Genomic DNA, 72089 nt, shown 5'->3' on the forward strand with positions numbered 1-72089 from the left:
CTCCATATTCTGCCCTCCGGGTCATTTAGGTCATCATCACATATTTACTCTCTATTTTCCGTTAGTGACCCCCCAAAACTTTTAAACAGTTTCCCATTTTACATCAAATCCTGTCCCAATATTGAGCATAAGTTTCTGTGTGGTGGAGCAGTGGCTATGTTGCCACGTGATAATCTTTCAGCCCGAGTTGTAAATCCCAAACTGTTGAAAGCAAATGCCGCTTTGGATAAGAAAAAAATACCAGTAATTTAACTTTTATGTTAAAGTGAATGTGTTATATTTATATTTTAAAATATGTTTTGTTTGATTTGATCTTAATTATCTTCGCTTAATTAATTAAATTGTTTAGATGGTTTCCTACACTAACTTTTCATTTTTATAAAACATATTTACATATTTACAACAGCTTTAACTTTGGATTTAATCATCTTATTAATTTAGTATTTGTATCTCCTTCATGTAATGTATAAATGCTCTATCTATCTGCCTTGACTGTAAAGCACTCCAGTAAACTCACACAAATCTGTTGTTTTTAAATGTGCTAAAAGTGTTTTTAAAAGTGAAATATAATTTACCACAAAGCAATGCACCAGTTTGACTTTCTCTGCAACAATCTCACACATGTTAAACATGTCATGCTTGAGTTCATTAGAACAGTGGTTCTCAAACTTTTTACAATGAGTACCACCTCAGAGAACAATTGGCTCTCCAAGTACCACCATTATGACTAGCATTAAAATACCGTAGCGTAGGCCAATCTAAATATATTTTTCATTGTACATACTCTTTTACATTGTTAAGCAACATTTTTTCATTATATATATTTTTTATCACTTGAAGTGATTATTTTGTCTTCATGAAATAAAACATCTTGGAGACTCCCAGAGTACCACAACAGAGAGTCCGCGTACCACCAGTGGTACCCGTACCACAGTTTGAGAACCAGTGCATTAGAACATCTAGAAACAGAACTCACTAACTCTAATATTCATAGAGAATTTTAGATTCCTCCCTTAATGCTCGATTCCCCTCCTTTCTGCTTCATATAGGGAAAAAATAATCGCTCAGCTAATTTCCACAAACGGCCATGATGGTTTTAATATTATAATGTTCCTCTTACCTGTGCAAAAGACACAGGCCAGCAGAAACAGTTGATGAAGAGCAAAGTCCATGTGATGAGGTTGCACTAAAAGGTTTTGTGATGGAAGGTTCAGCATTTGGCTCAAGATGAAGCTGCAAAAGAGGCAATAGGTGACCAATGAAAGGAAACGTATAACGTGTGGGCAGTAGGCAGTCAGGGCGACCCAGTCTCGCTTACAGATAGCCTGAAAGGTCATATGCTAATTTTTGTGGTGATACCTGCAGCATCAAACCCACGCTAAGCACCCCTGTGCACGAGTGATGCTCACATGAAACAACAACATGCTAAACTATGTGCAAACATAAACCTGACCACATGTACTAACTTGCTTAAGAAACAACAGGAAATATGAGCCTGCCCGTGCTGATATGTGCGTGTGGTTGAGCATTTTTGGAACTTTCACTAAAAATAGGTCATAAAGTATCCACAACAGCAGAGGTTAGAATTAAATGAAATAATTAAATAATTGAAATAATTACACTCATATCAGACTCTGCAAAGCATTATGTTGCAGTACAATCAAAGCTTCAGGGGGGAGTTTTGGTCTACCAAGTGATCTTATCTTAAAGGCGTGCAAAAACCTTACATATAACAGTTTACGTCAACATAAGTTTAGAGGTAGGCTTTCTCTTGGGGTCATGCTGTTAAAGCTTTTCTTACATGTGGGCAGCTGTGGCATAGGCATATGTGGGTACTGGTTACTGGAATCAGACTTGTGACCTACAGTACAGTACTGTAAGGGTGGCTGGTTCAATCCCTCACTGGTAGGAAAAACGTTGATGGGGGAGTGATTAAAACAGCACTCCTGCATCCACATCCATGGATGAGGTGCCCAACTGCTCCCTGGGTGCCAGATTAATGGCTGGCCACTTCGTTGTGTCTGATGTGCTCCTTGTTCCATCTCAGATCAAGCCATGAACGGAAATGATATGCGTCATTCATATGACCATAAAACCACTTTTGGGATGGTCAAATGTAATCCGCTTCAGGTTATAGAATACATGGCCTAACATGTATTTTGTAATATATTCTGAAAAGATTACTCAAAGTGAATAACATTGGATTTTGGATTACATCAGCAATATTTATTTTAGCTGTGGAGGACAGAGTTATTTTAGGCTTTCTAATGTTGTGAGACCTGACAGACAACAACGCTGGTTTATGAAGTGCCTTAAAACATGCTGTGTCTCTGACCTCCTTTACTTATACATATAACATGTTACACATCAAAATAAAACTGAGACTATGCTCTTTCCAGCAATATCAGACATGTACAAACACATTGGAATAATTGCACATCCTTTATAGCCATTTGGCATCGGTTGCCTATATTTCTGGCAGTTCAAAGGCCTCAGTCAAAATTTTGGTCCAAAATTATGAAAAATTGTATTCATTTAAAAAAAAAAAAAAAACACTCCAGGAGTTTTAGGGAGGATTCAGAAGTGATGTCCAATCCAAATTACTACACATTTCAATGTTTTTCAGCCTTTTTTCAGGTGGCAGAAAATGTATAGTTCTAAAGCTATTTGCGAGCTCATGACAAGCCAGAAATATTAATAAAAAATGAATACAAATTCACAAGAGCATCCAGCATGATCATGAATGGTTTTGTTAGAGTCAGGGGCTCAAGTCACATGCATGGATATGGATATTATGCCGGTGTGCAAAACAAAATTATGAATGCCTATCCATCATATTCAGGAAGTGTTTGGCAGTGGCAAAGTACCCACCATGTATGTACCATGGTCCGATCAAAATTAAATTTGGTGTGTTTAAATAGACTTCTGAAATTCGCCTACAATAAAGCTACAGTACCATCTTTGCCCATATAAGGAGATCTAGATAGATAGATACTTTATTGATCCCCAAGGGGAAATTCAAGAATCTGGTATCTTGAGAGATCGCACCTGTGAAACTCTCGTGGACACAAAGAAATCGGAATTGCAGACGCTTCACGCTTTCTTGATATAGACAAGGTTTAAACAAAATCTGAGACAGAGCAGCAATAATCGTACCTAATTTGACACGGAATGACCCATAAGTGAAATCAGCAGAGGGGGAAATGACAGGAAGCCTGTAACCTGTGTGCCGCTGTGAGTTCAAAAGCGAGGCCACTTCATTGTGGTCTCACGTCTCCAGTAACAAGTGGGGGGTTTCTGGTCTCTTGTGCATTTAGATGTTACAGGAGGAAACTGAGCTGTCTTAACATCACGCCTTCCCCAGCACTGCAGCATGGTTAGCTGGCCCCAAGGACTGCACAAAGACCAGGCCTGCAGAGCAAACTCAAGGGTTTGGTGGAAGACGGAAGAGGTGTGTGATGTTAAAAACTACTAGTGTACATCTGCGCACCTGTATGAGTACAGACCCAAGAAAGGGCAGCAAATTAAATGAGCTTTCTGTCACACAAAATGAGCACCTTTGAAACCAGAAGCAGGGAATTTTGGACAGAGAAAGAAGACTATGACAAGATAGACTCTCCCAAGAATGAAGACTTCCATATTAATATGTATTGAGTTATACTTTAAGCTCTACCTTAAGGTTTTGACATTTTCCTCAAAACATTCAAAGCTATGTTACCTTTTGTAAGACATTCATACGGCTGGGCTGGTCTATTCAAAATAGGTGGAAAATTATTTCTGCACTTTTGCCAATGGGGGTTTCCCCCTGATTAAATGATCAAACAGAAACAGTTTATTGTTGGTTATTTATTGTTGGTTACATATTTACAAGTACATATTTTTACATTAGACTTATCTCAATATGAGATAAACACAGATTATATACGTGCTCATTTTCCCCCCAGCTAGTTCGTTCATCTACAATATAAATAGGTAATTTGTTCATCTACAACATAAATATTGTATTGTATAATACATTCACTCTCCAGCTCTCACAAACACGTCTTAACACTTTACACACACACACACACACACACACACACACACACACACACACACACACACACACACACACACACACACACACACACACAAACACACTGCAGCACTTCATATACCACACTACTCCACTCCACAACACTCACAATACTTCTCAACACAGATACATCATTCACCCCCTGCAGCTTGATTTCCAAACATGGTGAATGGCAATGACATCTAAACTATGCTGTGATTTTTTCTTTGAGCACCTTCATTTTTCCGTGTCCATAACACCAAGAGAGTAATAGCAGTAATAGCTGAAAGGCCCACAGAGCAGCTGATGCCAACCAACCACCACGGTGACATTTCCATTTCTGAGGAGGCCTTCCTTTGTCCTGCAATATAATAGCTCATGTCATTATTTCTATACAAATAATGAATACATACATAATTTTTATTTCATTGATCATACCATATTATTTTTTTGAGACTTCCAGTCTGGGCATCAAATATTTTATATTATTTTCTCTTTTCAATATCTAAGTGATCAACTCAATATACTGAAGGACAGAATGTCCTTTTCTGAAACGGGTTATTTCACAGTTACTCCTGAACCACACCACTGCCATATTAAAGGCCATCCTAAGCCAGTTGCTGATAAGTGCTAGTGTGTTATAAACCCTCCAAAGCTGAGTGAACACCGATGTTGATTTATCAAATTTGTGCATCAGTAAATACTGCACGTCATGGAAAACGCATCATATAAATGTGAGTTCCGTGTGAGTAGACCTGTAACCAAATCCATGGTTACATCATAGCCTGTTTCCGCTAGAGAGAGTGAAGTTCGTCCCAAACCTGAGTGCGGTATCACACCCTACACAGCACGTGCTAATCAAGAAACTTGATCTAGCTATGAGGTTGATACCCACCCAAGTGCACTCGGTAACCAAGGGTGAGTGGGTAGGGTGTAGGGACAAATATCGGAAAGGCCCAATGAGTCATTCAAAACTGTGACTAGTGATTCTTCATTCCTGTACCCATACTAGGGTGACCACCTCCAGTCAGACAAAATGTGGGACAAGTAGCATGGTAAAGTGGGACAATGTGGGACAGACGTAATAACTTTAAACGTACAATATTGTCTATCTAATTTACTAAGCAATATTTTTTAAGCCTACCGACCAAAATATTGAGACACTACCTAAAAGACAACATACTAATTTTGCAACATCTCTTCTTTATTGGGACTATCAAAATAGTCAACTGTCCATTATGCAGCTAAGAGAATGCTCTCAGTGAATCAAATTCACCTTAAAATACAAGACACGCAAAAAATATTAGGCCTAACCTATTTAAGTTCAACAAAATATAAGGCCTAGTCTATATATTGCAAAATGTTAAGGGTTTGCCTATAGAAAGTTGAGCTATTTCAGTGCAAATAAGGTAAACCAGAATCTTTTTTGATAACAACAGCCACATGACATTTTCCTAGCTATTTCAGAATCTGGAACAATTACTAACTTGTTATGCAGTCGGTAGAGCAACATATATGTGTGTGTGTGTGTGTGTGTGTGTGTGTGTGTGTGTGTGTGTGTGTGTGTGTGATGTAGGCCTACGTCATGATAGACGCTCGATCACTTTTCATCGGGGCTTGTTTGTCTGTTTGTTTGTCTGTCTGTTCGTTATCTGTTGGTTCGCAAGATAACTCGAACAATTATGGATGGCATTTTCAGGAATGGTCTGAAATGACCCACGGAACAAACGATTAAATGGGAGTAATCCAGGCGGCTATGTTTTCGCTTGGCCTAGGTCTGCGCTCTCGGAGTGCTTCTAGTTTTGTAGGACTCACTTGCACCATGTCGCTTCACATCGTATTCTTCACCATGCCCCAGAGAAAAATGCAAATGCAAAATGCTCTCTCTGCTTCACCGTCTACAGGTATTTGCCAAGAGATGGCTATGTTGCAGTCCATTCGCTATTAAAAGTGCATCTTCTCTTTTTCGTGGCCACACTGCCCATGGCAGCTTAACCTGACCGAAGAGCGCGCTCTCCAATTTGAGATCTTTGACAACGTTGCGGAGGCGTTCGTGCACCAGGCAATAGTTTGATTGATGTACGGCTAAGCCTATCGACTACCGATTTTATTGCTTTCCACTGAACTATTGGACATAAGTTAACACTACGCCTATGGACGTATCTGTGTATTTATTTTCAATTGGCCAGGGTCGAATGAAAAAGCGGGACAGATGCTCAATTTGCGTGAGGCGGGACAAAGGGTAAAATTGCTGTATAGTACAACGTAAAGCGGGACAGGTGGTCACCCTAACCCATACTTTATTCCAATCTACGAAAGCATGTTTTTTTTCTATCTTTATATTATTTGTTAAGGTTCTTTTTCTTACCAACATAAAAAGGACAGACTTTTCCAATCTCTAACACAGCCTCACTCCAGCTAACTTGGTTGCTGTGGATACAAACAATGTTGTCATCTCTAGCTATGACAACAAGCTTGTGGTCAGTGGGTGCTCCTCCCTCGTGCATGCAAGTGCTGCCATTACAGATGAAGGTCACAGAGAGGTCACGACTACTGCAGGTCAAGGTGACATTACAGGAGTCACTGCTGGACCAGTTAGAGTCCACCATCAGGTTTGGGGTTGAGACTGGTTCTGATGAACAAACACACACACACACACACACACACACACACACACACACACACACACACACACAGTTAACATCAGACACGAAGTTTTCATCAACAATTTATTTCATGTGTGTGCTTGCCCTAGGCAAATGATTTTACTAACATGAAAGGTACATTAAATGCTATGTACTCCTGTGAAACTATACACCAGTTTATTTGCCATAACCAACTAAATGCTAATGGATTTTGTCCAGCTGAGGCAGCAGTGCCACAAACCTACGACACCAGCTCAATTCTGCACCTACAGTATGCCTGAATAGATACTAGATAGATAGATACTTTTCAGGTATAGCATAGTGTAGCCTCTTCTTCAGCTCACACTATTAAAAGTAACCCGCTGGAGATTAATGCCTATACACTATGTTCACTTTTTGGACCAGCACATCAAAAGCTTAGGCTCGTTACTAGAGAAAGAGGTATCGGATTTTGCATTAGTAGGAAAGTAAAAGAGTAAAAACGTACACAACACACAGGTACATTTTATGTATATACTGTATTAACGTTAACAAAAAACAAAAAAATAAATCAATTAAATGAATTGTCCTTCAATGCATCAAATATCACATAATCACAGTTTTTGTCACAAGGGTTACAATAGCAATGTAGTACTTGCTGACTTTCATTTTAAATTAAGTTCTTTGAAGCAGACATCTGAATGCTGGGAACTCAATCAATCAATGGAACTTTCTGCAGCATTCTGAGGAGCCATATAATGAGGTCAACCAGCAGCAGAGTAATTATGCAAGGCTGCAGTAATTTCCAGTAGTAGCCCATAGTGTGACTGCACCACTCCCTTTTAATACTTTCTAGCCAATCACAGATACTACATTTTATACACTTTCTAAGCGTTAATGATGGTGGTACAGTATGAGTTTCAACTTTGCAAACGCACCTTGGATGTAGAGTGTGTATTCAGTAACAAAGTGGTTCTGCGCAGCACCAATCTCTCCTCTGTAGATCCCACTGTCACTTTTCTGAAGGTTCTTGAGTTTCATAGAGAAGTTTCTAGAATCAAACTCCATAGTGCCATTAGGCCTATTGTCTGAAAGTAGAAACAGTCTCTCTGTTGCAGGATAATACTTTACAACTGGTTCGTGGAAAATCCAGTGCACATAATTTATATCCTCTCTTCTAAATTGCTCATGAACCTGGATATGCAGATTCACATTATGTCCTTCAAGCAGATACAAATCTCTTGCGTCTGTGAAAACAAAATTTAACAATATCTCTGAATCAGTTCTTATATGGTAAAGAAAAATCCAGCAACCAACCATAACAACCCACCATGTACTAAAGGGATATACAGCCGTACCATAGGTGCAGTGATATCTGAAAATAGTCCCCATAGTTAACAAGCAGTAGTAGCAGAGACGGTTTATAAAGCGAGACGATTCATAAAAAGAGGGTAAATTCTGGTTTCATTGTGACGTAGGGTTCACAATTGCCACTCCCCTTTAGGAGGCAAACGGGAGGTCCAGTGTCAATGTATTTCTATGGGAGAAATAAACATTATCTCGGATTATGACCATTCCCTTAGCCTTACATTTAGCAATGCAAGTAACATACCCATATTCTACAAGGCACACGTCTTTCTAACATTCTCACATTGAAATAGTATTTTTCAGCGCGATAAATACATAGAAAAATAACTTTGTTCGCGATCTGTCTCTGTCTCCGCTATGATGAGAGTGTAGTTCCATGTCAAATCAGCCTAGAAAAACGTCAGGTTTCATTTTCAGTTGGTCTTATTGCACTTTCTAACTTGAGAAGAGACACGTTTTAAATGGGAAAATTAATCAGAACATCTAGAAACAGAACTCACTAACTCTAATCCTTATATTTATAGAGAATTACAGATTCATCCCTCAATGCTTGGTTCCCCTTCTGCTTCATAGGGGAAAAACAATTGTTCAGGTAATTACCACAAATGGCCAGGATGGTTTTAATATTATGATGTTCCTCTTACCTGTGTAAAAGACACAAGCCAGCAGAAACAATTGATGAAGAGTGAAGTCCATCAGACGAGGTTGCACTAGAGAGCTTTGTGATGGAAGGTTCAGCATTTGGCTCAAGATGAAGCTGCAAAAGAGGCAATAGGTGACCAATGAAAGGAGATGTGTAACATATGGGCAGTAGGCAGTCAGGGCGATTACCCCTTCTCACTTACACCTAGGTCATATGCTTATTTTTGTGGTGACACCTGCAACATCAAACCCCCGCTAAGCACCCTTATGCACATGAGTGATGTTCACGTGAAACAGCAATGTGCTAAACTATGTGCAAACATATCTGACCACATATACCAACTTACTTGAAGCGTTCAGAGCAAAAACATTTTGTCAGTCTGGCAGTGTCCCCGCTAGTTTAGTTTAGCATAGTGAATGGAATCCTTTGTTGCCAGATAGCATGTTGTGAGTAAAAGTGAGCCAATGACAAAAAAAATATATCACTATTTACTGTATGTGTGTCTTTACAATGGCAAGTGCTTTCTGAATGATGTGTGCCAAGATAAGGAATCACTCACACGTGGTGGCTGGGTGCATACATAGATTTGCATTCAGTTGGTCAACCACGCCTACTCTTGCTGTTTCACAAAAATAACCGTGTTTCCCCATTTAAAAGAGAAAAACTTTACTTCATTTCTAGTCTGCTTGCTTGTTCATTTATCACTAAACCACTATACTTGGAATATTTCCCTGGGCCATAAAAACATAAACAGAGAGGGAGGGGGAGGGAGTAACAAGCTATCTCTGTTTTATTTGAACGTCAACAGAAGTGACGTACCCAGCATCATTTGAAATGTCTTTAATAGGCTAAATGTCTTGCCTTTGGCTCTGTCGAAACAAACATCATCTTTTAATCTTAACACGCACTGGACAACATTGGGAGCAAAAAAACAACACGCTCCACCTCAAACTTTACACAAGCAGCCACTCATAGAACACCACTCTTTTTCCTGTAAGGTGAAGACCAAACACACAGGCACAGTTGGACATAAGTAGTATAGGCTATAGGCCAATAAAACAACTATCTAGAATTATTGAAGAAAATATGGTAAATTACAATAATACACATTTGATTTTGAAATATTAACACTTTTATTAAAAGTTTCATGACTTTTCCCTGACTTCACCTGACAAAACAAATTTGTATCCCCATGACCTATTGATTAATGTCAGGCCTATTGAAATTATTTCACTGACCAAAGATTTCAGCACAGACATTGTACAGTCTTATATATATAAAAAAAAAAATTAGGCCAGGGAAATAACTACAACCACTCAGGCAAGCTGTAATTGGAAAAATAACCAAATAAACACAAATGCTGTGTGAAATATCTTTGTATTAAAGAGGATCTATGCAGGATTGGCGATTTCATCTCTGGTTTCGGTTTCGTTTTTCGTTTTTGCTCGTTTTATGCTTGCATATTTCTCTGCAGAGCTTCCCCGACAGCTTTAGCATGTATATTTATACATATATAGGCTATATATAAATATATAAATTGCAAGTGTGGTTCTTCTTGTTCCTTACGCGTCTCAGACTTCCAGATGTAAACAAGGAGCTATCGTCTCCTGCAGAAACTGCAAGGTTGCACTGGGGGCGGGAGGAAATATTACTGTTTTCGATGAAACTGGTCAGTCAAGCAAAACAACGATTTCTGAGCGATTTTATGACTATGAGAAAGTTGCATTGGGTCTCTTTAATGTGTTTTGACAAGTAGGCTAGGCCTACATTTGAAACTAGGCTACTACAAAAATCCCTTGATATTCCCTGACTCCAACATGATCCAACATAATCAACATAAATTTCACAGATTAAACAGAGTAGAAAACGAGCTGAGAGCAACAATTTTCAAAAAATGCCATCCTGGATTTCTAGTCCGCCCACTGATCTATAAAGGTGACCCCGCCTAACTGCATACCTGTGCACGTGCAGGCTGCTCTTTTACAGCAATGTTTTACAATCGTTCTTTCACACAAATATAGCGCATTTGTGGGCAGTAACCAATCGGTAACATCGGTAACATCGGTCTGACTTTCTGTCGGAGGTGCAAAGTAAACAAATGCTGCATCGCCATGTAGATTAAATCAAGAAAGGAGCTGGCTCAAGAGTTATTAATGCTGTCCAAATGTAGGTAGGAACGCATACTGAGGAGCAAGCTAAGACGGTACTGGAAAGAAGGTAGGCTACTATCCAGCGTGCACGCTTGACTTCTGGACACAGCCATGAATTGGAATTTGAATTTGAATTGAATCGGCCCACCCCACAGGAAGTTGAATTGGAATTGGAATTGGAATGACAGGAAGTGGAATTCATTCATGGCAATTCAAAACAATACAATACAACAATACAAGTTGTGTGTTTGTTGTGATCATATATGACATATTTTGAAACTTCATTGTTATACCCTTAAATTATGTAGGCTATATTCATTTCGGTAACACTTTACTTGACGGGTTCGTTCATAACACATTCATAACAGCTGTCATGAACTGCACATGAAGCATTCATGACTGTTTCATGAGACATGACTCAACATTCATACCAACCCTTTCATGAATGTGGAAGACAAAATGTCAAAAACTTGTCAAAGTAAAAGTCCAACAATCGCAAAGCAGCATTGCTGTCTTTTTTGTTTTAGCCAATCTGATCATGTCACATCTTAGTCAAAGGGGAAGTCCAGTTTCCAGGAGAATTTAGTTATTTGTTTGTCTGTCTGTCTGATAGTAACCTCTGAAGAATAATTGTCTACACCAATGACTGTATATATAGATATATAAAATAGGAATGTCCAACCATTCAGAGGTCCACAGATGGTCAGTAGTTCACTCCCCAATATGATGAATACTTCACAACTCGTATAGTAAAGTGACATTTGAAGTAGACTTCATAAAGTATTCATGAGATGTTTACAAACGCTGGAGAGGATTCATAATACCCTGTATATGGATTACTAGATTGTTGGACTTTTATTTTGACAAGTTTTCGGCGTTTTGTCTTCCACATTCATGAAAGTGTTGGTATGAATGTTGAGTCATGATTCATGAATCAGTCATGAATGCTTCATGTGCAGTTCATGACAGCTGTTATGAATGTGTTATGAATTAACCCGTCAAGTAAAGTGTTACCTTCATTTCTTTGAATTTCATTCTACTTCCTTTAGTTCAAATTCGAATTGTAATTCTACACCCTGTTTTTGACCTCAATTCAAGTTCAATTCAAATTCAAGAATTGAATTGGAATTTAGGAGTCATTCTCGTTCAATTCTGAATTTTGCACAAGCCTGACTAGCACACATATGTATAACTTGCGCTCCTGGAGTAAAAGGCTGCACATTGTTATACGCTTACAAAGGCCTACAGCATGTTCAAACTCATCATTGTAAGAGGTGCAGATAGAGATTTGAGTTTGCGTAAGATAAACATAGTATCCACTTCCGTAGGAACATAGAAACATTTTGAATTGTGAATATGATCCCAGTTTTTTTTTAAAAAAACATGTTGGTCTAAACATTTCAGAAAATATTATATAGTTCGTACTGCAAGTGGTTTGGCGACCCTCTTAAGAACCAACCATGAAATGGGCTAGACCAGTTCTCAAACTTGTACAGATACCACTGGTGGTAGCCTACTCTGGGAGTCTCCAAGATATTTTATTTCATGAAGACAAAATAATAACTTCACAAGATATAAAAGTATAGGCCTAGCCTTTTTAATGAAAAATTGTTGAATCTAAACTAGCTTTTATCTTTCTTTAAAAAAAAAAGTCACACAAGGCAAAACAGTAGCCTATGTACAATGTAAAATATATCTAAATTGGCCTACACTACTGTATTTTAATGCTGGTCATAATGGTGACTTGGAGAGTCAGTTGCTCATTAAGTTTGAGAGCGACTGGGCTATACAGCCATTCATCCATTAATTCGTGAAATAAGCATTTGGATAGCAAGAGTAGGCCTACTACAACTATAGACATGGTGTCACAAAAGTGTGTAAGGCGTTTCGAGAATTTAGGGTTGTTGTTTTAGCTCTAGGCCTATTAAGGTTTTGCTTTAGTCAGTATAGGCATATTAGTTGAAAATATATATATACTCACTGAATGAAGTAGCAGGGTCAGGCAGGCTAAACTAATCCAGAATTGATTTAACAATTGAAAGATCTCCTGGTCGCCTATATATTGGATCCATCCTCAGTGATGCTCATTACCCATGTCCTTGGAACCGACCTGCACCAATCACAGCTTAACAGATGATGACAGCGCTGCAACGTAAAAGAAGTCCAGAATCAGTGAGTAAACATTGTCATAGTGTTATCCAATTGCGTGCAGTGATATTTTTTAAAGTGCAGGCTTTGTGCCAACGGTTCCAGTCCCTTCAGTTTTATGACCAGTCTGTTAGGCAAGCTGCAGGATATTGACTGACCCATTACATATCCTATATATGCTACTCTGACCTTTTGCCCACAGGTAGGCTAGATACAGAATCCCTGTTAACTGAACTGCTTTAAAATGTTATTTGTGCCTACCACAATCAAACTTTTTAAATTAGGTTGTAGTCATTGTGCATTGCGATAGATTCTGAAATTCGTCTACAAAAAAGCTGCAGTGTGTCCAAAGTCCAGTGTGTTGCCATCTTTCCTATGGGAAAATAACATGGGGATTTTGAATTATCGCACCTGTTAAAGACATTTTACCGTTGATGCATTTTGAACCTTTTATGATTTATTTATTCTGTTTACAGCCCTTGCGAGCCATAGATAATACATTTGAAAACTGAAGCTGTGTGCCATATGAAATCTGACTGCGGCCTGAGATTGGACTTTGGACTTTGGACATGCCTGGTGTAAATTGTCATTGGGGATATCGGGCTTCCTCAAAACTACCCAGATTAACATCGCTAATCACAGATTACAGTTGGTTGATAATGACCAAACTTTTGCTTTAAACTCACTTCTGCATCTCTCTGGTGAGTGTGCTTGGAATGAGATCTGTGGAAACATGTGCATAAGGATGCTTGACCTGGCATGGGCCATCACATTCATCCTCAGAGGCACGTTCTGAATCGTTCATGAATAACACAACTGATGTTCCACGTATTCTTGCAAGATGAATAGATCAACATGACTCCCAAATACCTATCCCAAATCATTCTGACAAGATGGGAGATCCATCCCTCAGTTCAGACACCCTCCATAACAGCAGGGAGATGGCCAGGTTGTGCATTCTCCAGGAACAGGTGCCACCTTGCTGGTTTATGTATGGGTGTCGCCAGTTTATGTATGCCACCACCATAGTGTCGTCTGTGCACACCAACACATGCGTACCTCTCAGATATGACAGGAAATGTCTTAGAGCGAGAAGCACTGTATACAGTTCCAGAAAGTTTATGTGAAACCGATTCTGGGCTGATGACCGCCCTCAGTTCACTGTTTGTCACTGTTTGATGCATCTGTCACCACCTTGTACATCACAACATTGGCCACTGACACACCCATGGTGAAGAAATTGTGGGACCGCCAGCTGTGCAGGGCAGTCAGAGATGTAGTTCTGCAAGACTCAGAAGGTGAGGGAGACATCCTTCATGAAAGAATGCATCCTTAAGGTACACTGAGGTGAACCAGTGTACTTTGTGTATGGAAGCAACACCTGACTGTGCCCTCCCTTTTCCGGCACAATGAAACAGCAGCTATTAAAAAATGCTGGGACATGTCTGATAACTCTGTTCTGTAGTAAGGAATTGATTTGCTCCTTCAGAACAAAGGCTGTCAGGGACAGGGGACATGAGCACACACCAAAACCTTGGTGTCTTTATTGGCAATGCAAAACCAAGGGTGTAGTTACAATTGTCTACCATAGGGATTAGCAGAAGCTACACTGTTGGCCTGATGCTCTTGTGATGCAATGTCACTCTCTAGTGGCCATAGAGGGGGCGGACCACTGGCCCCTGTGTCCAGGAAAGTTGGGCTCATATTTTGTGCACAGACAAGTTGTGGAAGTTGCCCAATTATTAAAGGCTTTGTTGTAGATGGTTTTGTAACTTAGATGCATGCATTTTATTAGCATTTTAATGTGTATAGCACGATGTTGCACAATAACAATATACAGGTGCATCTAAAAAAATCATTTTATCATATAATCATATAATCCAGATTCATTTCAAGCATTTTTTGTTTTCTTTCAATTGTTTTTAAATACTGAAATGTACAGCTCAAACATGCAGTATCTCAAAATATTAGAATATAGAATGAATAGAATGCTGCAATAGAATGTCTTTGCTGCCATCTGTTGGGGCAAGAGCATCAGAGCCGCAGACTAAACAAGTTGATGAGGAAGGCTGGCTCTGTGCTGGGGACTTCTCTGTAGCTCCTATAGTTGGTCTTGGAGAAAAGATGTTGCATATAATGGACAAACATCACATCCCCTAATTCACTGCTAAAACAATAAAGGGACACCTTACCGGCACAAAAGACAGTCAGATTCCGAAATAAATTTTCATCACTGCAATAGTACTTTTTTAGAGAGAGAAGGAAAACATTTCAATCTTTGACCATTACACTTCTACCTCTATATTTAATCTTACTTCATGTTGTATCGGTTACATGTATGTGTAGAGAAAGAAAGAGACAGGAGGCGCCTGATGATGTTTACAATTTTGATGTAAATAGAATGAAGACTGATTCAAAATAAGATTGTAAATATGCTGTACCAGTAAAATAAATGTTAAGATGAAAAATAACATGTAATGTAAATCGTCGAATAATGCAACACGTCATTCATGGATTTTTAATTAGGCTAAATGTCCTGCCTCTGGCTCTGTGGAAACAAGCATCATCTTTGAACCTTTAATGTACAGCAGACAATATTCGAAGCAAAAACAACACACGACACACCTCGAACTTTATACTACAAGCAGCCCACACATAGCCCACTCTTTTTTTTCTGTAACGTGAAGACCTAACACACTAACACATTTGGACATATAGGCTAGACCTAAAAACCAAATATCAAGAATTAGAAAAGGAAGTAGCCTAAATGATCATATGTATAGCCTACATTTGACTTAGAAATAGTCATGGTAAATTTCACAGGGGAAATAGCATACTTAACCACATACTTGCGCAAGCCTATTGCTTGTAGCTTTATAGCGGCCCACGTGATCATGTTGCACAACTTTGAGATTATAATAAGGTCTTGAAAATGTGTTTTAGTTCCAACTGGAGGAGAAGATGCATTTAAAAGTAATGCCTCTTACTTTCTCCATCGACTCCCTGGTGAATGGAGCTGGGCCCTATGTAGCATTGATAGATTTGTCTGGAACACAGGGAAAGAACATATTGATTCGTTTAACCCAGAGCCATTTAGACAGCTCTGATCTCATCCACCAATTAATCTGTGAAATAATTATTAAGCATTGGCAGGCTATTTGACAATAGTATGCACTGTGTCACAAATATGTCTAATGGGGTTTGCGAATTTAGTTTTAATAAATGTTTAGGCCTGCTATATGATGTTGTGTTTGTTAGTGTAAGCCTATTCATTTAAAAAATACTTAGTAATGGAGAAGTAAGTAGCAGAATAATCAGACAGGCTCAACGAACCCATAATGAATACAAACAGGTTGCCATCTGCACACCGAGGAGTTGAGATCAGATTAGTGGAAACAAAGACAAAGTACAAGGATACAAGGATTTTATTTGTCACATACATAGAGATACTTTGTAAAACATTTAGTCAAATGGCATTTAGCTGCTCAACTTTCACGTGCAGAGGTGTCACTAACTATGTATAAGTGTAAAGAAGAAAGATTTGGAATAGTTAAATAAATAGATTGAGAGAGAAGGAGGTAAAAAGTGCATACAATGCATTTAAGGTGTGTAGCAAGTCCAATGCATTTAGGATGTTTTATGTATTCCATTAAAGAGGTTGACCTGTAGGCCTACGGTTAAAATAATGGGCTATTGTATATTTCTAAGCAGTTCTGGGGTGTTAGTATTGCTGTTGTCTAACCATGCTGACATTAAAACAAATAGGTTAAAGGAAGTTTATGCAGCTTAGCTAGATGAGATGAGATAAGATGACACCACACACTTGAAATAATGAAACATGTGGTCAAGAACCAAAAGGTCACTGCTTCCGCGCCACGTGCCACTTTGCACAGCTTGCACACACAGAGGTGATGAAAAACACATTTCAGTTATTCTTATTGTTAAGATCACTAGGCCAATCCTCCACATTAATATTTTTTAAAAGGAAAAAGAAAGGGGAAAGATATTTTCTGTTTTGTTCTATTTCTATTCTTGGTCCCTGTCCACATTCTGTGTTTTCTGAGTTAGTCTTAAAGGTGTGTTCAAGTGATGAAGAGCTGAAGGAGTGAGCCCTAACGGAGTGAGCTGAGTGGAAATTCACACTCTTGTGGTTGTGCCAGTGGTGATGCTCACTTCTCCTTTCTATGCTACTGAAGCAACATGTTGATTGGCTGTTGGAGTGAGCAGCTCTGCAGAAGCCACATGGCTGTGCATGAGCAGTGCATGAGCACTGGCTTACAGACAGTAGAAGGTGTCATAGAATGTGAAGAAGGTGTCACATATAGTATTTTGCTGAATACAAACAAATGGCTTTGCATCTTGCATCTAAGGATAGGAACCCCAGGAGAGGAACAGAAACTCAATGTCCACCCTGATCTCGGTTTCATTCTGAATCTGAGAACGTGACATGTCAGAAAAATACAAGATCACTCATCCATAATGTCTGAATCTGAGGACAGTGAATGGCCTCATTTTCTATAGGGGTATTATGAAGTAAATGTAATGATAAATATAAAATCACACATATTTTATGTGGTAGCCAAGCACAGTGCAGTGTTGGCTTGTCATATACTGCATGTGAATCCAGTGCTGAGAATCAATGCAGGTTTGAGGTCATTTCTTGATTCCACTTCAGATCTCTCATGCTCATTTACTATGTGTGCACCACACCACCAATAAAGGCCAGAAAAGTCTAGACATATAGCTTTAAAAACTCTTCAATTATATATTAATCTTTAATAACTTCCATATTGTATAAAGGCAAGCAAACACATGCAAATGCATAGTATACAATACCAAAGGCACATTTGAACAAACATAGATATTTGAGCAATATTTGACGATAGGGCTACACAGACTTGCATGTGTTATTTGAAAAGACAAGGTCTATAAATACATGATTTGCCTTTGCTAGGTTGTACTTTATTTGTACAAACTTTGACCTTACTTTTTAATGACAATAGAAAAAATTCTACTGTCACATTTAGCATTCCTTGGTGAGCGCTGTATATTGCTGTGTAATTTAATTTTGTTAAGTCTGTCACCTTTGTATTCACGTAATGAGGTTATTTGAATCTGCATAAATAAAAATGCAAAATGTTTATCCTTTGTATGTCTTGATACAGGTTTTAAGGTGTTGTAAGATGAAAGGTGCCAAAAAACTTGCTGTATCCATGCTTGTAAGTTTTGTGTTTTGTGCTGCTGACTATTATATCTATCAATCTTGGTCTTGTACGTTTTAAACATTTGAGACAGATGAGTAGACGTGCTCTGGCTTAGTTGTGTCCAGGTCTGTGCTGGGGCCGGTGTGGGGCTGGATCTGGGAATAGGTGCAGGGAGGACATTCAACTGAACTCAGCCGCAGTGCATTCTAGAATTGGAACAAAATCAGCAAAATGGGCTGTCAAGACTATGACAGCACAGTATATAGTATAGGCTAAGTAGAGTAGGCTAAGGGATAATGTGAAGAGTTCAGATGCAAAAGCCTCTAAATCCACTTTTGTCAAAAATGAGACAATGACGGTGAGTGAATGCTCTTCACATATAGTGTAAGTTAATTCAATAACTTAGCTCACTAAATATCATTCTCTTCATGGTCTGAAATATTGATTTGTAGGCGAAACTGTATAGGAGCCTGATACAAAATGATAATTTAAAAGAAAAGTGGTCAGACGGAGGCTTTTGCATCTGAACCCTTCATGTATAGAACGCTGGTCATTATTGGGAAAATAAGTACCGACAGGGCGAACTGCAATATACCGAAATATAATGACCGGTAGAACTTTGGGAAATCCCATTCAAGTCAATGCAAGTAGAATACTCCATTTCTATAATAAGAAACTCTTAAAGCAAGCTGGTAAAAGGGACTAGACCAGTTTCATTAGAGATTATTTACATTAATGATACCCACAATTTCAAATATTCCTCCCTAACATTATAGAGACACTGCATGGTTGGGTCCCACTCCACCATTAGACATAAAAATTAATTCACCAGAATCACAGAAATTCTAAACATAACCCATTACTGGACTACTGGGCATTTGCTATTAGCCATTTTGTCGTCAGTAACCAATATTTTTGTGATTGACATTAATGTCACCTGTGAGGGGCCTATCTCAGCATAGGATGAGGAACACTGAGACTTGGTGAGATTTGATCTCTTCACATCTGGTGATGTACTCAGAGCCTGTAGAGAGAAGGAAGAAGTGTAAATGAAGCCGAGGAACAGCAACTAGGTGTCTTAACTTTCACATTCTCAGTGAACTGAGACTGGGCAGAGATGGCCGAAAACAGTTTCACAAGTCATCTGGCTTTGCAGCCAAGATCCGTCTGGTAGAGGTTTACAGTATGTTGGCATTACATTTACTCTGAGAGAGGGAAAGGAGTAGTCTGGTTTTCACCATACTAAACTCAATCTTTTAAGATTGAACATTAGTCTGGCGAGGCTGCACTTTGTTTCTACTGCACTTCGCGTCGCTTAAGTTTCGTTTTCGGTGTGTCACCGGCCAATAGCGTGCCAGGACTAGATTATGGCCGTTTCTGATTGGAGCCAAAGGTCCTGGCAGTAAACAGCGAAAATAGATCTGCTGGTTTCCATATGCCATCACAGGTGCTTCTCAGTAGGACCAGGAGAATCACATAGAAAGGAGACTGGAGCACACTGATCTCACTTACAGTCTTGTATTGGTGCAAAAAGACTAGCGTTTCGACACTACTGTGTATTCTTCAAAGTCATCTTTGGAGCTCATCTCGTATTATCATTATCATTAGAATCTAATGTCTTGTAGAGAATATATTAGGTGTGAGGGTGAGGGGGTAGAACACAGACAGAGGCTCATCTTTGCACAAACAACGTCAGTCTGATTCTTTTCCAGGTTCTCAGAAGGACACGAAACAGACTTTCTATCAAGCATTGGGCAAATTATTAAGTTACAGTAAAATAGTTACTGTATGCAACCAACAGTTAACATAAAACACAAAGGTAAACTAAATTCATATGAACCGCGAGAACTCCAAACAGTGACCTGTGTAGGGAGTAACTGAGCACTGTTTGAAAATACACATTTGAAAATGAGAGACTAAGACAAACTTACCTCCACTGACTGATAAATGTGTAAAGATAAACTGCCTGCAGCAAAATGATGCACAGTGTTAGTGAATACATGCACACCCACCACAACAAGTTATTAGTGAACATAAGCATTCACCACAGTAGAGCAAGCCTCTCAAAATAAACTGTACCTGTGACATTAGGAAAACTGTATGTGGTTTACTAACAGAAGAAGTTTGTGTATGTGAAAGTGGTCATCATGCATTTTTTTTAACTATAGGACCTATGTTTGTCTGCACAAGCTGTGCTATTGTGACATTTTGATATTTTTATTAATTTGTGAAAATATTGTGTTTTGAAATGACTCATTATTAACTATATGAATATATACATAATGTCCTTTTCCCCTTTAAGTTAGGGTCTGAACCAGTTGAGGTAAGATATGATCAGGGCTAACCAACTACAGTTAGTGAACATTTAAACATTATTCCATTGTACCTTTACTTGTCACATGCATTCGGAAATACAGAACTCCACAAATTAAAAGTCCTCCTAGTGCTAGTCCTCCAGCGACAAGAAGTTTCCGTAAGAGTTCTGTGTCACCCCTGTGAGACTCTGCAAGGACTGCAAGGACACAGCATATAAAGCATACATGCTATTGCCATCATGACACACATTAATATATGTAAAGTCTGATTTGTGTGTGTGTGTGTGTGTGTGTGTGTGTGTGTGTGTGTGTGTGTGTGTGTGTGTGTGTGTGTGTGTGTGTGTGTGTGTGTGTGTGTGTCTGTGTGGATGTGTTTCTTCCCAGCTAAGATTAAACTGATTCTGAATTGTTTCTTACCTGGTGTATCTTGGCACAGTGTTACTGTGGAATTACTCCAGCTGAGTGGGTTGCTATGGTTGCAGATGATGACACCATCTCTAATAAAGATGGCCAGACTTGAGGACCCAGTCAGCTCCTTCTGTGTGCAGGTGCTGCTGTCACAGGTGGAGGTCAGAGAGAGGTCACCAGCTGTACAGGTCACTGTGATGTTACAGAGGTCACCACTGGACAGGACAGGCTGCACAGACAAGATAGGGGACACTTGCTCTGCAAACACACACACACACACACACACACACACACACACACACACACACACACACACACACACACACACACACACACACACACACACACACACACACACAGGTAACATCAACCATGCAGTTTTGATTGTAAGGGTAATGTGTGCTTGCCCTAAGCAAATGATTACTACGGTACATCAAAGGCACACAGCCATGATTGTACTTAAGATCTTACGCTTAGTAAATTAACAAATTGATTTAGTTATTGAGTTAGCTGTAATTGGAATTCAGACTTTAAATGTGCCTTTGATTCAAATTAGGCTTCACACAGTGTTTAGGGCATATTTTTCAACTGAACCATTACAGCAGTTGAAAAGCACCCCAATTCATTTTCTGGTCATATTTTATTTAGCACTGACGACAACAGCTACTGTATGTAAAATATGAAAAACATCAGTGAAATACATTGTATATGGATGACTGGACTGCTTATAGAGCTAATTAAAATATTCATTTAAATGCAGTTTCAGAAAAAGACAGTTGTAAACTTAGACCAGCCCTGAAGCTGCTGCAAAACTTCTGTCTCCTACATCTGTAGGCTATATACTGTAGGAAGCATGTAACCCAATCCCTAATGACTCTTAAAGGTACACTATGCACAATTTGCAGTCTGCAGTGTCCCACCCCTTCCACCCCAGCATTCTAAATCATTTATACATTAGATTGTTATATAGCATAGTCATATTACGGCATACATCATTTGAAAGCTTGGACTCATGGACATCGATACAAGACATATTTTTTGTGTAAAGAAAGATCTTTTTCATGTAAAATATGTGTAGCGCTTTACATTTTCAGATTAACCTAATTACGTTTCAATTAAATTTAATAAAAAATGTTGTCCTCCCTCTCTCCTGCCTTTGGTGCTTCCCTTCCTTCTAGATGCAGTGTATATCCATAAAAAGATACCACATATTGGGCCTTGAAATATCCACAGGAATCCATAGAAATTGAACAATCATGTTATTTTATCCATATATTTTGTAGTCATTATATCAGAACCACTGAAGTACAATCCAAATGCAAGCATGAAACATGGGTGTTACCTTTGATTTGAGACCATGATTATGGTTCTACACAAAGGGATTAGGCACAAATATGCAGCAAGCATTTTGACATTTTGCATGTCAGTATGCATTTTGGATGAGCAAAAGTCCTATGGGGAGGTTCCATTGGACATTTTACAAAACACATGCGCATACCCTGCAAATAGTGGTCTAAAGTACTCATATTTTAATTTTATATTGATCTGTAAGATTCATTTTGATTAGTGAAATGTTATGCATAATAGTAACTCACCGAAAATAGAGAGCCTGTACTCAACAACAAAATTACTCCCCACAGTAATTATCTCTCCTCTGTAGAGTCCGCTGTCATTCTTCTGCAGGTTCCTCAGCTCCAGAGAGAAGGTGGTGTAATTAAGCTCCACTATGCCCTTATACCACTCAGAGACAACTAGTTTGCCAGATGTATTATAAGGTGGATAATATTTAACAACATTATATGTGTCATTTAAGATCCAGTTGATCTCATATAGATCCAGACTGTAATTTCCCTTCATGGTCAGGGTGATAGATTTTCCCTCTAGAGCAAACACAGACTCCGGGGCACTGGCCACTGTGAAGAATGATAAACAGAGTGCTACAAGTGTCTCATAGAAATTCAGCAGAGTGAAACACAATTTCATGAACACTGCACATGATAAAAACATAAGTCTTACATCTCATTTTAATTAACAGTGTGTAGACAGATGTTGCATCAGATGCAGGTGCCTACCTCTGTGAAGGATTGCAGCAAGGAGCAGTAGAATACATTTTGTATCCTTTTCAGTACCTTCAATAAGCCTCTTTCTCCCCGTCATGACGAAGACAGACTGATGAAGCAGTGACAGAAGTAGGTCGATACAAATATAGGCCAGTGACAAAGTCAACCACAAGAACTAAGAAGTGAAACATATCAGACGCATGCTCTGTACGGATGAGGAGGTAGCTGTTTTAGACACAGATCATGTCACGGCCGAGGTGGCCTGGAGTGTGATTCTTGGACCCAACAGCAGACACTAACAAGACACTAACAATTAAGGGTAGTGAATTCTCAGAAGTCAGCAACCATCTCGTCCAAAAGCAGTGTAGGCAGAATCAGACTTGCTGTATGATCACAACACTTTAACATTTCCATCAGCATGCAATGCTGACATCTAGTGTACAAGTCCAGCACTGCCACACTAGTGCATGTTGGTATTCCTCATAGCTCCACTGGAATGAATGGCTTGTAGTTGTTTTTTATCGGAATGGGAAAGGTGGGTTTAGTCATAACAGAATAAAGGATGTTAAAAACATGTTCTGAGGTTAACCACCCAGGGAAATAGCCTGGGTGCAGCCGAACTTTAGCGCTGCCTGCATAATTTTCCAGCGGGAAGTTCTGACCAGAATCTTGAGGATGACGTAGTCAGGCAACCAGGGAACCATCACAAGTGTCTGCAGTTAGGATCCAAAAGAGCAGGGCTAAAATAGCAGGGGTTAAATATCTGAGAAACAGAAGTGTGGTGAGTGATGACTGTCAGCCATCCCGTGAGCCACTCACCTAATGAAAATAATAATACAAATGTAGCTATCACATCATCAGACAGATCACAATAATGTTTCTTAACTGGCGGACAAACTGCTTCAGTTTCCACTATGGCATGACTCCTACTGCCAGGCTTGAGGACCCAGTCATTTCCTTATATGTGCAGGTGCTGCTGTTACAGGTGGAGGTCAGAGAGAGGTCACCAGCTGTACAGGTCACCGTCACGTTACAGAGGTCACCACTGGACAGGACAGGCTTCACAGACAAGAAAGGGGACACTGCTCTGCAAACACACACATGCTGTAAATATGCAAACAGTGTTTAAGAGACACTATTAGTGAGCACAGCAAACACCAAGTCTTTACAGAGTCAAACAATTTTTTAGATAAACGTTGACCAGCTCTGAATAGATGCTGAATAGGCTCCACAGTTAAGACAGGTTGACACTTGCTCTGCAAAAACACAAAGTGATCAATCAACACACACACACACACGCACACACACACACACACACACACACACACACACACACACACACACACACACACACACACACACACACACACACACACACACACACACACACACACACACACACACACACACACACACTTGACTGAACATATTTGAATCAATATTATGTGACAGTGTTACAGTAGTCTGGACCCTGGTAATCTAGAAAGATTAAGGGTCTGGCCTAGGGTGACCAGACGTCCTCTTTTGCCCGGACATGTCCTCTTTTTGAAACCTAAAAATGTGTCCGGGCGGAATTTCAGAATCGTCCGGGATTTTGTTATTCTAGCCTAACGTATTTTCACCGAATTTGCATTGCTCTCTCTTTCATTCACTAGTAGGCTAATCACACCCTCCCCCTACAGAGCTAGCCCTTAGAGCTATCACATTCTCGGCCTAAACATTTAATTGGTTATTCACCTCATCAGCGCACACTTCCTTGTTTACCACTGGCAACGCGCAAAACTATCCGGCATCTTCAGCCATGCCGAAACGCAAGTGCAAGTTCACTGACGAATTGAAACGTAATTTCCATGTTTTCGGCTCGGTCGAGATCAATGCAAAGCAGGCAGTTTAGGAGGACTGAAAAGTATCAGCCATTGGACAACTTTTCAACTTTAAAAATGTCTCATTTTGTGCAATTAGGTTTTATTTTTTATTATTTTTGTTTCACCATTGTTGTGACTATACTTTACATTGTATAGCCTACAAATGTGGTTTTGCACATTTAAAACTTTCAACTACAAAATAGCCTTTTGAGGCAGTATTTTTCTGTTGGGCCGGCCAATAAAGCTCATTATCATATATCACCATGTATGTTGACACAATTGTATGAATGCACGTGTTCATAGGTGCATAGCCCACAAAAAATGGCCAAACTCAAGACCTATATCAGATACACCGATTTGATTGGTTCCACCGATGCAAGCGGTAAAAGTAATGTGCATCATTGTTCCTTGCCAGAGTGTCTTGCAGAGATATTGTGCTCTTGCGAGAACTCTGGATTTCTAGGTGTTCTAAGTGTTACAGTGCAAATACTCACAAACACACATACAGTATATACACACACACACACACACACACACACACACACACACACACACACACACACACACACACACACACACACACACACACACACACACACACACACACACACACACAAAAAACACACACCCTCTTTGGGGCTAAGCCACCAAAGATCAAACCAAAATGTTTGTGTTGGCTAGTCTGCAGAATTCACCTTTGAGTAATAAAAACCTGAGTTGTGGAATGCATACAAGATTGATGCTAGTATACTAAAACAAATGAAACTGTAGGCTACTGTATGTACAGGAGGCACCAAATGAAGCAATGACACAGATATTTACAATTCCAGAAGTTTTGCTCTTGCATGACTGTGATGCAATACTATGCTACTTAAAATGATTAATTCTTTACCTTTGAGAAGACTGAGGGCTAGAAGAGTCAGCGTGACCACAAAGGCAGCCATAGTGTAGTTCATATAAACACGTAAAGGTAGAGAAGCAGAGAAGGAACGGAGTTCTCAGCATGGCTGACCTCAGAGTTCCTGTGGTTAAATATAACTGCTTTGTCAGACTCAGTTCAGTCAACCTGTGTGGACTGGGCTGTCTGCAAAGTACTCAACACAATTAAAATAAGAAGAAATCATACACAAATTCAATATACCTGAGGTGAGGTAATACAATTAAAGGGAGTGTAGATATTGGACCAACAAGAAAGAGTCACAGAGTCATTGTGAAATGCCGTCGTCATCTGACTGTGTGTCTGACGTACAAGAGCAATGCTGAGCAGTAATAACATAATGATTACGGGAAGCGCAGTGTGTCTAATATGCGTCAGACTCCTATTTAAAGATATTTGGGAAGCACACCAATATGTATCATTAAATGTGGTTATCATCATTATAATGCTTCTAAAAGGCTTTGAAAAACATCATGATTCAGCTGGGCATTAATCTGAAAAACATACAAACTAGACATCCTGAGTTTTGCACACAATACTCGAGAGATTTCAGCAATATTTTGGTCCAGACTCGGCAAGTTGTAATGGCCCACATGGCTAATGCCTCCTACTTTCTTCTGCTTCCGTCTTACCACTATTTCCTGCTACTACACTTTCACTAGTACTTCAACTTCTGCACATCCAGCCTCTGGTAGTAGCATTTATTATAGTAGTATTTGTTAGTGGCCGTCAGTACCCAAGGGCCGAATAAATGCATAATTTAGAAAGAAAACATTTTGCATCCATTTCTTTACCTTCAATTAGCCTCTTTTCCCTCATGACAAAGACAATACAAATAGGCCAGTACACATACAGCACAGGTACATACTGAACTCTGTACAGATGAGGAGATGGCTATGTTAGATTCAGATCATGTCAGGCCGGCTTATGTGGCCTGTGATCTGATTACTGGACCCAACAGTAGACACAAACAAGCAAATTCTCAGTGATCAACAGCTCAACTGTCTATTCCAAAAGCAGAGCATGCAGAAATTGTAATCATAATGCCACTTGCAACACCAAGAAAATAAAACATATTTCCCAAGTCCTCTACATGCTTTTCTACATGTAGCCCAATGGGATTTTGGGTCTAAGTTCAAGTTTTTATTTTCTTTGATTTCATTTAAAATGTAAATTCATAATGTTTAAAATGTGGATTTAAAAATGTTAGTAATGTTAAAATAATGTTTACTTGTCATTAGAATTATTAAGTTAGTTAAAATGTTTTCTTTAATGAGAATTTAATCAGCCACCGGGGTAAAGGTCAGGTGGAAACAGGAAGTGGAGTGCGTGATGGAGAACGAGAGGAGAAGAAGGAGAGACACGAGTGTGTGAAGCGGTTCTGCCATGCTGCTAGAAAGAGACTAAGTTTGTAATACACCAACTAAGTTTATTAGTGTGAATGTACATAGACAAACGGACAGTTAGTCTTCCAGTTTACTTCACATTAGTGTAGCAGTGTTTTAGAGCGCTTACAGCCGTGTTTTATGTTTAATAACTTTACCGCGAGTACCGCGAGTGGATTCATAGGAGCTAGTCAGCCCGACTTAGCTCATTGCCTCGTTAGAGACTGTTGAGAAGCTAACACAGCCACTCATCCACGCCGTCTCTACGAACTGTTGCCGACACGAGTATCAGCTACAAGGAAAGACGTCTGGTCATCTGTTCCGCCAGCCCTTGCTGCAGTGGAGACAAGGACGACAGCCATCTTGCCATCGTGGTCTGAGTGAGTGCATGCATTTTCTTTTGGCGCTTACGCGCGAAGTAGCCATCTTGTTTCAAGGCTCCTACGCACACGAGCACCGTTTCAGGCCTGCACCGAGCTCCGGACTGATTGAGTATCATTTAACTTTATTAGTGTGCTTGCAAAAGCACACTATTGTTCTCCGTGCGTTTCATATACTACTTATTTATCTTAAGTCAAACTTTTGTCTCCCTATCTTGTCCTAGGGATTTAGAGCTAGAGACGCCGTTCCACCTCTCACGCGTCGGTCCTGATGCGAGGATGGTGGCTTGTATACAGCTTTTTGATACGCCTTGTCGTTCTCCTGTTATTCCAGTTTTTCCGGTCGATTTTTTCCCATAGGAATGAATGGAAAAGTGATTTTTGAGCGCTGATGCCCACACATTTTTCCACCTGTAGCCCAAACCGTAAGACACAAAGTCATGAAATGTGGTACACTGATAGAAGAGACTACCCTGATTGACACCACCAGGTTTCATGCTCTCCGCTCTCACGCCCTAGCGCCACCAACTGGTCAAAGTTGGAAAACACGTTAATGCCCGTAACGTTTGATCCGTATGGCCGATTTTGATAAAACGTATACCGTTGGAATCCTCTGACTCAGCCGATTCCAACGCACCATGTGACGTAATTTTCCGCCATGATGGATTTTCCACCATTTTGAATTTTGTCCAAAATCAAAGTAAAGCGACTTTGGCCGCATAGTTCATCCTATCGTCATGAAACTTGGCACGCGTGATCAACAGACCAAGGCGGATCAAATGCCTTGATTTCGCCTTCATACGTCCAAGCGTTCGCCTGTGACGACCAATTAAATTCAGCGAGCGAAGCCGCCAAACAGGAAGTGTGTCTATCTTGGCAATGCTGTGACGTATGAAAGCCATATTTGGTGGGATGACTTGAGACCCCATCCAAAGCACCCTCAATAAATTTGGTGTTATTTGGTCTGTCGATGGCTCTATAATTAGCAAAAACGTGTGTGTTGGTGAATGTATACTATTATTCGGAATAGCTCATCTTAAATTGCTTAGGTCATGCAAAAATGACATTTCAGAGTGATTTAAGATACAATGTTGATATTTTTTTTTTAAAAATCAAATCAAAGCCATTCTTGTAAAACATATTGATGCAATTATCACAGCACTATGGAATTCCACCATATATTTTTTCATCATGGTATGACTGAAGACACGGACTGTCCAATCTTTCATTGGATGACAGAGATTGTCCGCAACGGTACAATATGGGTGATGTTCTAGGGTGCTGCAACAGGGTGTCTCATCCTGAGACTAGTTAGATCTAAGCAATGCCATGGCCCCAAGGGGCAAGTACGGACTTACGCGCTGTTAGATAATGTGTGTGTTCATTTGGTATATATACTAGACGATCACACGTTGTTTCATACTGACGGTGTGTTTTGGATGATTTGTATTGACCTGAGCATTCTGGGTAAATCAATCCCAAAGCCGGCGAAATACCGGAAGTAGAGCTCTGTGCCAAGCAATGGTCTCTGTTTGCCAGCCAATCAGCAACTCGCGTTATCGACAGTTCTGTCGACAGTTTATCGACAGTTTTCTGCTTCAGGCCAATCAGCAGTTTGGATTGTCGACAGTTTTCTGGGCCAATCAGCAGCTCGGATTATCTACAGTTTTTTGAACTACGGCAGCAACGAGAGTGTTTTCACTGAGTGAGTAAAACTAAAATTAAGAAAATATTTCGAATGTATTTGCGCAACATTGTCACCCCAGAGCACTTTTACAATGTACTAACATGGAATTTGTCTATGTAGGCCTATTACATAGACCTATTACGGTTTTGGTATTTGAAGATAGATAATTCGTTAGCTATTTATGCTAATTCGCGAATAACTAGCATTATCGAACGTCAACACGTCAGGCGTCCTGTTTACACATGTAAACTATATTTACCTTTCGAATTTCTACTCCAAACTGTAGTAATTACATCTACACACTCTAGGGAAGCTAGCCAAATAGTCTGATCAAAGATAAAATGCATTTTGAGAGCTCGCCAGCATGTAATGTAATGTAATGTAAGGCATTGCATTGGAAATGAATGGGGTTGTACATGATGCTACAGTGTAAACATGTGACGATCACTGAACACACACAACATATAATTATGAAAAGACCATACAGTTAGTATCTTTAGACCCTTAAGATTATAATATCACCACGTGAAATCAAAAGATAAAGTTGAAGTTTATGTTTTATGCATTAACAATAAGCCTGTTTTTTAATTGCTGTAAATGCATTAACCCTGGGGGTCATCATTTACCTGTTGTGTCACGTTATGTTAATTTGTTATGTTATTCACTATGTTTCAATAGTGAATGTGTAGTACTAGGATATCATTAGTCTTATGTGTGTTATTCCTGGTAATATTGCAATTATATGTAGTTTAACCTGTAATGCTCGCTCAATGTAGTGCACGTTTAATACTGTGCTGTGTAATTTCACTGTGCTAGCTCCAGGCGTTGCAGCAGAGGGACAACCACTGGCACCAGCGGCGGCAGCGGGCTCAGCAGCGGCGGCGGAAGCGGTGGCAGTGCCAGCGTCAGCGACAGCGCCGGGCCCAGCAGCAGCGGCGGTGGATCGTCCTCCGGCAGCAGCAACGGTGGTGCCTACAGGCCAGGTGCCGACAGCAGCAGCAAGGGTGGCCGTGACACTGGCAGCAGCACCGGCTGTGGCAGTGCCTGTTCTGCCAGCGCCGTTACGGCTACTGGCGCCATTACCGCCTGCCCCCTCAGCTGCTGTCCTGGCCGTACCACCAACAGCTGCTGCAGCTGCAACAGGACCTTTTCGTGCTACACAGCCTCTCCTCCTGGACCTCTCAATGCCCCAGCAGACTGTGAGGGTGCTCCCCATCCCTCCCCCCCCCAACGCTCCCTCGGACAACGCCAGCCCCACACGTCCTCCCTCTGCCGCTGGCCGCCGCACATCACGCCGGCCCTCAGGTGCCTGCACTGCAGCTGCTGGACAGGACAGCAAGGACAACAAGCAGTGCAGGCAGCACCTCCTGCTCAGCCTGTCTCTTCATACAAAACTGAATAGGCGAGGAGGAAGAGGGCTGAGCAGAGGGCAGCGGCACAGCCAGGGACAGTCACCGCTGCCCGGGCCGGCGTGCCACAAGTGCAGAAAATGCGGCCTGCCTATGCTGTTGTTGATGGATGTGCTGTGAAAAAAAACACAGAATTGTATGCCATGTCTGTTCCTCCCTGACAGGTCGTTGTTCTAAACCAGGTTATTGGTGTTCTTCACCTGTGCTTTGACACCTTACACACCTACACCTTACACCTTACACTGCCTATGCTGTCACCTGTGCTTTGACACCTTACATCGCCTATGCTGTCACCTGTGCATTGACACCTTACACTGCCTATGCTGTCACCTGTGCTTTGACACCTTACACTGCCTATGCTGTCACCTGTGCATTGACACTTACACTGCCTATGCTGTCACCTGTGCATTGACACCTTACACTGCCTGTGCTGTTGTTGTTCTGCACCTGTGCTTTGACACCTTACACTGCCTATGCTGTCACCTGTGCATTGACACTTACACTGCCTATGCTGTTGTTGATGCATGTCCTGTAAAAAAAAAAACAGAATTGTATGCCATGTCTGTTCCTCCCTGACAGGTCGCTGTTCTAAACCAGGTTATCGGTGTTCTTCACCTGTGCTTTGACACCTTACACTGCCTATGCTGTCACCTGTGCTTTGACACCTTACACTGCCTATGCTGTCACCTGTGCTTTGACATCTTACATTGCCTATGCTGTCACCTGTGCATTGACACCTTACACTGCCTATGCTGTCACCTGTGCATTGACACCTTACACTGCCTATGCTGTCACCTGTGCATTGACACCTTACACTGCCTATGCTGTCACCTGTGCATTGACACCTTACATTGCCTATGTTGTGATTGATGTGCTATGTAAAAAAAATAATAGTAATAATTCTATGTGATGTGTGTTCCCCCTGATGTGCTGTTCTTATTCTGCACCTGTACTTTGACACCTTACACCCGTTCTTATTGATGTGTGTGCTGTGTAAAACTGGCCATGCACCCTTCCAGGGGCCAGTAGCAGATCCAGTACCAGTAGCAGATCCAGCCGAGCCAGTGGCTGGGACCAGTTATTTCCAGGCCCAAGCTGTTGTTTGACCCCTTTCTACTGAGGATTCTATTTCATGGATCTTTATTATGCATTAATTCAGTCATATGACTTCATATTTCTAATAAATTGTGTTGTTATATACTGTTATCATTGTTGTCGTGTCCTATGAAACAAATAAGATCCTATATCAATTTTAAAGCAATAAACAGTGTTTATATAGCTAATAATAATAATAATAAGTGTTTATATAGCTAATCATAATAATAATGATAATGTTTATTGTATAATTTAGTGGCATTAACACAGGAAATAAAAAGACATACTGTAAATGAAAAATATATGTATTGCATTAACTATAGGTTCAACACAACATATTTAATCATTGTAATAATTAGAACATGTATAAGGTTTCCATATACATACACGCCGATTTTACAGTAGGCTTCCATCGGGATTCGAACCTGCGTCTAGCATGCAATTCAGCATGCTAACCACACGTCTTAGGTCGCGTTTTTGTGTTAAGTGCGCATGCGCGCACATAGCGCGGGAAAAGAGAAGAATGCTTGGGGTGCTTTATCCTGAGACTGGTCAGATCATAGCAAAGCCATGGCCCCGAGGGGCAAGTATGGACTTCTGCTCTGTTAGAAGACGGGTGTTCATTTGGTATATATACTAGACAATCACACGATGTTTCATACTGACGGTGTGTTTTGGATGATTTGTATTGACCTGAGCATTCTGGGTAAATCAATCCCAAAGCCGGCGAAACACCGGAAGTAGAGCGGTCGCCCTGTCTGCGGTGTGCGTGAGGCAAGGAGGATTTTAATTAGAATGTAATCGCAGTTAGTAGTTTGTGGACAAGAGGCAGATGTAACGGACTGACGTTTCTGTTTGAAAGAGTTGTTTGTGTGTGTGTGTGTGTGTGTGTGTGTGTGTGTGTGTGTGTGTGTGTGTGTGTCTTTGTTGCCGGTGTACAGTATTTCTGAATATGAATGCTGTCTGGACAGGAAATGGCATAGCTTTTATCACATGCAACCAATCCAAAATCGATTTCATATTCAGAAATGTTAACCAGTAACAGCCTGGTTGCTTTGACATATCAAAACCAAATTTTATCCTATTACATCATTTGAACAGGTGAGTCGTCCTGTTTATTTTACCATCCATTTGAGGCTATAACACATTGCAACTTATTCAACAGTGAGTAAACTGCGGATGTTCCCGCATAACAGGATAGCTATACTCCTAACATTACTCGTATTTGTTCTAGAAATATGCCTAGTTCCTTAGGCTCCCTCCTTCCTTCAGTGGTTACGTGTTTCATGCTAGCTACACGTGAACAACTCATACTTAATTCAACACAAGGTCTACAGACCTTAGAGGTGTACATTTCATTTTCATACATCAAAGCGTTCGCCCGTGACAGCCAATCAAATTCGATGGTGAAGCGTCCAAACAGGAAGTGAGGTCAAATCTCGGAAACGCTGTGAGGTATCGAGACCATATTTGGCGGGATGATTATGGACACCATCCAAAGTAGCCTCAGTAAATGTGTTGTAATTTGGCCACTAGGGGGCGCCGCAATTAGCAAAAATGCATTTTGGCTCATATCTCTTTACGTCTTTGGGATGACATCTACATTTTTACATTGGAGGTGCTCTGGGACATACCACTGATGAACCTAGGCAACTTGTCAGGTCAGTGTAAGAATTCGGCAATCGAGGGCAACGTCGCCAAACTCGAAGCAGCTTCGCGTCTTGGCCAAACTTTGGCGCTTTGACCTGAGGGCGAGCTGTCGCTTATCCTGCCGGGGCGCTCTCGTGGCGCGTCGGAGCAAGCACACTTCGCACTTTCCCACCGGGAAATGCTTTCTAGTTTAGTTATTGCCGGCTATAGGACTATAGGATTGGGGTTTACTTTGTGAACTTTGATATTGAATGTGTCCTATGACTGTGGGATATTTTGAGTTATTGTATGGTCATTGAATGTGATCTGGTTATAGCCTAAAGCTATTCATTCATTTTTGCAAAGTAAAAAGATTTATATTTTCATTACAATTCATGTTTGATGTTGATGCTTTTACATTGTAGATATTGTCATTTAGTTAAAAAAGGGATTTCATTAGTTCATAGAGCTCAAACATACATATCAAAACACAAACACAATTATTACTTTTCCTTTTAAAAGAACTCAGGGCGTCCCAAAGAGTGAGAGAGAGTGTATTTAATGAGACATGCCCACCACAGCGGCATTGGGGCGCTACACAAAATGGAGGCACTGCTGAGATGTTTTGAATATTTGTAGCTTTGAACATTAGCTATTTTGCAGTTATTTTGATTTGAGAATATCTTTGTTGCAACCTAATTTGTTATTGAGAGATATTGTGATTTTTTGCCATGGAGTCGCGGCCTTATCCGAAAGACAGTTTTAAAGCGGAGCTGCTTCAATGGTGCAGAGGTGAAAATATTGATTCTAGTCATGCAATATTAGTGGTTGGTGTTGACGAAGATATTGCAGTAGGCCAAATTGAAGACGTCTTACATACTGTGCGATGTTGGGGACGTGTGAGAGTAAGGGGGAGGATTTTCAATAGTGACGCGGATGGTCTCTTGGTTCTTTGTGAATGTAAAGAGGAGCTAGATCCACGGTTGGTTCCCCCTGAAGTAAGGCCTGCTGATAGTGAAGTAGTGTGGAGAATTGTGATAGCTGACCAAACTCTCCCCACTCCTGATGATTTTTCTGCAAAGTTGAGAGACTTTTTACGGACTGAAGGTAAAACGTCAGCTGATTTAAAAGGTTTTTGCAGTCCTTCTGTTCCTCTGCGAGAACCTGAGGAGGCAGTTTTGCGTGCTATGGTTGATGTGGTGAGCCGCGCTAACAAAAGCCAGGCTGAGAATCACGGTTATCGCCGTCTTCGGATTTTTTCAGGTGTCACTCCCACCCCGGCTGGGGAGGAATCTATGGAGTATTGGCTTGAACAGGCCACAGTAATGGTTCAAGAGAGTGACTTGGCTGAACAAGAAAAAAGGCGTCGAATATTGGAATGTTTGAGAGGCCCTGCTTTAGAGGTAGTGAAGTCTTTGCGCCTCAGTAAGCCAGGTGCCAGCTCTGAGGAATTGTTAGAGGCGCTGGATAGTGCATTTGGATCTGCCGAGTCTGGCGAAGACCTCTATTTCTCTTTCCGTCTCATACAACAGAAGGCTGGTGAGACTTTGTCAGATTATGTTCGGAGACTTGAGCCTTTTCTGGCTAAAGTAGTTAAGAAAGGTGGAATTTCAGTCCAAGATAAAGATAGAGTAAGAGTTGAACAGTTGCTTCGGGGAGCGATTAGTTCAGACCTGATGCTGTTACAGCTACGGCTGAAAGAGAGACGGAGTAACCCTCCAAATTTTCTTGATTTGCTAGCTGAAATAAGGACTGAAGAAGAACACGAGCGTACACGGCAAAAGGTGAACACGCGTGTTCGGAAGGTTGCAGCTCAAGATGAGTCTGAAGCTGAAGTAGATGTTGTAGAGGGGCTGAAGGCTGATTTCAAGGCCCTGAAAGCTCAAGTGTCTGAGATGGCAAAGAGGCCCTCTTGTGTTAAAGAGGAGGCTGATATTCATACGTCTGCGCCTCAGTCGTTTCACTCTGGCAACGACCAAGCTGAAGCTGTTGCTTTGCGGAAAAAAGTTAACAGGTTAAAGCAGAAATTAAAGAATAAGGGAAATAGGGAGGTAGAACAGCCAGTTACAGTTGCTGCTGTTGAGAGCGCGGGGCGTGGCTTTTCCAGCCCAAAGCAGAGTCAAAGGGGGGATGATGACCGCTTCTGCTACAGGTGTGGAGAAGACGGCCATATCGCTTCGAAATGTTCATCCACTGAGAATGAGAAAAAGGTGATCAGGAAGCTCATCGCTTCACTTAACAAAGCTAAAGATAAGCGCGTTCCTGATGGTGAAACTACTCATTGCTCAGTTAGAAAACAAGCTGTACATGCCAAAATGACCGCCTCATTTCCTGAGGGTCTGATTGGTCCTGCGTCCACTGTACAGGTTAAAGTGAATGGTCATCCCTGTACTGCTATTTTGGATAGTGGGTCACAAGTGACCATAATCTTTGAGAAATGGTATGAGAAACACTTGTCTTGTGTACCCATTCAGCCAGTGACAGGTTTAGCCATTTGGGGTCTTAGTGACACAAGTTACCCGTACAGAGGATATGTTGTGGTAGATATGCAGTTCCCAAAAGAGCTTGTTGGTAAGACAGAGACATTGTCGGTGTTGGCATTGATTTGCCCTGGGCCTAACACACCGGATCAGGTCCCAGTGATCTTGGGCACTAATGCTAGCTTGTTTCATAGGCTTGCTGCTCTGTGTGACCATTCAAAGAGTGAAACGCTAGCTCGTGCATTGAACGTCAATGGGCTTGGGCCTAAAAAAGAGACATTACACAGCCTTGCTGAGGTTGATTCAGATGAGGCTGTGGGTATAGTGAAATGGATGGGTCCTGGTCATTTGACCATCCCACCACAAGAAAGCCGTTGTGTGTCATGTCAACTTGAATTTTCGCAGCCAGTGCCTAAAGGCATAGTTGTAGTGGAAGCAAGTGATGCCATGCCATTGCCTCAAGGGGTAATGTTCCAACCAGTAGTAGCACCGGCTAATGCTATTGATAGCAAAAGTTTCTCTCTGTTGTTACAGAATGAGACAAAGAGAGAGGTTACCATACTTAAAGGCACGCCTCTGGGGAAAGTACAGCCTGCTGATTTGGCTAGCTCCCCAGTGAGAAGTGAGATGTCTGGAGAGATGGATCCCAGTTTGATTGATTTTGGTGATTCTCCCATTCCTAATGAATGGAGAGAGAGACTTAGGAGAAAGTTGTGTCGCCGGCGTAACGTGTTTTCGCTCCATGAGTGGGAGGTTGGCTTAGCTAAGGGAGTAGAGCACAACATTCGTCTGTCTGACCCCCGACCGTTTCGGGAGAGGTCCAGACGTCTTACGCCTGCTGACATAGATGACGTGCGTAAACACCTCCAAGACCTGCTAGCTGCAGGAGTGATCAAAGAGTCACGGAGTCCATACGCATCACCTATCGTGATTGCGAGAAAGAAAAATGGTAGTGTGCGTATGTGCATCGACTACCGGACTCTTAACAATAAGACAATTCCCGATCAGTATACAACCCCACGCATCGATGATGCATTGGACTGTTTAGCTGGAAGTCGCTGGTTCTCCGTATTAGACCTTCGTAGTGGTTATTACCAAATAGCCATGGCAGAGGAGGACAAGGAGAAAACCGCGTTTATATGTCCTCTTGGCTTTTACCAATTTGAACGGATGCCGCAGGGAGTGATGGGAGCTCCTGCGACATTTCAACGTTTAATGGAGAAGGCCGTAGGTGACATGAATTTGTTACAAGTTCTTGTTTATTTGGATGATTTGATTGTCTTTGGTGCAACGTTGGAGGAACATGAGGAGAGACTTTTTAAGGTGTTAGACCGTCTGGAGGAAGTGGGTCTCAAGGTGTCGCTGGACAAGTGCCACTTCTGTCAGCCTAGAGTTAAATATGTGGGTCATATTGTGTCGGCTGATGGGATTTCCACTGACCCATCTAAGGTGGAGGCTGTCACCATGTGGCCACAGCCTACTGATTTGAAGTCGTTGAGGTCGTTCCTTGGCTTCTGCGGCTATTACCGCAGATTCATAGCCAATTATTCCTCCATTGTGAAGCCATTGACCGAACTCACCAAAGGGTATCCTCCTGTAAGGAAGGGTAAAAAGCCTAGTGTAGTGAAAGACCAACAGTACTACAAAGAATCCGAACCGTTTGGCTCGCGATGGACAGATGCGTGTACTGGAGCGTTCCGTGAGATCATCAGGCGCCTTACAAATGCACCTGTATTGGCCTTTGCGGACCCGAACAAGCCCTATGTATTACACATTGACGCCAGCCTTAAAGGGTTGGGGGCTGTTTTGAATCAAGTGCACCCAGAGGGTCTTAGACCTGTTGCATTTGCCAGCAGAGGTTTGAATGCTGCAGAACAGAGGTATCATATTCACCAGCTTGAGTTTTTAGCACTCAAGTGGGCAGTGGTGGATAAGTTCCACGATTATTTATATGGAGTGAGATTCACTGTGATGACGGATAACAATCCGCTCACTTACGTGTTGACTACCGGGAAGCTTAATGCTACGGGGCATAGATGGCTTGCTGCCCTAGCCACGTATGATTTTGAGATCAAATATCGCCCTGGCAAAGTCAATATCGATGCCGATTTGCTCTCCCGAAACTGGATTGATGAGGAAGTTGAGCCATGGAAGAGGTTGTCTCAGAATGATGTGAGGACAATTTGTGGTTGTGTGCATGCACAGGAGCTGCGTGATAGTGATGTGCGTGTGGCCGATAGACTAGGAGTGCCTGCAGAAGGTGTTCCTGAGCTGTATGCTTTTGCCACTCATCTCAACTTGGGTCAGCTAGAACAGTTCACTCGAGAGGATTTGCGAAAAGCGCAGTTCGAGGACAGTGTTCTCAGAGTAGTTAGAGAAGCCATGGACACTGGCCAGTGGCCATCTAACTTGAGTCAGTTTGATTCTGATGTCGCTTTGCTGAAGCGTGAGAGTCAGAAATTAAGAATTGAAGATGGACTGTTGTACAGAGTTACACACAAAACATCTGGAAAAGAAATACATCAATTGCTACTGCCCAAGCAGTTCAGAATGCAGGTGATTCATGCTTTGTGTGACAAAGCAGTGTGAGGGAGGGATAACAGGATGTACCCCAACCAATAGCCCGACTACGCCACCCCAGGACAATCACTGTAATTACCCCCAGGGAAATACCACAGTAGAATATATGAACTACACAGGTTCGTATGCAATACGCAGAAGACGTGAATTCCAATTGAATAAAAGTTTATTGAAGAAACAAGGGGAAAGGGGAGGTGGGAACTGAAGACCTGTTGGAGGAAGAGGCCTGAAAGACTCGCATGGGTTAAGAGAATGTAAAAATATATTTATTTAACACTTTAGTCTGAGGTTTAATTTAACAATAAAGGTTGCACTTCTCAAAATGAACATAGCTAGGTGGGGCTTACCTGAGGGAGGCACGCTACTGATGGAGTGTTCCAAAATCCACACGTGTACACACACACACACACACACACACTTGGTGAAGTGGATCTCTAAACAAGCTGCTGCGAGCAGTGCACTGAACCGCACAGCCCAACACAGCACAGCACACAGCACAGCACAGCACAGCACACCACACAGCACGGCACGGCACAGCACAGCAAGGCAAGCATGCAGTGATAGGGTCCCACCACCAGGTGTCTAGCCTCCCCTAAGTAGCACCCGACCTGCCAAATAAACAAATAAAACAAACACACAATTAAGGCACCAGAAGATAATACATAAACCAAGGAAGACACTACAACAATACATGAAGGACAATAACAACACTTGCCAACACTGACAAAACTACAACTTAAATCATGCAAAGCGACAGTAGCCCGCATACACAATCACATGCAAACAGATGGAGGGAGATGCACATCAGGCCACAGCGCCTCGGAGAGGCTGACGACATGCAGCAGGTATTATAGGTAGGCAAACTCACCAACCAAAGCAAAAGAAAACCCCCAAACAAAAACCCCACAAAACAATAGAATTGGGTACTAAGGCACTGGACAAAGACCCAGACAAACAAGATCACGAGGAAATCACAGATACAAACAGGAGACGAAGGAGACGAGATGAACACTAGACGGAAACCAAATCGTAAGACAAAACAGCAACGCCCGTGAAGTCCGGCCCTCCAGTCAACCAGGCTACATGCACCTGCAAGATGCAGACCAAAGTTACAAAAATAACACCTTTTATAATATGTCTTTATCATGGAATGCTGCGTTACATACCCGCTCCAGAGACAATGGCGGCGAAGTCAAAGATCCGTACTATAAGCACATAGTTAAATAAATCAGTGTGCGTGAACTTGTAGCGACGGTGTCGCATAAACTAACATTAAGAAGCATACCTGAGCTGGCAAAGAGCAGGAATACCCTCAACGGGAACGGTGGAGGACCGACATTGCAAGGAAGCTACAAAACAAGAAGGTAAGCTCATAAAATGTAAAATGTTAATAACCAACGCAACCCGCTAAGGATTGAGACCTACCGCAACAGACAGGGAGCCATCTCAATGAGGGGGGAGAGCAAAAGTTACCAGCGCAGTCACTCACCGGTACTTCCAGGTCTTTTTAAAGGTGTTTTGGCAGCGGCTGCTAATCAGGGGGATTGACAAGTAATTAGCTAATAATGACGTGACAGCACGGGAGGTTCAGAGGGGGTGAACCTACCCCACTACAATCTACCCCTGGTTTTTTTTTCATCGGCGCCCCGACGATGGACTAACAAACTGGCATAGGAGTTAAGGCACAGGTCGGGGAGAGCCAACAGCCCCCGAGGTATCCCCTCCTGCTGGTCTTGGAAGGTGGTATAGGTTGGAGTGCTGACCTGCCTTGACTCTAGCCGTCCTCCTCACTTCAGGCATACTGGCGCTGGATTGGGTGGACGACTGTGGAGCATCATCCATGGATTCCGCCAGGGGTGGGCCATCAAGTGGCACAGTAGCATTTGTTAATGTGTCTCCTTCCCATCCTTGACCCAGGGTTGGTAGCCTGGTGGCCTGAAAGGACAGAGGACTTGCAGAGAGTGGTGGCCCAGGAACAGGGACCGAAGCAGTTGTGACAGGGAGACCAGAGGGCTGGGGCTCATCAGGTCTCCAAAGGAAGAGATCATGGGAGCCTTCTTCCTGGGAGGGTACACATTCAAGGGCAGGAGGGGGCGGGCTGCTTGAAGGCTCTGGGCCAAGATGTGGCTTCAACATGGTGCGATGGATATGCTTCACCTTCCCCGGAGAATCAACTGGTGCGATGGTGTAGACCACACCTCCTGGCCTGGGGACCTTCAACACTTGGTGTAACAGTGGGTGCCATAGATCTTGGATTTTGTTACGCCCCCTAAGCCCATGGTTACGGACATACACCAGCTGACCTTCTTGTAACGGCCGATCCTTCACCCGAGGTGCATGATGGTTCTGGCGCTGTTCAGCAGTAGTGGCTAGGCGCTTTTTGGCCCCATCAAACGCCAGATTGAGTCGAGTCTGATGCTCCACTATCCAGCTGTGCACGGTGCCTGGTAAAGGGTCGGCCACCCTACCTAACAGAAAGTCAACTGGTAATTTAGGGTCTTGACCAAACATCAGAAAATAGGGTGTCTCACCTGTCGACTGATGCGGTGTGGTATTATAGGAAAACACCACCTGCGGCAGACAGGAAGTCCAGTCCCTTTTCCGTGAGGTGGGGAGCACACGCAGGAGATTGTGCAGCGTCCGATTGAAGCGCTCACATTGGCCGTTACCAGCCGGATGATAGGGAGTGGTCCTAGATTTTGAAACATCATACAAGAGGCAAAGCTGTTGTATCAACACACTCTCGAAGTTACGGCCTTGGTCTGTATGAACGCGACTAGGGATGCCGAACTTGTAGAACCACTCTGTGACAAGTACCTGCGCCACAGTCGCCGCCCGCTGGTCCCTGGTGGGAATAGCAAGAGTATATTTGCTAAACACATCGGTCATCACAAGCACATTCTCAACTCCATTATGAGTGGGTTCCAGTATGGTAAAATCTAAAGCTAAAATTTCATTAGGTCTAGATGCTAGTAAGTGTCCCATAAAGCTGTGCACCACAGGCTGTGTGTTTTTACTGACCTGGCAACGTTCGCACTCCTGGCACCAACGTTTAATTTCCGAGAACATTTTAGGCCAGTAGCAACGCTGCTGCACCAACTGACTTGTCCGTTCAATGCCCTGGTGCCCGTGGCTCTGATGGAGCTGACCCAGAACAACAGACTTCAATGCCGCCGGCAGAACCAGTTGAAAGACCTCCTCGTTACCATCGGGGCGGAAGATCCGGCGATACAGGATGCCATCCTTGTTCACCAGGCGATCCCACTGGCGCAACAACACCAAAGCACCGGGGGACAGCTGATGTCGTTCAGCTGCAGTGGGACGCTCCTTCCGCTTCCAATACGCCAGGATGTCATGGATGTCAGGGTCAGTTTCCTGCAGGGACTGGAGCTCAGAGGGGGAGTGGTGAGGGAAAACAGCAATAGAGGACTGCGTTACTTCAGCAAAGCTTTGGTTCACCATGGCCTGTTGCAAGGAGGCAGGGAGAGCAGTTCCGGGGCTTCCTGTCAAGGAAGGATCTGGGGCTACGTACTGCCGTGAGAGGGCATCAGCATTAGTATTTGATTTGCCGGACCTGTACTTCAGCTGATAGTCAAAAGCCGCCAGCTGCGCTGCCCACCGCTGTTCCGTGGCACCTAGCTTGGCGGTGGACAGATGGCTGAGAGGGTTATTATCCGTGAACACCACACACTTTTGGCCTAGCAGGTACTCACGGAATTTCTCAGTCATGGCCCACTTGAGCGCAACAAACTCCAACTTCATGGAGCTATAGTTGGACATGTTGCGCTCAGTGGGCCTCAGACCTCGACTGGCATATGCGATGGGTCGGACCGTCCCACCCTGCTCCTGAGAGAGAATGGCCCCCAGGCCGCTGTGGCTAGCGTCGACTTCCAGGATAAATGGCAGGGAGAAGTCGGCATAAGCAAGTACAGGTGCACTAACAAATTTACTTTTCAGTCCGTCGAAGCTGCTCTCGCACTCGCCTGTCCATGCTGATGCCAAGCTTCGGCCAGATGCTTTCTTTGATTTGGTCCCTGCCAGCTCTGCTACCAACCTATGTAGAGGGGCCGCCAGCTTGGCAAACCCCTCCACAAAGCGGCGATAGTAGCTGGCGAAACCTAAAAATGAACGAAGCTCTGAGATGTGGGAGGGCCGTTTCCAATTAGCTACCACCTCTACCTTCTTCGGGTCGGTTGAAACCCCGTGGCTGGAGATTACGTGACCCAGATAGCCCACTTTCTTCTGGAAAAACGCACATTTCTCCAGCTTGGCTTTTAGACCTTCCTGTTTCAAGCGGCCAAGCACCACGTCCAACCGCTGCAGGTGCTGCGAGACAGAAGAAGAGAAAACCACCACATCATCCAAATATAACAATAATGACTGGCACTGCTGGTCTCCAAACATCCGCTGCATCAGCCTCTGGAAAGTACTAGGGGCGTTGCAAAGCCCAAACGGCATTCTGTTCCATTCAAAAAGACCGAATGGGGTACAGAATGCCGTTTTAGCTTTGTCAGACTCTGCAACAGGTACCTGGTTGTATCCACTTGCCAGATCGAGAGTGGAGAACCAGCAGGCCCCAGAAAGGGCATCCAAGGTTTCCTCGATCCGAGGGAGCGGGAACGCATCCTTACGGGTTTTCCCATTTAGCTGGCGGTAGTCCACACACAAGCGTGGGCTCCCATCTTTCTTCTTAACGAGGACTATGGGGGACGCGTAGGGGCTGCAGCTCTCCCGAATGATCTGTGCCTCAAGAAGCTGTTGGATGTGAGACTTTACCACTTCATATTCGGACGGGGGCAACCGGCGATAACGCTGTCGGACAGGAACATCGTCCACTAGAGGAATCTCATGAGTAATGAGGCGGGTGCAGCCCAAGTCCCCTTCATGAGCGGCAAAAACTGAGCTGTAATTCAGTAGCAGTGATCGGACCTGGCTCTGGTCCTGATCCGACAGAGCAGACAAATCAAGGGCCTCTATCTTTGATTTAATTGGGTCAGGGGTTACTGAATTAAGAGTGGAGGCATGTACTGCCCGTACTTCAGCTATTTCTGGGGGCAGACTAACCACATAAACCTCAGTTAGATTTCCCAGTATAGAGCGTGGGTACAGTAAGGTGTCATTAGTCCCCACGTTAACTACAGGAATATAAGCAGTGCCGTGGGTCACCTGAACTAAGGCTGGGGATGCCAAAAGGCCAGCAGGCAAACCAGAAGATAGAGGCTCAAAAAGGGCCGAGCCCCCAGTCTGTAAGCCAGAACAGGTAGTGGCTATAAACTTGAGCGTTCCCCCTGGAACACGATGAACCCTTCCCCCTCGTACTCTGACAGTTCGGTCAGTTGCCCCAGAAGATAGACTAGCCTGATGACATTGCTGCAAAGCTTCAAATACTGACTCTGGGGCTTTTGCTACTGTGTGTGACTCAAAGAAAGATGGGCCATGTTGGCCAAACAGTTCATGATAACATTTGCCTATAATGTTCATCCCTAACACTCCGGGGACCTGAGACATTGAACCTCCTACAGGATCCTTAACCACCAATACCCCACACCCTGGTACATCCTTACTACAGAGTTTAACATCTAATTCTAAGTAGCCAAGGTACGGGATTCCTAAACCATTGGCCGCACGAAGCTGCAACCATTGACACTGCCTCAAGCGATCCTGACCCCATGGTTCAAAATGGTGTCTGAAGAAAGTCTCAGTAATGGTCGACACCATAGATCCTGTATCTAAAAGACAAGGCACCTCCACCCCTCCCATAGTAACACTTATATGTGGGCAAGATGACATAAGCTGAGGTACCGTCCTTTTATCCCCCTTCACTACACAGGAGCCATTAACATCCCCAACCGAACTACGGCTCAATAGGTCGGTGGGTGCTAGTTTTCCTGTGGCTGACTGGACTGGGTGGACCTTGGGATAGAAGAGGAACTAGAAAAGGAAGTGGCTCTAGGGCGGGGAGGGACCCTCGGGCCATCACAATCACGAGCAAAGTGGCCTGGTTGCTGGCACCTTCTGCAGATGACAGGCCCAGAGAAAGCTCCACTGGGTTGTTTAGTGGCCTGGAGAAGACTAACGCTACGTGTGAGTAGGTCAAGCTGTTCCTGCTGGCGTTTCAAAATCTCCTTCAGTTCAACAAGGTCATGGTTTGGTAGGGGACTACGAGGAGGGTGGCGCTGTTCGCCCTGAACTCCATATACTATACCATAAGCAGAGGGGACAGACTGACTCCTACCCCTCATTGTTGCCGGCATGACTTCCCGCTCCCACCTAATAGCCTCCCTACGAACTTCAAGTAGAGTGGAAGTGGGTTCACGCCGCACCAGCTGTTTCAATTCCCTACGGAGTGCACCATCAGTTACACACTCAATAAATTGATCGCGTAACATTACCTCAGAATTTGGGACGGCATGAGGAGCGACCTGTCTGATCTTCCCCATCAAACTCATCAAGGCCAGGGAGAATTCCAGTAGACTCTCCCCATCTTGTTGCCTTCTTGAAAAGAATGACTCCTGTAATGACACATGGGACTGACAACAACCATACAATTCACGTAAAACTGCTGTAATTTTATCTGGGTCCCTCCTCTCCTCAGCAGAGCGATATTTGATTTCCTCCCTTGCTTCTCCTTCTAAATGGTCAAAGAGAAAGAAAGCTTGGTCAGCAGAGGAAAGGTGCCGAGCCCGCATGCAGGCCTGTACCTCTTCTTCCCACTCGTCAAAACTTATACCAGACCTGCCTGAGAAGTTAGGACATTTTCTATCCCTAGGGATGAAAACAAATCTTTCATTTGACACATTAACTGGAGGTGCAGCTGGCGGTCGGTCCAACAGCAAGCGGTCATTATCAGCTTGAAGCTGTGCAACCCTTTCTCGAAGCTGCTGCATTTCTTCAACCATGGCTACTATGACCACTCACTGCACAATGTAATAAGGGGAGGAGTCAAATACAAAGGGGATTAGATCACAGCTAGTTCAGCTTAGAGAATTGTTGTTTGTCCCGCCACAAGGGCCGCTGCTGTTTTGTCTTGACACTGGACACAATTAGCTTCACATACAATACAATACAAATTAAGGATTAAAGACAATATAAACCCAAAAAAACAACCTTCTGGTGCCAAACAAACCTAAACAGATTTGGAATTCACGTCTTTTGCTTTTCAAATGCAATCCTGCCGACCCACGTCAAATTGTGACAAAGCAGTGTGAGGGAGGGATAACAGGATGTACCCCAACCAATAGCCCGACTACGCCACCCCAGGACAATCACTGTAATTACCCCCAGGGAAATACCACAGTAGAATATATGAACTACACAGGTTCGTATGCAATACGCAGAAGACGTGAATTCCAATTGAATAAAAGTTTATTGAAGAAACAAGGGGAAAGGGGAGGTGGGAACTGAAGACCTGTTGGAGGAAGAGGCCTGAAAGACTCGCATGGGTTAAGAGAATGTAAAAATATATTTATTTAACACTTTAGTCTGAGGTTTAATTTAACAATAAAGGTTGCACTTCTCAAAATGAACATAGCTAGGTGGGGCTTTCCTGAGGGAGGCACGCTACTGATGGAGTGTTCCAAAATCCACACGTGTACACACACACACACACACACACACTTGGTGAAGTGGATCTCTAAACAAGCTGCTGCGAGCAGTGCACTGAACCGCACAGCCCAACACAGCACAGCACACAGCACAGCACAGCACAGCACACCACACAGCACGGCACGGCACAGCACAGCAAGGCAAGCATGCAGTGATAGGGTCCCACCACCAGGTGTCTAGCCTCCCCTAAGTAGCACCCGACCTGCCAAATAAACAAATAAAACAAACACACAATTAAGGCACCAGAAGATAATACATAAACCAAGGAAGACACTACAACAATACATGAAGGACAATAACAACACTTGCCAACACTGACAAAACTACAACTTAAATCATGCAAAGCGACAGTAGCCCGCATACACAATCACATGCAAACAGATGGAGGGAGATGCACATCAGGCCACAGCGCCTCGGAGAGGCTGACGACATGCAGCAGGTATTATAGGTAGGCAAACTCACCAACCAAAGCAAAAGAAAACCCCCAAACAAAAACCCCACAAAACAATAGAATTGGGTACTAAGGCACTGGACAAAGACCCAGACAAACAAGATCACGAGGAAATCACAGATACAAACAGGAGACGAAGGAGACGAGATGAACACTAGACGGAAACCAAATCGTAAGACAAAACAGCAACGCCCGTGAAGTCCGGCCCTCCAGTCAACCAGGCTACATGCACCTGCAAGATGCAGACCAAAGTTACAAAAATAACACCTTTTATAATATGTCTTTATCATGGAATGCTGCGTTACATACCCGCTCCAGAGACAATGGCGGCGAAGTCAAAGATCCGTACTATAAGCACATAGTTAAATAAATCAGTGTGCGTGAACTTGTAGCGACGGTGTCGCATAAACTAACATTAAGAAGCATACCTGAGCTGGCAAAGAGCAGGAATACCCTCAACGGGAACGGTGGAGGACGGACATTGCAAGGAAGCTACAAAACAAGAAGGTAAGCTCATAAAATGTAAAATGTTAATAACCAACGCAACCCGCTAAGGATTGAGACCTACCGCAACAGACAGGGAGCCATCTCAATGAGGGGGGAGAGCAAAAGTTACCAGCGCAGTCACTCACCGGTACTTCCAGGTCTTTTTAAAGGTGTTTTGGCAGCGGCTGCTAATCAGGGGGATTGACAAGTAATTAGCTAATAATGACGTGACAGCACGGGAGGTTCAGAGGGGGTGAACCTACCCCACTACAATCGCATGATAATATGGGACACTTGGGGGTAGAGAGGACTGTAGACCTGGTGAGAGACAGGTTTTATTGGCCAAAAATGACTCAGACTGTAGAGAAGTACATAGGTAACTGTGGGAGGTGTGTAACATGGAAGAGTCCATGTGCCCGAGCTGCTCCGTTACATCAAATCACCTCTAGTGGTCCTATGGAGCTGGTATGTATCGACTTCTTGTCTTTAGAACCAGACTCAAGTGGAATTGGAAACATACTGGTAGTCACGGATCATTTTAGTCGCTATGCGCAAGCATACCCTACTAAAGATCAAAAAGCAGTGACCGTGGCTAAAGTCTTGGTTGAGAGGTTTTTTGTTCACTATGGTCTGCCGGCCCGAATTCATTCGGACCAGGGCCGTGACTTTGAAAGCCGATTGATTAAGGAACTTTTGAGGACTTTGGGGATCCGTAAGTCCAGAACGACTCCCTACCATCCCCAAGGGGACCCACAACCTGAGCGTTTTAATAGAACGTTGCTTTCTATGTTGGGGACCTTGAGGGACACACATAAGCGACAGTGGAGCCGTCATGTCAGTCAGCTTGTACATGCGTACAATAGCACTAAGAACGATGCCACAGGGTTTTCACCCTATTACATCATGTTTGGCAGAGAGGCTAGATTGCCTATTGATGTGTGTTTTGGAACTGATGGACAAGACGCAGTCAGTCATTCCCGCTATGTGGAAGAACTGAAACGAGATTTGCAGAGCGCATATGAGCTTGCTGCTAAATCAGCAACACAGGTTCACTTGCGAAACAAAAGGAACTATGAGAGAGTCTTGCGCAATCAAGTGTTATCCAAGGGTGACCGAGTGCTCTTGAAGAACTTGGGGTTGAAAGGAAAGCATAAGTTACAGAGTCGGTGGAACTCTTTACCTTATGTGGTGGTAGAAAAGCTCCCTGATTTGCCTGTTTACAGGGTGAGGCCTGAGAGTGGTATGGGGAAGCTTAGGACCATTCACAGAGACAACATTTTGCCTATTGGTAGTCTAGTGAGGATATCTGATGAGCAGGAAGCTCAAATTCCTGTGAATAGACCTGTGACTAGGACTCAGAGGAGGTCAGTGTTGCAGCAGTCACGTAAGCTGGAACGTCAAGAGAATACAGGTTACTTAGATGAAGAGTCTAGTGAATCTGAGTGTGATGTGCGACCAGTCATCAGATGGAGATTGGAACGGGATGATTTTAGAGATCTTGTCTCTGAGAGAACCCGTGAATGTGTGTTACCAGTAGTGGACACTGCTGATGAACATGAAAATGTGTCTGATCATGCTGGTGATGATGAGCCTGACATTGTTTCAGAGGTTGAGGATGTCATCACAGATGTCAGTGATGGTGAGATAATGGTTAATGATACAGAGACACCTGTTGGACAAAAAGATAATGCTGTGTCTGAGAGAAATTCACCTGTGATTGCGAATGAGGAAATTCGACCTCAGGAAAGTTCCCCTGTTAGAGAGAAGAGGTCTATTAAACCTGTTATCAGACTAAGTTATGATGAACCAGGAAGACCTAAGGACCAGCCTTTGACTATAGTTCATAGGGGTGTAGTCATTAAGATTGGTTAGTGTGAAATTCATTGTTCATGTGAATAAGGTTTCATAGGGACATGAAAACCATTTAAGTGGGGGAGGATGTAGCCCAATGGGATTTTGGGTCTAAGTTCAAGTTTTTATTTTCTTTGATTTCATTTAAAATGTAAATTCATAATGTTTAAAATGTGGATTTAAAAATGTTAGTAATGTTAAAATAATGTTTACTTGTCATTAGAATTATTAAGTTAGTTAAAATGTTTTCTTTAATGAGAATTTAATCAGCCACCGGGGTAAAGGTCAGGTGGAAACAGGAAGTGGAGTGCGTGATGGAGAACGAGAGGAGAAGAAGGAGAGACACGAGTGTGTGAAGCGGTTCTGCCATGCTGCTAGAAAGAGACTAAGTTTGTAATACACCAACTAAGTTTATTAGTGTGAATGTACATAGACAAACGGACAGTTAGTCTTCCAGTTTACTTCACATTAGTGTAGCAGTGTTTTAGAGCGCTTACAGCCGTGTTTTATGTTTAATAACTTTACCGCGAGTACCGCGAGTGGATTCATAGGAGCTAGTCAGCCCGACTTAGCTCATTGCCTCGTTAGAGACTGTTGAGAAGCTAACACAGCCACTCATCCACGCCGTCTCTACGAACTGTTGCCGACACGAGTATCAGCTACAAGGAAAGACGTCTGGTCATCTGTTCCGCCAGCCCTTGCTGCAGTGGAGACAAGGACGACAGCCATCTTGCCATCGTGGTCTGAGTGAGTGCATGCATTTTCTTTTGGCGCTTACGCGCGAAGTAGCCATCTTGTTTCAAGGCTCCTACGCACACGAGCACCGTTTCAGGCCTGCACCGAGCTCCGGACTGATTGAGTATCATTTAACTTTATTTAGTTATTGCCGGCTATAGGACTATAGGATTGGGGTTTACTTTGTGAACTTTGATATTGAATGTGTCCTATGACTGTGGGATATTTTGAGTTATTGTATGGTCATTGAATGTGATCTGGTTATAGCCTAAAGCTATTCATTCATTTTTGCAAAGTAAAAAGATTTATATTTTCATTACAATTCATGTTTGATGTTGATGCTTTTACATTGTAGATATTGTCATTTAGTTAAAAAAGGGATTTCATTAGTTCATAGAGCTCAAACATACATATCAAAACACAAACACAATTATTACTTTTCCTTTTAAAAGAACTCAGGGCGTCCCAAAGAGTGAGAGAGAGTGTATTTAATGAGACATGCCCACCACAGCGGCATTGGGGCGCTACATACATCTTATAGAAAAGTGCATACTCAAACAGACTGGACATGTCCAGAGTATGGACATGTCTCTCTGGTTGGACGTAACAAAGGGCAGGAGGAGGAGTTAGCCAGAGTGCAACATAAAGCAATTAACATCATCTCTGAACAGGGCTCTTGGCTACTAACTAACTAACTATACAATACAACAATAAACACAGTCAAGAGAATTTCAAGAACTTGGATTCTGTCTCATAAGGTATACACACAAAGGTTTCTCTTCAGAGAATTCTTAAAAGATAGTTTGGTGGCTTGAGAAATGTGTACAAAACTTTGTAAACTACTTTGTTTAAAACAATATACACACGTTACAAACAGTGTAATTCCACCAATACTGTAAGGATGGAACTAAGAATAAGGTGCTGTGTCCACCAAACGCGTTTTTTACAGCCAGAGCGCCCACAACCTCCTCTTCTCGGCGCTTCGATAAGTGTTTATTGTTGCTAAGTTACCAAAACCAGAGACGGTTTATAACGAGAAGTGCCATTGACGAGCCCGGCGCTGTTCTAAAAGTTGAACAGATTTCAACTTTGAGCGCTCTGAGCGCTGCGACAAAAAAGGTCGGCGCCGACCGTTTTTTTCCACCGAGGGCGCTCAGCGCTGTGAGCGCTGAGCTACATAGACTTTACATTGAAAATTGTCGCCGTCGGCGCAAAAAACGCGTTTGGTGGACACAGCACCTAAATAATCAGAATCCAAAATAGGTTCATAATTAGTAAGAATGTAGCCTATAGGATTCCAAATGATATAGTAAAAAACATTTCATTTTCACACACCACATAAACAACATGACAAAACACATGACACATGTACAAAAAACATAAAAACATTTTCAATGAAAAAAATAAAATGAAATAACATTAAAAAATAGACTTAGAATTGATATGTATTATAGGAATTGATTCAGAATTTAGACAGTATATGAGTGTGCCGTAGCATCTTGAACCCGTCTGTGCGAATCCATGTGGATAAAAGTGCCTACTAAGGAGGCAGCATTAGGAAGAGGGACACAGAGCGACTGGACAGGCTGCTAGGGAAAGCTGCTATTGTTGCTCCATTGCGCAGCATGTTCAGTGTCGGACTCATTACCAGAGTGTCTCGCAAAGACAATTCATATTATAATTATATTATAATTCATACGCTATCAGCCACCAAGCGAGCACTGTCTAAAAAATCCTAAACAAAAATTAATTTTCAGAGTCTATTATAATTTTCTTCAGCGATCATGATTTATTTTCTACCTTTTCTCCAGTCGTTTGATCCAGCAGCACACTCCAACTGTAACTATGGTAACACAAAGGCCTCCTATAGCGACCCTGATCCACATAGAGAGGGCTCTTGGACCTAAATAGAGTAAAGTTTTTATAAAACACAAAACAACACACTGTGAATACATCATCTAAATTTCCATTGAGCATTACTATCCCTGGCTGAATTGCCATGGTTACAGATCATGTGCCTATGTCACGGCCCCTCTACCATGGGTGCCTGTGCCACTGTCCTCTAGAGTCCGCAGGGCTCCACCAGGACACTAGGTGTCCCTGTCTTTGTCTCTCTGTTTGCAGGCTTGCTGATTGCTGCACCTGGGCCCGGTGGTGGTCTTAAAGTTCAGTCTGCTGGAGTGTTCACTCTCTCTGCTCACCCCGCCTGTGAGAGCTGTCTGGGTGGCTTGTGCTGCAGCAGGCCAGACGATGGCTGAGGCGTTTTGATCTTGTTAAACTATTTCCTCATTTCGTAGATCTACTATTTAATAAATTATTACTATTATTATTACTACCCCTCGTGTTGTCTCCATTTTGTCATGGTTTTGAGCCAAACTGTGACAGATGGGGGCTCGTCCTCGTCTGTCACAGTTTGGCTCAAAACCATGTCAAAACCTGCTGCAGCACAAGCCACCCAGACAGCTCTCACAGGCGGGGTGAGCAGAGAGAGTGAACACTCCAGCAGACTGAACTTTAAGACCACCAACACCGGGCCCAGGTGCAGCAATCAGCAAGCCTGCAAACAGAGAGACAAAGACAGGGACACCTAGTGCCCTGGTGGAGCCCTGCGGACTCTAGAGGACAGTGGCACAGGCACCCATGGTAGAGGAGCCGTGACAGCCACAGAAAAAAAAATGTTTCTTACGTTGTGTATGTTGGCACAGCGTTACTGTGGCATGACTCCAGCTGAGTGGGTTGCTATGGTTGCAGATGATGACACCATCTCTAATAAAGATGGCCAGGCTTGAGGACCCAGTCGGCTCCCTCGGTGTGCAGGTGCTGCTGTTACAGGTGGAGGTCAGAGAGAGGTCACCAGCTGTACAGGTCACCGTCACGTCAGAGCCCCTTTAGGGAGAGCCGGTCCACTTCCTATTAACTCCATTGTACCGGATTGTTCCTGCAATCTGTTGAAATTCCGCTAGGGACGTTGCCGAGCAAGTGATAAATGAATTGTGGTCTATGGGGCTAAGCGGCTAGAACTCGTTTTTTTCACAGTTGACAACTTCATTTCTTAATGTACATTGTCGTAGTAGCTACCTGAGTATAGGTTTTCCACTGGAAATGAAATAAAAAGTCACTCATGTCCTTTCTGCTTTTCATAGGATGGGCCGTTTTCCCTGTAACATGCTAGCATTTAGCTCATGGATGCTCGCGACACTCGCGACCGATTACGACCGTCGTGAAGCTGAACCTTCTTTTAGGTCTATGGCCGTAAAGTGGTTCGCTTGTGTCACGTGACATGAACACTTTGAAAGGGTTTTTAGGAATAACAACACATATTGAAAATTTTATTGGTCAGCTGATTGTCAAGTGAAGTTATCCTGCATCGCATGCATTAATGCAATTTTAGGAGAAAAAATTATATAACGACAAATGTGGTACTGGGGGGTTCAGCTCCATTGCTACCCATTCATTCATCACTTGCTCGCGATCGCCCTCTAGTTGCAGTACCATGCGGAAGTATTTCGCTAGTGGTCCTTCTCCCCTTATTAGACATTCTCTGGTCACGTTACAAAGGTCACCACTGGACAGGACAGGCTCCACAGTCAGGACAGGGGTTGATACTTGTTCTGTAACACACACACACACACAACTTATTATTAAAATGACACCACAGCTCCCTAACACACATTACATTACCGCATTCAGGTAAAAGTAGATGACACCTGTTGTGAGCGATCTTTGGCTTCAAGGAATCCAGACAGCATGAAGCTTCATGTGGATGCCAGATCAGCATTAGGGATGTGTGAGATATTTGCTAAAATGGGTCATTTTGTTCCCAAAACTAACTAAAGATGGGCTTGTAAAATAGCATTTGAGTATGCTTTTGACAGACAAAAGTTGCATGTTAACTTCAGAATACAAGATGAGATGCTCCATTTGTGTTGTCTTGTCTTAAATAATGTCTGACGTGCATGTGAGATTCTCTTTCATTAGTGGACTTTGGCATGATAACAGTTAGTAACTCACCGAAAATAGAGAGCCTGTATTCAACAACAGTCTCCCTCCTATTAGTAAATATCTCTCCTCTGTAAAGTCCGCTGTCATTCTTCTGCAGGTTCCTCAGCTCCAGAGAGAAGGTGGTGTAATTAAGCTCCATTCTGCCCTTAAACCAGTCAAGGACAACTAGCTTGGGAGATGGTTCAAAATGTGGATAATATTTAACAACATTATTTGTGTAATTTAAGATCCAGCTGACATCATCTAGATCCAGACTGTAATTTCCCTTCATGGTCAGGGTGATAGATTTTCCCTCTAGAGCAAACACAGACTCCGGGGCACTGCCCACTGTGAAGAATGATAAACAGAGTGATACAAGTGTGTCACCGTGAGACAAAATAGAACCTCAGCAGAGTGAAACTAATTACAAACACAATTTCATGAACACTGCACATGATATAAACATAAGTCTTACATCTCATTTTAATTAACAGTGTGTAGACAGATGTTGCATCAGATGCAGGTGCCTAACTCTGTGAAGGATTGCAGCCAGGAGCAGTAGAATACATTTTGTATCCTTTTCAGTACCTTCAATAAGCCTCTTTCTCCCCGTCATGACAAAGACAGACTGATGAAGCAGTGACAGAAGTAGGTCAATACAAATATAGGCCAGTGACAAAGTCAACCACAAGAACTAAGAAGTGAAACATATCAGACGCATGCTCTGTACAGATGAGGAGGTAGCTGTTTTAGACACAGATCATGTCACGGCCGAGGTGGCCTGGAGTGTGATTCTTGGACCCAACAGCTAGGGATGTCACGAGAACCGATACTTGCGATACCTCTCGATTCCAAAATGAAAAAGCACCGGCGATGCCCATTTTTTTGAAGCACCGTAAGCACCGACGCCAGCATAAGCATCGGTGCTGCGACTCTTCCGGAACTGATGGGGGCAATACAGTGTTTCCCACACTAATTTGTGGCGATGCGCCACAGATTCAGCACCGGCCGCCACATATGTTTTCGTTACTTTTTTATTTATATATCTATTTTTCAACGCTATTGAAAAACATGCAACATTCGTTAAGCTGAGTTTCCTTTCCCTGCTCTCCCTCTCTGTCACTCACGCGTCTGTCTCACACACACACACACACACACACACACACACACACACACACACACACACACACACACACACACACACACACACACACACACACACACACACAGCCTCTCCCCTCCGTGCACACCGCGTCTGTCTCCATGAAAACCAACGATATCATCCCTGGAAGCGTGGTCGTACTGATGCTCCTAACGCTGCCCGGGTGGAAGCATAGTTCTTCCACAACTTTTGTAGACTATGCGTGCAACTTTACCAAACAGTAGAAGTAAACTCATTCTCCTTTTCTCCTCTTCTCGTGCGCGCTGCCGCTCAATGGACACCCGCCCACGACATGCACATTTAATCCAAACTAGAAATGCAATTCCAAGGAATTACCAGTGCATGAAAATGCAAAAATAGATAGATAATGTAGATATGGTTGCTAAGATGTAGCTAGGGTAAACATGGTTGTTGCATAGTTTACAGAGAGTTGATAGTGTGAAGGTAGACATTTTAAAGATGAAACGTTCCAGTTCTAACTTAACTAATGATTTCTATTCATGTTAAAATGTTGATTAGCTAACTTAGCTAATGATTTCTAGCAGTTACGCTAAAAATGCTTATTATGCTAGCAATGCTAACTTTACTAACAATGCTAACCAGGTTGATTAGCTAACTTAACCGATGATTTCTAGCAGTAATGCTAAAAATGCTAACTATGCTAACAATGCTAAATTTGCTAACAATGCTAACCAGGTTGATTAGCTAACTTAGTTGATGATTTTTTGCAATTATACTAAAAATGCTAACAATGCTAACCATGCTAACTAGCTAACTTGCTAGTGAGGACTTTTATTTTGAAACATTTGTTGCTAGGGTATCCATGGTGGCCACTATCAGGAAACAAGAAGTTACTGCAGTATAATCATGTTGGTTGCTATGGAAACGGTCATAAACACTTAATTTTAATGGTTGCTATGTTGGTTGCTAGGTACATGGAGGTTTCATGTAGTTGACTGGAGGCATAGTGGATGATAACTGACAGTTGGAATGGTTGAACAGTTCAATAGTTGAGTAGTTTTTAATGGTTAAATGATTTAATAGTGTATTATTGCAGTGAGGACCTTTATTTTGAAACAGTTGTGGACAGAGGACGTAGTGAAACAGGATCTGTAGTCTTAATGAGATTGTATGCTTAAAGCCTGAGACAGAAGGTGCCTCTCATATAGCGTTTACGCGTCCTCTCTCGCTCCTCACTGATCTACATAAAGAATGATGGAGCGGCAACAATGGGATAGTCTAGCCCTTCTTCTATCTTTCTTTATGTAGATCATTGTGGATCGAGGAGCGAGGGAGGACATATAAACGCTGCTTGAGAGGGACCCACAGTAAATACTTTAAAAGTTGTATGTAGATAGTCTAATTAATGTTGATAGACAGACTGTTTAATGGATGTTGATAGGCAGATTGTTTAATAGATATTGATTGACAGTTTAATGGGTGGATGAGTGAATGGTCTGAAGAAGATGAATGGATAGAAGGTTGGATGGAATGTGCCTTATATTCTTGTTAAGAGAGACACTACAGCTCTCTGAGAGTAGTTGACACAGGTGTAATCAATTTAACTGGCTAGTCTTAAGAGAGCTAGAGTACTCTTAAAGCCTGAGACAGAGTAAATAATTTAAAAGTTGAATGTAGATAGTCTAATTAATGTTGATAGACAGAGAGTTTAATGGATGTTGATAGACAGATTGTTTAATAGATGTTGATAGACAGTTTAATGGGTGGATGAGTGAATGGTCTGAAGAAGATGAATGGATAGAATGTTGGATGGAATGTGCCTTATATTCTTGTAGAATGGAGAGACACAGCTCTCTACTGAGAGTAGTGGATACAGATACAGGTGTAATCAATTTAACTGGCTAGTCTTAAGAGAGCCAGCCTGAGACAGAGTAGATTGTTTAAAAGTTGAATGTAGATCGTCTAATTGATGTTGATAGGCAGACTGTTTAGAATGGGTGGATGAGTGAATGGTTTGAAGAAGATGAATGGATATAAAGTTGAATGGAATTAGGAGGACTTATTTTGATACTGTTGTGCGCAGAGGATACAGGGGAACAGAATATGTAGTCTTCAGAGAGGAGCCTGAGAGAAACTGACAGTTGGTGCCCAGGTGGCCGGCCACCTGGTGTAAGATTCTAATTGCTGCCGTGATGTCATAATGAGCAATGTTAAGTCTATGGGGGAAATTGTAATAGTTTTTAACTAATAGTTTAAAAAGTATAAAAGTTACAAAGTTGAAAAATATAAAGCAGGCATGGCATAAGCAAGACCTACGCAACAACGTTTGAATGAAGTTTCTACGTTAAACGGTTGAAGCTGAATTGGCTGCGTTAGAAGAAGAAGTTTAATAATAACTAGAAATGCAATTCCAAGGAATTACCAGTGCATGAAAATGCAAAAATAGATAGATAATGTAGATATGGTTACTAAGGTGTAGCTAGGGTAAACATGGTGGTTGCATAGTTTACAGAGTGTTGATAGTGTGAAGGTAGACAGTTTAAAGATGAAACATTCCAGTTCTAACTTAACTAATGATTTATATTCATGTTAAAATGTTGATTAGCTAACTTAGCTTATGATTTCTAGCAGTTACGTTAAAAATGCTAATTATGCTAGCAATGCTAACTTTACTAACAATGCTAACTAGGTTGATTAGCTAACTTAACCGATGATTTCTAGCAGTAATGCTAAAAATGCTAACTATGCTAACAATGCTACATTTGCTAACAATGTTAACCAGGTTGATTAGCTAACTTAGCTAATCATTTCTAGCAGTTATGCTAAAAATGCTAACTATGCTAACAATGCTAACTATGCTAACCATGCTAACTAGCTAACTTGCTAGTGAAGACTTTTATTTTGAAACATTTGTTGCTAGGGTATCCATGGTGGCCACTATCAGGAAACAAGAAGTTACTGCAGTATAATGATGTTGGTTGCTATGGAAACGGTCATAAACGCTTAATTGTAATGGTTGCTATGTTGGTTGCTAGGTACATGGAGGTTTCATGTAGTTGACCGGAGGCATGGCTGATGATAACTGACAGTGGGAATGGTTGAACAGTTAAATAGATTAGTAGTTTCAATGGTTAAATGATTTAATAGTGTATTATTGCAGTGAGGACTTTTATTTTGAAACAGTTGTGGACAGAGGAAACAGTTTAACAGGTATATGTAGTCTTCATAGAGAATGTATGCTTAAAGCCTGAGAGAGAGAGAGAGCTGCTGCAGCTGGCCTGGCCACCTGGCAGAAGATTCTAATTGCCCTATTATGATGTCATAATCACAATGTTAAGTCTATGGGGAAATTGTCATTTTAATTAATTAATAGTTAAAAAAGTATAAAAGTTACAAAGTTGAAAAATACAAAGCCCGGATGGCCTAAGTAAGACCTACGCAGCGCAGTTTGAATGAAGTTTCTACGTTAAACGGTTGAAGCTCCATTAAGTGCGTTAGAAGAAGAATAATAATAAGAAGTTTTGGAATAACAGTACAGTGCATTTTCATGCACTGTAATAATAACTAGAAATGCAATTCCAAGGAATTACCAGTGCATGAAAATGCAGAAATAGATAGATAATGTAGATATGGTTACTAAGGTGTAGCTAGGGTAAACATGGTGGTTGCATAGTTTACAGAGAGTTGATAGTGTGAAGGTAGACTGTTTAAAGATGAAACATTCCAGTTCTAACTGAGCTAATTCATGTTAATTCTATTCATGTTAAATGTTGATTAGCTAACTTAGCTAATGATTTCTAGCAGTTACGCTAAAAATGCTAATTATGCTAGCAATGCTAACTTTACTAACAATGCTAACCAGGTTGATTAGCTAACTTAACCAATGATTTCTAGCAGTAATGCTAAAAATGCTAACTATGCTAACAATGCTAAGTTTGCTAACAATGCTAACCAGGTTGATTAGCTAACTTAGTTGATGATTTTTTGCAGTTATGCTAAAAATGCTAATTATGCTAACAATGCTAACCATGCTAACTAGCGAACTTGCTAGTGAGGACTTTTATTTTGAAACATTTGTTGCTAGGGTATCCATGGTGGCCACTATCAGGAAACAAGAAGTTACTGCAGTATAATCATGTTGGTTGCTATGGAAACGGTCATAAAGGCTTAATTTTAATGGTTGCTATGTTGGTTGCTAGGTACATGGAGGTTTCATGTAGTTGACTGGAGGCATAGTGGATGATAACTGACAGTTGGAATGGTTGAACAGTTCAATAGTTGAGTAGTTTAAATGGTTAAATGATTTAATAGTGTATTATTGCAGTGAGGACTTTTATTTTGAAACATTTGTTGCTAGGGTATCCATGGTGGCCACTATCAGGAAACAAGAAGTTACTGCAGTATAATCATGTTGGTTGCTATGGAAACGGTCATAAACACATGCAGTGAGGACTTTTATTTTGAAACAGTTGTGGACAGAGGAAACAGACAGGATATGTAGTCTTCTGAGAGACTGTATGCTAAAGCCAGAGAAACTGACAGTTGGTGCCCAGGTGGCCGGCCACCTGGCCTAAGATTCTAATTGCTGCCGTGATGTCATAATGAGCAATGTTAAGTCTATGGGGGAAATTGTAATAGTTTTTAACTAATAGTTTAAAAAGTATAAAAGTTACAAAGTTGATATATACAAAGCCCACATCGCGTAAGTAAGATCTACGTAACACAGTTTGAATGAAGTTTCTACGTTAAACGGTTCAAGCTGAATTGCGTGCGTTAGAAGAAGAATAATAAGAAGATGAAGAAGTTGAAGACTAGGAAGAACAGTACAGTGCATTTTCATGCACTGTAATAAGAAGACTTGGAATAACAGTACAGTGCATTTTCATGCACTGTAATAAAACATTCACAATCGTGAACGCAATGACGCACAGAAGACGACTACCTAAATTGCTGTTTAAAATCCGGTTAGCATCATTAGCAGACATAAAACTTGCATTCAAGTTGACTGACCATCTCAATACCAATGTTTTTCAACTCCAAGACTTAAAAGGGCCTGTCCCAAGGAGAAAAAAGTAGCTTACCTTGAAACTTAAACACATGTGGGAAACTGAACAGTCCAACCAGTAGAGTATGATAAGATTAGCCTGCTACTTTGTTTACAATATTTTGAGGCTTCAACCAGACGGCTGAATTCAAGAGGTGGAGTTGTAATATGAATAGTAGGCTATAATCTGCATAAAGTTTGCTGTTATGAAGATCAGAAATTTCAGTATATAGAATGTATAAATAGTTACAGAATGTGTGTGTGATTCAAATAAAGACTTTGCATCTTGTAAAAAAATCATTCACATTATATGAAAGCAGAGCGATAAAAAGGTGATGCAAGTTGTTGGTTTTTATACAGTAGGCTACTATCCATTAGAAAAGTGATTGAATTAATTATGTGTAAGCCTATGTGATATGCTCGCAATTGGATACTGTATTCTGTTATGCACTGTATGTTATAGAAATTATATTTCAGTATTCTGCAAATATTTCAATAAAGAAATTCATTACAGTATATGGGATTTTAGAAAATCCTTTTTTTTAACGATAGTATCGAATTTGGCATCGAGAATCGTGTAATTTTACTGGTATTGGCACCGACTACTGATTTGTTGGTATCGTGACACCCCTACCAACAGCAGACACTAACAATTAAGGGTAGTGAATTCTCAGAAGTCAGTAACCATCTCGTCCAAAAGCAGTGTAAGCAGAATCAGACATGCTGTATGATCACAACACTTTAACCTTTCCATCAGCATGCAATGCTTACATCTAGTGTACAAGTCCAGCACTGCCACACTAGTGCATGTTGGTATCCCTCATAGCTCCACTGGAATGAATGGCTTGTAGTTGTTTTTTTATCGGAATGGGAAAGGTGGGTTTAGTCATAACAGAATAAAGGATGATCAAGGTTAACCACCCAGGGAAATAGCCTGGGTGCAGCCGCACTTTAGCGCTGCCTGCATAATTTTCCAGCGGGAAGTTCTGACCAGAATCTTGAGGATGACGTAGTCAGGCAACCAGGGAACCATCACAAGTGTCAGCATTTAGGATCCAAAAGAGCAGGGCTAAAATAGCAGGGGTTAAATATCTGAGAAACAGAAGTGTGGTCAGTGATGGCTGTCAGCCATCCCGTGAGCCACTCACTTTGTTTAGAAAACATAATTAGGGAAGTTGCTTGAGACATTGACAATGAAAACAATAATAGAAATGGTAGCTATCACATCATCAGACAGATCACAATAATGTTTCTTAACTGGCGGACAAACTGCTTCAGTTTCCTCTATGGCATGACTCCTACTGACAGGCTTGAGGATCCAGTCAGTTCCTTCTGTGTGCAGGTGCTGCTGTTACAGGTGGAGGTCAGAGAGAGGTCACCAGCTGTACAGGTCACCGTCACGTTACAGAGGTCACCACTGGACAGGACAGGCTGCACAGGGGGACACTTGCTCTGCAAACACACACACATACTGTAAATATGCACACAGTGTTTAAGACACTAGACACTATTAGTGAGCACAGCAAACACCAAGTCTTATACAGAGTCAAACAATTTTTTAGATGAACTTTGACCAGCTCTGAATAGATGCTGAATAGGCTCCACAGTTAAGACAGGTTGACACTTGCTCTGCAAAAACACAAAGTGATCAATCAACACACACACACACACACACACACACACACACACACTTGACTGAACATATTTGAATCAATATTATGTGACAGTGTTACAGTAGTCTGGACCCTGGTAATCTAGAAAGATTAAGGGTCTGGCCTAGGGTGACCAGACGTCCTCTTTTGCCCGGACATGTCCTCTTTTTGAAACCTAAAAATGTGTCCGGGCGGAATTTCAGAATCGTCCGGGATTTTGTTATTCTAGCCTAACGTATTTTCACCGAATTTGCATTGCTCTCTCTTTCATTCACTAGTAGGCTAATCACACCCTCCCCCTACAGAGCTAGCCCTTAGAGCTATCACATTCTCGGCCTAAACATTTAATTGGTTATTCACCTCATCAGCGCACACTTCCTTGTTTACCACTGGCAACGCGCAAAACTATCCGGCATCTTCAGCCATGCCGAAACGCAAGTGCAAGTTCACTGACGAATTGAAACGTAATTTCCATGTTTTCGGCTCGGTCGAGATCAATGCAAAGCAGGCAGTTTAGGAGGACTGAAAAGTATCAGCCATTGGACAACTTTTCAACTTTAAAAATGTCTCATTTTGTGCAATTAGGTTTTATTTTTTATTATTTTTGTTTCACCATTGTTGTGACTATACTTTACATTGTATAGCCTACAAATGTATAGTTTGGTTTTGCACATTTAAAACTTTCAACTACAAAATAGCCTTTTGAGGCAGTATTTTTCTGTTGGGCCGGCCAATAAAGCTCATTATCTCCCTCAACAATGGAACTCTCTTCTCTGATTGGCTGATGGGGTGGCCATTAACTTCGTATAACCTGCTACCTCTGAAGTAGTTCCCGTATCACACTTGAAGATTAATTCGCCAAACTCGTTGCGAAGTTTAAATGAACTGTCACGTCGCATCCAAGCTGAAATACAGACGTGCAGAACCATAGTAACATTGTAGCATACGATGGAGGTGGATTGTAGCTAGTTGGATGCCATGTAGGCTACAAAAGTAGCGATCTTTCAAAGTTAAAGTTAATCAGAATCCTGGGATATGCCCGCTTGACAACCGGAGAGATAGAACTAACGACTGGCTTTTGGCCGTAGCAACCAGCCATTTAGAACTAACGACTGGCTTTTGGCCATAGCAACCATCCATTTAGAACTAGTAACGGCAGTTTTGTCCTGCAAGTAGAAAGTTGGGTACTTTGGGGTTAACTGTAACCATTTTTGAGGCCGTTTAAAACGTGCATCAAATCACACAATTTGGTCGTTTTGGGTGTCGTAGCGTGTAATAAAGGTCGTCAACAATCAAATTGACTACTTTTAAAATTAATTTGAAGAGTTTAAGCGGAGAGTTTTTGGTTTTCTTCTAGCTTGGGTAAGCAGGAGGATAGAATTTAGCAATTGCTGCCAACATAGGCTAGCCTACTGTCAAAAACATCCTTGTGTGCGGATGACGGTCTGATTCAAGCAGGAGGGTAGAATTTGGCGAATTTGGCGGCAGCTGCTGCCAAAATACTGTGGGGGAAAAACATCCTTGCGGTTTTGACACCACATAATAAACTCAACAAGGTAGCCCAGGTGCTGGCGAGCCGTACCTCTGCGGACCTGGTTTCTCCACACTATACTTTTGCCCCGGCCGCAATCGCTGCCAATCCTTCTTCTCCTCCTCTTCAGATGAAGAAATAAAAAAGAACGAGTCGATTTGACAATTACAACTTTTCTTACAATCCCTCCAACAGGCCACCGCCAACAAGACAGGCTCAGCAGCCTCATACAACTGTAGCCTACTGTGTTGCTACGGGACCCGACGTCAGCGGATAGGCTACTATGAGCGCGATTGGCAAGACAACTAGAAATTCTTCTTTTAAACTCTTAAAACGAATGAAAAAAGTTTGATCGTCGACAACCTTTATTACAACCCACGACACCCAAAACGACCACATTGTGTGATTTGGTGCGTTTTCAACAGCCTCAGAAAATGGTTACAGTTAACCCCAAAGTACCGAAAGTTGATATGTGGCGGAAAGTAGTCCCACAGTCAAGACAGTTTTAGCGATGTTAACGGACGCAACGGTGGAATAAAACTATGTTCTAAATATACAGGTTATGAATACAAACGGGAGATAAGCGGGATAACGGCCTTCGAGGTCGACCGGTTCGATGGAAATAATGGCACGGCGGAGGTAACTCCGTCTCCGTGCTTCGCACGTCGCCGGAGTTCTAGACCTCCACCTAGCCATTATTTCCATCGAACCGGTCACCTCGTCGGCCGTTATCCCTTACTTATCATAGGCTATATCACCATGTTGACACAATTGTATGAATGCACGTGTTCATAGGTGCATAGCCCACAAAAAATGGCCAAACTCAAGACCTATATCAGATACGTAAGGGATAACTATGGAAGCATATGAGTTCCATAATTCAAATGAGAATGCATTCTGCAATATGCAATTCTAAAAGACATTACATTAGGCAATTGCTAATTCATTATGCAATTTAATATTACAATTTGCAATACTTTCTTTCAAACTGCATTTTAATATACAAAGTGACAATGCAATCATCAAATCAATTTGATTTATTTTGGTTAAAAATTTGAATAAACATGGATTGAATTGCATTCCATTTTGCCATGGTACTTTAGTCTCAAAATTCAAATGGCAATTCATTTTGCATTTCAATTTTCAATATTCAGTTTCATCTTTTAATTGTCAATTACTTTTGCAATGTAATGTTCAAAATTCAATGTAGAATTGAATTATTTTTTATTTTTTTTATTTATTTGATTTTTTTATTAAATGTTTTTTAAAAAAAATATTGAAAACATTTTGAATATTTTTTGGCAAAAAGTTTTGCCCGGTTTGCAGAAATAGCGCCCCCGTTATTGCATAGCACTTTGTCACGCTCTTTGTGTCTCAAAATTCAAATGGCAATGGCAAACGCGATTCCAAAACACTTTGCAATCTGTCAGTCTCCCATCACCCATGGCGGGAACTACGTCACGTCCGTGTTAATCTCGCATTGGTCAGTCTTCTCTTTAAGGCGGGTCTTGGGCAGGGCGGCTGACGGCCTCCAGGTAGAGAAGATAACGTAAAAGAGAAATTGTCGCTGACACAGTAGCCTACTGTTGGAGGTGATGGGCAAGAACAGTCGCTCAGCTACTGAGGGAGGCAGGCGTGTGTGTGTGCGCGTGCGGAGACCTTGATCCGACCGTACGCCACCCCCTCCAGGAGCGTGTATCAGGGTGAAGCGTGAAAAATAGCACACAGGTAGCCAGGGGAGCTGATCGAGGGAGCTGGCAGCCCAGGGCCCTGGAGCTCATATCTGGGTGCAGCGTTTGCTCCTCTCAGCCCGGAGGACTGCTCCAGATTAACGACCATAGACAGTAAGATAGGCTACTGACAGGGCTAACACAGGGCTACTAACAGGGCAGGGCTGTTAATGACAGGGCAACATCGTTTCATTCACACTCAGGCACTCCTGGTCTGACCACGACCGTCCAGCTGCAGCCTGCACTGTCAGAAAGGAAGCGTAGCCACGTCCTGAGATATCGATGGCTTTGCCCCAAACGAGGAACGTACATAGTTCTTTTCACAAATACACCATATTTGTAAGGAAATAAAGTGGTTTACTTAAGATTACTCAGCGTTTTATCAACGTTTGGTCAGAACCGGAAAGCAAGCGTAGTCACTTGCTGAGATATCGATGGCTTTGCCCCAAACGAGGAAGTAGTTTTTCACTGATCGTTGATAAGAATGTAGCACAAATTAGCAAGTGCATCTTTTAATAGGTGTCTACGTTTTATTTTTATAACGTAGCACAAATGTATTACATTCGTCAATGTTGACGTTTTTCAGTTATAGTTTTGGATGTTGAATGTTTGTACAAACAACAATCCAGTGGGATGATCACGTCTCACCGAGTCTCGCAACCGATTCTCTACCACCGCCGTCATGTCATCCGGCACAAGCTTCCTTGGTACACTGCTGTCATAAGCATTACGGTTCCCCATTGACTCCCATTGATTCTGACTGTCAGAATCAATGGGAGTCAATGGGGAACCGTAATGCTTATGACAGCAGTGTACCAAGGAAGCTTGTGCCGGATGACATGACGGCGGGTTCCCTACCGGTGCAGCGAGAATATTTTCGCGGACCAAACGTTGATAAAACGCTGAGTAATCTTAAGTAAACCACTTTATTTCCTTACAAATATGGTGTATTTGTGAAAAGAACGATGTTCGTTCCTCGTTTGGGGCAAAGCCATCGATATCTCAGGACGTGGCTACGCTTCCTTTCTGACAGTGCAGGCTGCAGCTGGACGGTCGTGGTCAGACCAGGAGTGCCTGAGTGTGAATGAAACGATGTTGCCCTGTCATTAACAGCCCTGCCCTGTTAGTAGCCCTGTGTTAGCCCTGTCAGTAGCCTATCTTACTGTCTATGGTCGTTAATCTGGAGCAGTCCTCCGGGCTGAGAGGAGCAAACGCTGCACCCAGATATGAGCTCCAGGGCCCTGGGCTGCCAGCTCCCTCGATCAGCTCCCCTGGCTACCTGTGTGCTATTTTTCACGCTTCACCCTGATACACGCTCCTGGAGGGGGTGGCGTACGGTCGGATCAAGGTCTCCGCACGCGCACACACACACGCCTGCCTCCCTCAGTAGCTGAGCGACTGTTATTGCCCATCACCTCCAACAGTAGGCTACTGTGTCAGCGACAATTTCTCTTTTACGTTATCTTCTCTACCTGGAGGCCGTCAGCCGCCCTGCCCAAGACCCGCCTTAAAGAGAAGACTGACCAATGCGAGATAAACACGGACGTGACGTAGTTCCCGCCATGGGTGATGGGAGACTGACAGATTGCAAAGTGTTTTGGAATCGCGTTTGCCATTGCCATTTGAATTTTGAGACACAAAGAGCGTGACAAAGTGCTATGCAATAACGGGGGCGCTATTTCTGCAAACCGGGCAAAACTTTTTGCCAAAAAATATTCAAAATGTTTTCAATATTTTTTTAAAAAACATTTTTTAAAAAAAATCAAATAAATTAAAAAATTAAAAAATAATTCAATTCTACATTGAATTTTGAACATTACATTGCAAAAGTAATTGACAATTAAAAGATGAAACTGAATATTGAAAATTGAAATGCAAAATGAATTGCCATTTGAATTTTGAGACTAAAGTACCATGGCAAAATGGAATGCAATTCAATCCATGTTTATTCAAATTTTTAACCAAAATAAATCAAATTGATTTGATGATTGCATTGTCACTTTGTATATTAAAATGCAGTTTGAAAGAAAGTATTGCAAATTGTAATATTAAATTGCATAATGAATTAGCAATTGCCTAATGTAATGTCTTTTAGAATTGCATATTGCAGAATGCATTCTCATTTGAATTATGGAACTCATATGCTTCCATAGATAACGGCCGACGAGGTGACCGGTTCGATGGAAATAATGGCTAGGTGGAGGTGGAGTTACCTCCGCCGTGCCATTATTTCCATCGAACCGGTCGACCTCGAAGGCCGTTATCCCGCTTATCTCCCGTTTGTATTCATAACCTGTATATTTAGAACATAGTTTTATTCCACCGTTGCGTCCGTTAACATCGCTAAAACTGCCTTGACTGTGGGACTACTTTTCCGCCACATATCAACTTTCTACTTGCAGGACAAAACTGCCGTTACTTGTTCTAAATGGATGGTTGCTATGGCCAAAAGCCAGTCGTTAGTTCTAAATGGCTGGTTGCTACGGCCAAAAGCCAGTCGTTAGTTCTATCTCTCCCGTTGTCAAGCGGGCATATCCCAGGATTCTGATTAACTTTATCTTTGAAAGATCGCTACTTTTATAGCCTAAATGGCATCCAACTAGCTACAATCCACCTCCGTCATATGCTACAATGTTACTATGGTTCTGCACGTCTGTATTTCAGCTTGGATGCAACGTGACAGTTCATTTAAACTTCGCAACGAGTTTGGCGAATTAATATTCAAGTGTGATAGGCTACGGGAACTACTTCAAAGGTAGCAGGTTATGTAAGGGATAATGTATAGAACGCCGGTCATTATCGGAAAATAATTCCCGACAGGACGGACAGAACCCCGACGCGCAGCGGCGGGGTTTTGCTTCGTACTGAAGGGAATTATTTTCAGATAATGACCGGCGTTCTATACATTATCGCGCTTATTATATGGCTACTTGCCAAAACGAGAAAATCAACTTATCTCAATGTGTCTTTAGCAATGACTTGGCTACCGTTTCGTGGCTTCCGCAACAACTAGCGGAGTGAACCCGTTGCCATTGGCAGCGGTCATTATACCTTCGGAGCGGTCAATATGCAGATATAACGGACCGGTAGAACGTTGAGAGGCCCATTCAAAGTGAATGGGAGCTCCCTCAACATTCTAGAGAGCCATATAATAAACGAAGTTAATGGCCACCCCATCAGCCAATCAGAGAAGAGAATTCCATTGTTGAGGGAGATAAACCGATTTGATTGGTTCCACCGATGCAAGCGGTAAAAGTAATGTGCATCATTGTTCCTTGCCAGAGTGTCTTGCAGAGATATTGTGCTCTTGCGAGAACTCTGGATTTCTAGGTGTTCTAAGTGTTACAGTGCAAATACTCACAAACACACATACAGTATACACACACACACACACACACACACACACACACACACACACACACACACACACACACACACACACACACACACACACACAAAAAAAAAAAAAAACACACACCCTCTTTGGGGCTAAGCCACCAAAGATCAAACCAAAATGCCAAGGCACATTTACTCATATACTGAATATGAAGGACAATACACATCATTAACCGCTAGTGTAGCTGTAGGAGTTGTCAAATTGGCCTGTAGATGGTGCTGTTGAGCAAAGGGTTGCAAGTAGAGGATGATATTGAAATGTACTTTCGACAGGGATAAAAGGTATGACTCACAAACTCACAGACACACACATGCACATGTTTGTGTTGGCTAGTCTGCAGAATTCACCTTTGAGTAATAAAAACCTGAGTTGTGGAATGCATACAAGATTGATGCTAGTATACTAAAACAAATGAAACTGTAGGCTACTGTATGTACAGGAGGCACCAAATGAAGCAATGACACAGATATTTACAATTTCAGAAGTTTTGCTCTTGCATGACTGTGATGCAATATGCAACTTAAAATGATTAATTCTTTACCTTTGAGAAGACTGAGGGCTAGAAGAGACAGCATGACCACAAAGGCAGCAATAGTTCATATGAACACGTAAAGATAGAGAAGCAGAGTTCTCAGCATGGCTGACCTCAGAGTTCCTGTGGTTAAATATAACTACTTTGTCAGACTCAATTCAGTCAACCTGTGTGGACTGGGCTGTCTGCAAAGTACTCAACACAATTAAAATCAGAAGAAATCATGTCGTGGCCAAACAACCACTTTGCTTTTGGGGGGATTCACCACCCCAGAATAGACCTATTCCGTCCGTCACCAGACTGTCCCCCACAGGAACATTTTTTAGGACCCCCAGACCATAGACAACCAGACCGTAATACAGTTTAACAGTTATTTATTAAGGCCTCCACAACACTCTCAACAGTCCATCCGCAGCAGGGGTAAATCACAGCAAAACACAGCAGTTCATAGCATAGATAAATAATTTGCATTAAGGCACACACGTGACCAAAAGGGCTCTTAGTATAGAACAGGATACATCTCATCACAGAGCAACATTACACTGCAACACACTCTGGCCAGAATCCCCACACATGGCCAGCACTAATAAACCAGCAACTCCCCAGTGTAATATGGCCCACTGCTACAGCCCTCTACAGTCTATGTGGAAAAGGCTACAAAAGACATACAAACAAGGAAAGCAAAATACAATTCTGGGGGGTCAGCTGGCTCTGCCACAGCTTACTGCTAGACCCCCAAAAGCAAACACTCAACCCAAATAACCCACCCTTCCACAGGATATAACCCGAAGTCAGTCTGCAGTGACTCCCAATTGTCCACCAACCGTCCAACGCGCTCTTGCGGCAGCGGGAACGCACAAAGCGGCTCCTCCCGAACGCTCCCACTCCGGATCAGTCAGCTGGTCGTGACGTCAACCAGGAAGTCCACACATCCGGCAGCGAATCGTCTGGAGGAGGCAGAGAGGATTCTCAGGGCCAAAACACCGGCAAAATCACAGCAGAATCCACACACACATAACAGCAGGCACAGTTACTTCCCTTTCAGATGTAGTACGATCGCGTAGTCTCGTTCTCTCTCGTTGCTCCACCAGTAGATCGACCGATCACCATCTCGAGGAACCGCTGCCTGGAAAGGAGGTAAACAAACACTGAGCAACCATCCAAGCCCGTAGCTAGCCCCAGCCACTCACGTAGAATTCCAACGTTCCTTAGGAGGAGTGTATCGGGCAAGCAATCGTCCACGTCGGATCCTCCTGCAGCGAACGTCCACACCGGGTCCTCCTGTCGGCGATCGCCAGGGCACAGGTCCAGGGCTACTGAAAGACATGCACAACCGCCGCGTTCCCCCAACACGGTGCGTCTCCTCACCCCGCCCACCTTCCCGAAGTGTCTGGCCGTATTTATCAGGCAGCCAGCCAATCTAAGTGTCTTTAGCTGATTGCCCACCAGCCCAGTCCCAATTGCATACGTCTGGCTGGCAAACAGTCAATCAGCCCTATGTCACCAAGCACACTTCCTTATTAAACACAGGGTTCCCCCAGTCCATGGAAAGTCAATGGGCATACATACAACATAACATACATTGCAATACAGACAATCAATCATTGTACACATAACAATTACAACCCCTTATTCCCAGACACGACACTCCCCCCCATTAATACATGGTCGTCACGACCATCTAGTCCAAATACCAAGTAGATCATTTCCCCAGGTTTGCCCTATCCCAGACATGATACCTCCCCCCCATTAAAACATGGTCGTCCCGACCATCTAGTCCAAATACCGACCAGGTAATTTCCCCAGGTTTGCCCTATGAGATCTCCGAGGGCTGACGGGATCCTGACCTGGATCAACACCTTCCCCCCCATCTAACTGTGGAAGGCGGTCTCCTTCGGCCTCCACAGGCCTCGGAGGAGCCACCGGCCTCTGCGGCACCAGCACAGGGGGTACTACCTGAGGGTTCTCTAAGGGGAGCTGCCCTGGCCACCCCCGCCCCGGCTCACTCCCACCCAAACCTGGATTATGCGTTTCCCCTCCCCCTCGCTCACCTGCAGTCTCCGGAGGTTGTAGTTCACATCCAGGTGGACAGACTCGGAGGTGACGGCGATGGAGAGTACGGAGCGGTCCCTCTTGGCCTTCGGGACGAATCTGGTACACAGGCCCCTGCGAACCCGGCCGTCTAACCACTACCTGGGGTCGGGGATCCCAGTATGGACCCATTTTGCCACGGGCTCGCCTTCGGAAGTTCCGTACCAGCACACGCTCTCCGGGCACTAAGGGCAGCGCCCTCAGCCGGCGTTGATGTCGTCGCTGATCCTGCTCTTGTCTCTGCCCAGCTTGTTTCTGGACTTCCTGGATGGCCCTTGTCAGCCTACGCCGATGTTCCTGTAGCCACTCTACACCACCCTGCCCCCTGTCGCTGTTGTCCACTCCCCATGCCTGGTCCACAGGGAGTCGAGGATGGCGACCAAAAAGGACAAAGAATGGCGCCAGCCCAGTGCTGCTGTGTGGGGTGCTGTTGTAGGCCTGTACTAGGTCAGGCAGATGCTCAGTCCATCTCTGTTGCTCGGCAGGCGCTAGGGTATTCAGGAGGCCCAGTAGAGTCCCATTCCAGCGCTCACAGGCCCCATTTCCCTGGGGCCGATAGGGGGTGGTGCGGATCTTCTTGCACCCGTAAGTCTTACACAGCTCTTGAGTGAGGTCAGCCTCAAAAGCTGGGCCCTGGTCCGATAGCAGCCTCTCGGGGCAGCCATACCGCTGGAACACTTCCTTCCACAGGCACCGGGCGGCCGTCTCCACAGTCTGGTCTCTTGTAGGAACTGCAAAGGCATAACGAGAGAACAAGTCGACTGCTACCAATACATATGGCCGTGCATCTGCAGGTCGCCCCAGTGACAAGAAGTCGACTGCCAGAACTTCCCACGGATAGCACGTTTCAATACTGCACAAGGGTGGGTACTCACTGCGACCAGGTGAACCAACAAGGCATGTCGGACACCCTGTCCCCCAGGCCTCTACATCCTTTCTCAGCCCAGGCCAGAAGAACCGAAGCTGGAGCGCCATCAGCAACCGCTTGCCCCGAGCGTGCCCCAGCGCCTCATGGTAGTCTCTCCACACAGCCTGCCGCAGGGCCTGCAGAACCACTACAGTGGAAGAGTCCTCCTCAGGTGCGCGGTACAGCAACACCCCCTCCCGAACTTCCAGTCTTTCCCAGCTCTTGAGCAGCTCTTGAGTGGCCACCGGTAGGTCCTTGGAAGCCCTTGCGTCCGGCACTGCCCCGGACAACCACCACTGTCTGACCTGGGCCAGCACTGGATCTTGCCCTTGCTGCCCGGCCCAATCAGTCCCTTCCCAGGCCCTGGTTTCCCCCACCACAGCTGGCCGGGGCTGCCGAGAGAGGGCATCTGCATTTCGATGTTCCACCCCAGGTTTGTGCTGTAGGTCATAGTCAAAGGAAGCCAGCTGAGCCGCCCAACGTTGTTCCACCGCCCCTAGGTTGGCTGTCTTCAGGTGCAGGAGGGGTCGATGGTCAGTGAATGCCGTAAAC

General features: G+C 42.9%; 1 protein-coding gene and 2 long non-coding RNA genes across 3 annotated transcripts; all 3 read right to left on the reverse strand.

Annotated features, from left to right (window-relative positions):
* Positions 1-16539: 16539 nt before the first annotated feature.
* LOC134066548 (SLAM family member 5-like) lies at positions 16540-23062 on the reverse strand. Its single transcript, XM_062521916.1, has 7 exons — positions 22987-23062; positions 22510-22827; positions 20924-21172; positions 20578-20703; positions 20123-20157; positions 19129-19215; positions 16540-18397 (listed from the first exon to the last, which is right to left on the reverse strand). The coding sequence occupies exons 2-7, from the start codon at positions 22769-22771 to the stop codon at positions 18266-18268; spliced, it is 891 nt and encodes a 296-aa protein (XP_062377900.1). The 5' UTR covers positions 22772-22827; positions 22987-23062; the 3' UTR covers positions 16540-18265.
* Positions 23063-39392: 16330 nt separating this feature from the next.
* Positions 39393-39739, reverse strand: LOC134066666 (uncharacterized). Its single transcript, XR_009936465.1, has 3 exons — positions 39707-39739; positions 39588-39626; positions 39393-39510 (listed from the first exon to the last, which is right to left on the reverse strand). It is a non-coding gene; the product is annotated as an uncharacterized LOC134066666 (long non-coding RNA).
* Positions 39740-46591: 6852 nt separating this feature from the next.
* On the reverse strand, positions 46592-47193 carry LOC134066633 (uncharacterized). The gene is made up of 4 exons (XR_009936462.1): positions 47046-47193; positions 46906-46969; positions 46787-46825; positions 46592-46709 (listed from the first exon to the last, which is right to left on the reverse strand). It is a non-coding gene; the product is annotated as an uncharacterized LOC134066633 (long non-coding RNA).
* Positions 47194-72089: the final 24896 nt, after the last annotated feature.

Source organism: Sardina pilchardus, chromosome 2 (genome assembly GCF_963854185.1).
Source record: "Sardina pilchardus chromosome 2, fSarPil1.1, whole genome shotgun sequence".
In the NCBI taxonomy this organism is placed as follows: Eukaryota; Metazoa; Chordata; class Actinopteri; order Clupeiformes; family Clupeidae; genus Sardina; species Sardina pilchardus.

Coding starts and splice junctions, on each gene's coding strand:
- LOC134066548 (XM_062521916.1), bottom strand. CDS start 22,771: ATGAAGGGAAATTACAGTCTGGATCTATATGAGATCAACTGGATCTTA. Junction 20,704..20,923: donor ACTGTGCCAAGATACACCAG/GTAAGAAACAAT, acceptor GTGTCCTTGCAG/TCCTTGCAGAGTCTCACAGG. Junction 19,216..20,122: donor ACATTTATCAGTCAGTGGAG/GTAAGTTTGTCT, acceptor TTCTCTCTACAG/GCTCTGAGTACATCACCAGA.